At 42.7% G+C, this 72089-nt stretch overlaps 1 protein-coding gene across 2 annotated transcripts; it reads left to right on the top strand.

Annotated features, from left to right (window-relative positions):
* The first annotated feature begins 7778 nt into the window (after positions 1 to 7778).
* Positions 7779 to 51202, top strand: LGALS9 (galectin 9). Of its 2 annotated transcripts, XM_023556174.2 has the most exons (9): positions 7933 to 8123; positions 18591 to 18695; positions 37755 to 37846; positions 40263 to 40464; positions 41274 to 41384; positions 42694 to 42735; positions 43621 to 43709; positions 43863 to 44025; positions 45839 to 51202. In XM_023556174.2, exons 2-9 carry the CDS (start codon positions 18657 to 18659, stop codon positions 45983 to 45985), a joined length of 885 nt encoding a protein of 294 aa, XP_023411942.1. In that variant the 5' UTR covers positions 7933 to 8123; positions 18591 to 18656; the 3' UTR covers positions 45986 to 51202. The 2 variants fall into 2 exon arrangements, with proteins under 2 accessions (XP_023411944.1, XP_023411942.1); XM_023556176.2 differs by lacking the exon at positions 37755 to 37846 and having other exon boundaries at positions 7779 to 8123; positions 40315 to 40464.
* Positions 51203 to 72089: the final 20887 nt, after the last annotated feature.

The raw sequence follows: 72089 nt of genomic DNA on the forward strand, positions 1-72089 counted from the left end.
GAGATGACTGTGGGGATGCAGGGCAGAGCAGTGGGAGGTGAGAGGACTGGTGTCTGGTTAAGTCTCTGAGTGGGAGGCACGACTGAGTCTTACCTTGGACTATCAACATAGATAACCCTGGGCTACTACTCACCTCCACGGAGATTAGGGCCTCCTGGAAAGCACCAGACTCAACCAGCTATGGCTCCCAAGGACCTGGTGGGAGTGACATGCTGTTGTTGAGCACCAGTGGAGCAGAGAGAAGCACACATTCAAGAAGAGAAAAAAATCCTGAAGCCTGAAGCAGAAGTGGGAAGTGGTTCAAGTTGAGAGTCTATGTGTTAGAGGGTAGTTTGGTGTCATGCTGTGGAGTGTCTTCACTTGCAGGGCTGATGGAACTTAAGACTTAAACTGTAATCCTTATGAAGACTTCATGTGGATTAGGGCCATACCCCAAGGCAGGTGGAACAGTAAGATAGAAGGAGCCTGGGCCCCTGACAAGGTGGCCACTAAACTAGCCCTGACTTCCTAACCAGATAGTTACGTGAAAGATCAAGAAACTTTCCTCTTATTTAACCTGCTATTCTTTGGTTCTCTATTGCAGCAGCTGATCCCATAGCCTAATAAAGGAGTCAGTGTACATATGGGTTAGCTATTGGCACAATAATACTGTGTAATAAACCATTCTGAAACTCGGTAAGTTGACCTAACAGTTCCCACAGATCCGCAGGTTAGCTGGGGCGCTGTGCTTTAACTCTGTGCTGGTTCAGCTCTGCTTCTTACTCTAAGGCTGCAGATCAGCTGGGGTGGCTCTGTCCCAGGAGTTTTCATTCCGGGGCCCAGGCTGAAGAGTCAGCAGTGACCCAGGAGGAGCTCTTCTCATGGAGAAAGCAGAGGTATAAAAAGGCAAGCAGAACAGTGTGTGGCCTCTTAAAGCCTAGACTTAGAACTGGCATGGTTTCATTTCTGCACCATTCTATGAGTCAAAGCAAGTCACACTGTGTCCTGGATTGAATTATGTCCCCCCAAAAATGTGTGTATCAACTTGGTTAGCCCATGATTCCCAGTATTGTGTGGTTATCCTCCATTCTGTGATTGTAATTTTATGTTAAGAGGATTAGGGTGGGAGTGTAACACCACCCTTACTCAGGTCACCTCCTTGATCCAAGGTAAAGAGTGTTTCCCTGGGGTGTGGCCTGCACCACCTTTTATCTCTCAAGAGATAAAAGGAAAGTGAAGCAAGCAGTAGAACAGAGAGTTGGGGACCTCATACCACCAAGAAAGCAGCACCAAGAGCAGAACGCGTCCTTTGGACATGGGGTCGTTGCACCTGAGAAGCTCCTCAACCAGGGGAAGATTGAGGACAAGGAGCTTCCTCCAGAGCCAACAGAGAGAAAAAGCCTTACCCTGGAGACAACGCTCTGAATTTGGACTTGTAACCTACTAGACTGTGAGAAAATAAGGTTCTCTTTGTTAATGCCATCCACTTGTGGTATTTCTATTATGGCAGCACTAGATGACTAAGACACATGGCCAAGGCCAAAGTTAGGAAACAAGAAAGTACACTCTGCCCACAAAGAGAAAAAAGTGTTGATGTAGGGAAGGGTAAAGAATTGGGGCCAATAATTCTTCATACCCTAGTATGTGAATGAGCCTGATTTGGTGGTTACACACCCTGGTTCCACTCTTCTAGGAGTTTCCTATAAATAGAACTTAAAAACCAAAACCAAACCCAGTGCCGTCGAGTCAATTCCAACTCATAGCGACCCTATAGGGCAGAGTAGAACTGCCCCATAGAGTTTCCAAGGAGCGCCTGGTGGATGTGAACTGCCGACCTTTTGGTTAGCAGCCGTAGCGACTGGAATTGTGTGGGCCTTGAAGCATGCACATTTACTAGAGGAAGCATGATCTTATGGCTGCCACCAGAAATTAGGAAGCAAACACTAAATCAAATGACTGTGCTGGGTTGACTGGCACTCTGGCTTTTCAGTTCTGCCAAGTCATTTTCCTAGACCCCTCTGGTCCAATAAAGTTCTGGAAAATTCTTGAGGGGGAGTTTTTAGTAGTCAAATCTCAGAGGTGCCTAAGGAGCACCTACACCACAGGGACAGTTTTGGTTCTGGACCTCAGTCAGAAATTCATAACATGAGAAGGATCTGAGTCCAAGCAGGAATACTCTTACACCCAGATGGTACTTGTTTTATATGTTTCTATGTTGTGTGTTGTTGTTAGGTGTCGTCGAGACATTTCCAATTCATAGCAACCCTATGTACAACAGAATGAAACACTGCCTGGTCCTGCACCATCTGACAACAGTAGGTTGTGTTTGAGCCCATTGTTGCAGCCACAGTTGCAATCCAACTCATTGAGAGTCTTCCTCCTTTTTGCTGACCCTCTACTTTACCAAGCATGGCGTCTTTTTCCAGGGATTGGACCCTCCTGATAACATGTCCAAAGTAAGTGAGACAGAGTCTCACCATCCTTGCTTCTATGGAGCATTCTGGCTGTACCTCTTCCAAGACAGGTTTATTCATTCTTCTGGCAGTTTGTGGTACATTCAATATTCTTCACCAATACCATAATTCAAATGCATCAATTCTTCTTTGGTCTTCCTTATTCATTGTTTAGTTTTCACATGCATGTGAGGTGATTGAAAAGGCTATGGCTTGAGTCAGGTGCACCTTAGTCCTCAAGGTGACATATTTGCTTTTTGACTTGAACAATCTCAAATCCCATAAGGTGTAAGACTCTATTATGCTTTCAAACACATATGTATAAGCGCTCATGATCTGAACTCAGAAATAAAAATACGTCTACCTTTGTGAGGCTCTTTAACATCGATTACAAGTTACTGTTGTTAGGTGCCATCGAGTCAGTTCCGACTCATAGCGACCCTATGCACAGCAGAACGAAACACTGCCCGGTCCTGTACCATCCTTACAATCGTTGTTATGCTTGAGCTCATTGTTGCAGCCACTGTGTCAATTCACCTCATTGAGGGTCTTCCTCATTTCTGCTGACCCTGTACTTTGCCAAGCATGATGTCCTTCTCCAAGGACTGATCCCTCCTGACAACATGTCCAAAGTATGGAAGATGCAGTCATCATTGCTTCTAAAGAGCATTCTGATTGTACTTCTTCTAAGACAGATTTATTCATTCTTTTGGCAGTCCGTGGTATAGTCAATATTCTTCGCCAACACCACAATTCAAAGGCATCAATTCTTCTTGGGTCTTCCTTATTCATCGTCCAGCTTTCACACTCAAATAAAGCAATTGAAAATACCATGGCTTGGGTCAGGCACACCTTAGTCTTCAAGGTGATGTCTTTGCTTTTGAACACTTTAAAGAGGTCCTTTCAGGAGATTTACCCAATGCAACGCGTCTTTTGATTTCTTGACTGCTGCCTCCATGGTTGTTGATTGTGGATCCAAGTAAAATGAAATTCTTGACAGCTTCGATCTTTTCTCCATTTATCATGATGTTGCTCCTTGGTCCATTTGTGAGGATTTTCGTTTTCTTTATGTTGAGGTGCAATCCATACTGAAGGCTGTAGTCTTTGATCTTCATTAGTAAGTGCTTCAAGTCCTTTTCACTTTCAGCAATCAAGGTTGTGTCATCTGCATAACGGAGGTTGTTAATGAGTCTCCCTCCAATCCTGATGCCCCATTCTTCTTCGTGTAGTCCAGTTTCTCGGATTATATTTGCTTAGCATACAGACTTAATAGGTATGGTGAAAGAATACAAACCTGACACACACCTTTCCTGATTTTAAACCACTCAGTATCCCCCTGTTCTGTCTGAACAACTACCTCTTGATCTATGTAAAGTTTCCTCATGAGCACAATTAAGTGTTCTGAAATTCCCATTCTTTGCAATGTTATCCGTAATTTGTCATTATTCACACAGTAAAATGCCTTTGCATAGTCTATAAAACACAGGTAAACATCCTTCTGGTATTCTCTGCTTTCAGCCAGAATCCATCTGACATCAGCAATGATATCCCTGGTTCCACATCCTCTTCTGAAACCAGCCTGAATTTCTGGCAGTTCCCTGTGGATACACTGCTGCAGCTGTTTTTTTAACGATCTTCAGCAAAATTTTGCTTGTGTGTGATATTAATGATATTGTTCTATAATTTCCATATGCAGTTGGATCACCTTTCTTGGGAATAGGCATCAATATGGATCTCTTCCAGTCAGTTGGCCAGAAAGCTGTCTTCCATATTTCTTGGCAGAGACGAGTGAGCACCTCCAGCACTGCATGCATTTGTTGAAACATCTCAATTGATATTCCGTCAGTTCCTGGAGCCTTGTTTTTTGCCAATGCCTTCAGAGCAGCTTGGACCTCTTCCTTCAGCACCATCCGTTCCTGATCACGTGCTATCTCTTGAAATGTTTGAACATTGACTAATTCTTTTTGATATAATGACTCTGTGTATTCCTTCCATCTTCTTTTGATGCTTCCTGTGTCTTTTAATATTTTCCCCATAGAATCCTTCACTATTGCAACTTGAGGCTCGAATTTTTTCTTCAGTTGTTTCAGCTTGAGAAATGCCGAGGGTGTTCTTCCTTTTTGGTTTTCTATCTCCAGCTCTTTGCACTTGTCATTATGATACTTTACTTTGTCTTCTCAAGCCACACTTTGAAATCTTCTGTTCATTTCTTTTACTTCATCATTTCTTCCTTTTGCTTTAGGTGCTAGAAGTCCATGAGCAAGTTTCAGAGTCTCCTACATCCACCTTGGTCTTTTCTTTCTTTCCTGTCTTTTCAATGACCTCTCTATTTCTTCATGTATGATTCCTTGATGTCATTCCACAACTCGTCTGGACTTAGGTCACTAGTGTTCAATGTGTCAAATCTATTCTTGAGATGGTCTCTAAATTCAGGTGGGATATACTCAAGGTCATATTTCAGCTCTCGTGGACTTGCTCTGATTTTCTTCAGTTTCAGCTTGAACTTGTATATGAGCAATTGATGGTCTGTTCCCTGGTCTTGTTCTGACTGATGACATTGAGCTTTTCCATCATCTCTTTCCACCAAAAAAAAAAAAAAAAACCCACTGCCATTCCACAGATATAGTCAATTTGATTCCTGTGTTTTCAATCTGGTAAGGTCCATGTGTATAGTCACCATTTATGTCGGTGAAAGAAGGTATTTGCAGTGAAGAAGTCCTTGGTCTTGCAAAATTCTATCATTTGATCTCCGGCATTGTTTCTATCACCAAGGCCATATTTTCCAACTACCAATCCTTCTTCATTTCCAGCTTTTGCATTCCAATCACCAGTAATTGTCACTGCATCCTGATTGCATATTTGATCAGTTTCAGATTGCAGCAGCTGATAAAAATCTTCTATTTCTTCATCTTTGGCCTTAGTGGTTGGTGCGTAAATTTGAATCATAGTTGCACTAACTGGTCTTCCTTGTAGGCGTATGGATATTAGCCTATCACTGACAGCGTTGTACTTCAGGATAGATCTTGAAATGTTCCTTTTGATGATGAATGCAACACCATTCCTTTTTAAGTTATTATTCCCGGCATAGCAGACTATATGATTGTCAGATTCAAAATGGCCAATATCAGTCCATTTCAGCTCACTAATGCCTAGGATATTGATGTTCATATGTTCCATTTCATTTTTGATGATTTCCAATTTTCCTAGATTCATACTTTGTACATTCCAGGTTCTAATTATTAATGGATGTTTGCAGCTATTTCTTCTCGTTTTGAGATGTGCCACATCAGCAAATGAAGGTCCCGGAAGCTTTACTCCATCCACGTCATTAAAGTCAACTCTACTTTGAGGAGGCAGCTCTTCCCCAGTCATCTTTTGAGTGCCTTCCAACCTGGGGGGCTCATCTTCCTGCACTATATCAGACAATGTTCCGCTGCTATTCATAAGGTTTTCACTGGCTAATGCTTTTCAGAAGTAGACTGCCGGTCCTTCTTCCTAATCTGTCTTAGCCTGGAAGCTCAGCTGAAACCTGTCCTCCACGGGTGACCCTACTGGTATCTGAATACCGGCGGTATAGCTTCCAGCATCAGAGACACACGCAAGCCCCTACAGTAAGACAAGCTGATAGATACGTGGGGGCGCAAGTCACTAGAAACCTGAAAATCACTACAAAGTAATGGAGAAATTTTTGAGCTTAGACATAGAAGGTTATAAAGTATATAAAGAATGTAAATAACTTTTCAATTCACTTTGACCTAGCATGCTGTGATATAAGAAAACAACATAGTTAATCTCTAAACAATCTCTCATATCTCTAATCTTGAAGAAAAGATGCATTGTTGGACTAGTTTCTAACCCTGGAGAAAAGAGATAATATACCAGTCTTTGATGTCACATTGGCCCTTTTCATGTGGCGTGAAGGTGACAAATTCACATATAAACCTTAATTTCTGCTCATTCACTGAGAGAAGGCAGAAATAGAACTGAGATTCTGTCTGGCACCATTGAGCTTGGACCCTAGCTACAAGGGTCAAGTCATGGTTAAGTCTTCCTTCAGAGATCTCTTGTTAAAGGTAAATACCTGAAGTCTAAATATTTGGACCCTAATCATTGAATCATTGAACTCATATTGTAATTGTTACTGTTAATTCTGATTCTCTTGTTCACAACGAATGTTGTGAGTTCTTACTTGCATGCCTTGTCATGCCTACCTTGCGATGAACTAAACGAGTTGATGCAGGTCAAACCTGAAGATCTCCCTATTGTTTTCTAAGGTAAAATCCTCCAAAACAGAACACCAGGAAAGGAGGAGGCTCAGTCATTGAGTCCAGGTTTGACCAGTCAGTTTCTGTGAAGGAGGCTAGAAAACAGAGCTAGGGCCTAAAGTAGATGATGGACAAAGCCAGACCATGTATTATTGGATGTGTTAGAGTTAAGTAGGATTTTTTTTTGTTGTACTTTAGATGAAGGTTTACAGAACAAACTAACTTCTCATTGAACAATTAGTACACATATAGTTTTGTGACATTGGTTACCAACTGCACTACATGTCAGCACTCTCTTTTCAACCTTGGGTTTCCTGTTACCAGCTTTCCTGTTTGTTCCTTCCTTTTACTTTCTTCCCCTGGGCCAGTGTGCTCCGTTAGTCTTGTTTTGTTTTATGGGCCTGTCTTATCTTTGACTGAATGGTGAACCTCAGGAGTGACTTCATTACTGAGCTAAAAGAGTGTCCAGTGGCCACACTGTTGGGGTTTCTTCAGCATCTGTCAGACCAGTAACTCTGGTCTTATTCTGTCAGTTAGAAATTTTTTTCTACATTTTTCTCCAGCTCTGTCTGGGACCCTCTATTGTGATCCCTGTCAGAGCGGTCAGTGGTGGTAGCCAGGCACCATATAGCTATGCAAGTTCTGGAAAGCTTGATTCAGTCTAGTCACAGTCCTTTTCACATATCCAATATAGTTCATCTTTTTGTTGAGATATTGTGGTCAAACGTTTCACCAAATCAGCAAAGTAAAAACTTATCTGCAGATGACAAAACTTAATATGGCCATTATAACCCAACGAGAATGGGTCCTGCCTGCAGCAACCCTGGAGTCAATTGAGAGACGCCAGGACTTTGAGAAAGAGAAAGTGGACTTTTCTGCAAGCCAGTCAAGCAAGGAGCTCGGTGATTAAGTCTCATATCAAGCTCTCCAAGTTTGGGGATATTAGGACAGTTACAGCGTTCAGAATAGGGAACTTACATATATATGCAACTACATATAATTCATGAAGTTTCTGGGAACAAGCCAGCGATTTCAGGAACTAATTAACATGTATGGGGTACAGTGGGGATGCAATATGGTGGCTGCAGTGTATGACACATGAAGTTTACCTAAGGCCAGCTTTGGGGCTTATTGCTCATGTTCGAATGGAGGCAGAGCAGTTGGTGAGTAGTTAAGTGGCCTTGAGCAGAGAAGCAATAAGACAGCTTTCTGTTATCACACAGAAATGTCTTATCAGGAACTCACAGGCAGGGGGATGATGGGAGGAGGGAGAACAGTTTAACCCTATCAGTTAATTCCAGGAGGAGGAAGAGTTTAACCCTGTCAGTTACATTCCCTCCTCTGGTTTTCAGGGTCTTCAGTCTTGAAGATAGATCTTGATGTAGGTGGTGGCCCAGGCCTCCAGGACTTTTGAGCCTGCTGACCGGTAAGCTTGTGAGTTTAAGCTCTGAGGTTTGTTGAGTTAAGGGGAACTGGATGGGACGCCTGAAGGAGCATGATGTTCACGGCTGTTAGGCAATTTTGAATGAACCTAGTAAGACAGTATAAGAGGCAAGGCAAACACAGATTCTTAAAAGAATTATCGGCGGAGTGACAAGGAGCCAGAGCCAGTGGAAACTGGGAACCAGAGAAGTTATCTGTGACCACCAGTAAGATGGAGTTTTTAGCTGCTGTAAAAAAAGGAGGAAGAACACAATGATTGCCAAGACACTAAAGGCCATGTAAACATTAAGAGCCGAATTCTGATGGAAGGTATCCCAGTTGGAGGGGCACAGGTTAGGCAGTAGCTTTGGTTTCCTTTTTAAACAGGTATTTGAAGTCCTGCACAGGCTTGCAGGTTCAGTTGTTTCGTTGGGGTTGTTCTTGTTGGAGAGGAGCTTCCAGGGACAGTGCATGTTTGAGGCCAGTGTGAGGCACCCAAGCTTTGATGTTTTCCAGTTTATCTGCAGAGTGGTTGGCTAAAAGAACAGCATACAGTCCAGTCCAGTCCATCGGGGCTCAAGGGGCTCCACTTTCCAGGTTTTCAGCAGAACTTGGTTACTAGGCTGGAATGGGTGAAGCTGGGCATCAGCAAGATGTTTCAGAGGGCTCAGAGCAGGTCTGTGAATAGAAGATAGGACACCAGACAAATATTTTCAGAGAGCGAGTTCCCTGGTGACAGAAACCTGAGTATTGGCTTGAAGGCAAGTAATTTTTAAGAAATTGTTTTCCATACATGATTTTAAAAAGCACTCAATTTGAGCCCACTTCTGGAAGTGACCTGTACTCACAAAAGGCCTAAGGACAAAGCTCAGGGCCAGGTTATTTTTGTTTCTTGACAGATTTTGGCAATTTGGTTTTTTTCCTTGATTTATCTTTCCAACTTTTCTGCTTGGCTGTGGTTTCCAGGCTGAGTGCAAGTTCCAGGTAATTCTTAGAAGTTTAGAGACTTTTTGTGTAATTTGCAAGGTGAAATGAGATCCGTTGTCATTTCCGATCATTGCAGGCAGGCTGAACTTGAGAATGAAGGAGCCATTTTGTAGCTTTTGATGTTTTCTGTTTTACGAGGGTCATTTATGAAAATCCATTTTTGTTCTCCTTTCAGCTATTTGTTTGAGATCTCCAATAATGTAATTTGAGCTGTTTTTGGAAGCTGTAGAGGGTTAAGTCTGGGTTTGAAATGGGCTGGTCAGACAAGTCCGGCCAACTGCGATAGACTTCTTCAGCAGTTTGGAGACAGTCATCCGCTGGCTCACCTGCAGGGTTTGTTGGTAACTGGCTGGCTGGGTTCAGGGTAGAAGTTACCTTGAGCGTGACCTCTGGATTATCCAGGGGCTGGGCTTGGTAGTGGGCCAGTCAGCCTGCTGTGGGCCAGAGCCTGCTTTTCTGTTCCAGTATGGTGAGAACTGTATGAGTCACAAACACAGTCACAGGCTGACCTAAGGTATACTTTCCACTCATCCCTGAGGGACTGGATCTAGAAGTTTAGAAAAATATTCTGCTGGTCTTTTTCAAGGACCCAGTTGTTGAGTTAAACCTCTGTTGCGACTCCCTTCATTTCATGTACCTGCAGTTTGATGGCCTTTCTGAGGTCTGGAAGTCCAAGTGCCAGGGCAAAAGCTAGCTTTTCCTTGATTTTCAAGAAGACTTACTGACCTTTGTCTGTCCTTGTCTGTCAGAGTCCTTTCCTCCAGTGGCTTCACAGAGAGGCTTTGTTATTAACCTAAACTTTGGGACCTAAATCCTGCAAAAACCAGCCATACCTAGAAAGCCTCCATGTTGCCTCTGGATGGTTGGGGTGGAGATGTGGAGGATCTCCTGAATGGGCTCTGTCAGCAGGGCCCCTCGACCTAGAGAAATCTGGAAACCTAGGTGAGTTACCTTTTATTGTGAGATTTGAGCCTTGGCAGCAGACACTCCAATAACTGGCCTGGGCTAGAAAGTTCAAAGTTAGAGTTGTGTTTTTAGCTGAGTCCTCTTTGGTAGGACTAGCGACAAGGAGGTCACCTACATATTGAAGAAGGAGACCCTCGAGATCTTTTGCCAGGGCTGTTCCAATACAAGTGGGACTATTTTTGAATGCCTGAGGGAAAACAGTCCAGCAATATTATCCCCCCACCCCCCAACCCTCTCGCCCCACAATAGGGTTCCTCTCATTCAAAGGCAAAGATTTCCTGAGATACAGGGCCTAAAGGAATGCAGACGAAGGTATCTTTCAGGTCTAGGACAGTAAACCAGGCATAGTCTGGAGACAGGGAGGTTAGGAGGGCATGAGGGTTTGGAACTATAGGGCGCAGGTCTTCAGTTACCGGACTGACTGTACAAACCGATATTCTCCTGTTTCTGGCTTTTTTATCAGGAGCACTGGAGTGTTGAAAGTGGGTTTACACTGGCTGAGGAGCACCCTTACAGACGTCTTTTTTTTTTACCCTGATTACTTGCATAGCTTGAGGAGAAAGTGATCCTTTTAGGTGATTCAAAATAGGTTGTTTCTGTATCAACAAGAAAATCTACATGGTTATTTCCCACCTGTAATGTAACCAGGGACTCGGTGGATGAAGCTTGGAGGTGGGTGGATGACCCCAGTGCTCGTCAGTCTGAACCTTCAGGCTGGGCAGATTGAAGCATCTCAGGGGCAGCTGGGCTTCTGCTGGGTTTCTGGTTCTGCCATTCCTTCTACCAGGGCCCCTCCTGTTTACAATAAGAACACTGATTCCGACCTAGTGCAGGGAGGCTTCTTGACAGTGCCTGAGGCAGATGTCCCTTCGGATGGTTATGTTGGCCTGGTTCAAAAGGCCGCCAATCCAGAGTGACCAAGAGGAAAGCTGCTTGCAGTTTGGACCTGGTCTCTGTTGGTGTACACTTTACAAGCTATTTTAACCAATCATGCTAGCTCATTCCTAGACTCTCCTCGGCTTTTTGTAACTTTTTTCTAGTGTCTGGTGCACTTTGACCAATAAATACCATGTTTATCGTTTTTGCTTTCTCTGGGCTTTATGGGCAAACCACATCTGTACTTTGCTGGAATGCAGCAAAAACTCTTTCAAGGAAGGTAGATGGATCCTCAGTTGGTTCTTGACGGACCTCTTAAGCCTTATTTAAATTTCTTTTGGAGCGATTCATTTTAACCCTGTAATAAGACATAAGACAAGTTCGAAAATGGTTCAGCCTGCCATTTCCCAGAGGATTATTAGGGTCTGAGCTAGGCTTAGAAGAAGGTATTGCTAGATCGGGAGCTTGCTGAATAGGGTTGTTGGGCTGATGGAGGGGCTCTGCTTCTTCCCTGGCTTTTCCTGAGACTGATCTCCGCTCCTCCAGGCTCAAAGGAATATCCGAGAGTACCTGACAGTCAGCCCAGGCAGGGATATGAGTGGCAAAGATGGAAGTAAAATGATCTGCCGTATGTTTCGGGTCCTCTCCATAAGAGAGGGAATTGTTTTCTCCAATTGAACAAATCAGATGTAGAGAATGGGTGGGACTAATCTTGGAGTTCTGTTTTCCTCCTGCCCAGCAGGAACCTGTCTTAGTGGAAGCCCTGTTGCCTGTTGCCTTGTTTCAGGTAGGGAAGGCCCCTATCCGAAAGTTGTACCACTTCACGTTTGCGGCAGAGAAGCCATTTCAGAGGTGGGCTCACCCGCCCCAGGCTGACTGGCAAATAACAAGGGTGGGGCTGACCGAAGGAAGAGGGGAAAAATCATCTTCCCCTGGGGAATCAAAGACCCTTTGCCTCTTTACCTCAGTTTAAACCATAGTTTTACATTGCATTTCAATGTTTTTGTTGTTATATAAGGACATAAAAGCATCAACATACATTTTCACATCTCAGTTATTTTCCGGAGTGCAAAACGAATCTAACTGGAGAATAGTATTACAATTTAGGGAGCAATTTTGAGGCTAACATTCCCCATCAGCCAATTGATATTGTGGCCACGCAACGTTGCAGAAAAACTTCATCCTACCTTTTTTTCATAGGATCATAAACAAACAAAAAATCCCAATTACTTAGGATGCATCCTAGGGGGCTGCCCTTTGGTATATCTTATGTGTCCCCATACCTGAGCCCAGGCCAAAACCAGAAACCAGAAAAACCAGGACCTAGGCTAAAAACAGAAGTACTAGAACCACAACGATCAAGGTGAAGAGGGGTTTCTTATGACCAGAATAGGATAACCCTCAACCACCCAGATTCTGACAGAAAGGGCAGTTCTCTTGGGCTTGCACTGTCATGACCCTCAACCACCCAGATTCTGACAGAAAGAGCAGTCCTCTTGGGCTTGCCCCTGTCTCCTAAGTCACTAAGCCCCTGAGAAGCCCTTAGGTACATGTGACACCAATCACACAGTATTCAACAAATTAGAAACCTTACCCAGAGTCTGTTTCTCAATCTCAAAAGGAGCCACCATGTGTCCGGGGACAGCTCTGACTGTGAAGGTTGGTTCTGCCATGCCCTCCTGTAGAACTTAGCCAGTGTGCACTGAGGGGAGGCTGCTGTGCCCCAGGAGCCAGGCAGCCTAAGTTAGAAGCAGAATAAAGGTCCCACCTGGTCGCCAGAATTTGTAACTTGATGGGAATGGGTCCTGCCTGATGTGACTCCTCGACAAGACCTTTGAGAAAGAGAAAGTGCACTTTATTGCATGCCAGTCAAGCACGGAGCTCAGAGACTAAGTCTCAAATCAAGCTCTCCATGGTTGGGGGTTTTAGGACAGTTATAGGGTTTGGGATAGGGAAATTTTACATAATTCATGAAGTTTCTGGGAATAGGCAGACAATTTCAGGAACTAACTAACATGTATGGGGGTGCAATATGACGGCTGGTGGGTATGACACATGAAGTTTATCTAAGGCCAGCTTTGTGGCTTATTGCTCATGTCTGAAAGGAGTGGGGGAGGGGTCGGTTGGTGAGTAGGGAAGGGGCCTTGAGCAGTGAAGCAGTAAGACAACTTTGTGTTGTTACACAGAAATGTCTTAGCATGAAGTCACAGGTGGAGGGGGAGAGGGTAATGGGAGAAGGGGAAACGAACAGTTTAACCCTGTCAGTCACACCATGATTAATTTATAAAAATAATACTCTTAATAGTGAAAGACCTGATAGAAATTCATTATAAGCATAATGTAAAGACCAAATAAAATCAGTTAAACTTTAGACAAAAGTATTTCTAAATATAATCATTAGCCTTATTTTCAAAGAGCTTCAGATATAATACGTTACATAATAATATTGAGACATACTACCGTATGGTCAGGATATACCAACATACCAAGATTATCAAGTCTCTAAAAATACCTGAATAGTAATAAAAAAAACTTCATAGATAAACAATGTGAATTCCCTAGTCAAAGTATTGCCTTTGATGATGCTAGATTCAAAAAAAATAAAGTTGCAGCCGAGTTAGCATTTTAAAAAAAATAAAATAAAATTATGACATAATATTATGCATTTGCTGTCTAATATTAGATAAAAACGTAACAAGAAATACTAACAGATAAATTTTAACCCAAAGAGAATCAGGCATTTTTCTTGATTTTGACAACAGCTTCCATGTAATTTATAACAGATTAAATAAAACTTTTTAACACTTTTCCTTAATACAAATTTTCATGGCTTTCCATGAAGTTTCCAAGTTGTCAGGAGTTTATTACAGGACACTGAGAAACAATACTTAAGTTATTTAGCCAAAGATCTTAAAGGTAAAAACCTTAGCTTTTTTTTTTCTTTCTCAAACCATGCGGCTTGGTTTTCGACTCAGGAATCTGATTCTAATGAGAGACCCACACTTTGCCTTCAAGGCAGATTACACAAACATTAAATTAACCCTTCGATTCAGTAATTGAAGAAAATTTTGTTACCTTAACAGCGAGAAACCCAATTCTTAGTTATGTATGCTATTTAACATCAAAAGCTCCTAAAAAGTTCACAAATTAAACCACGAAACTTTAGTCAGATAGATAAAACTTTTGACCATATCAAATAATTATTTTTTTAAATAAGCCTCTTAAACATTGTCTTTGTTGCATACCTATTATAGTGCATCCCTTTAAATGGCAAAAATGAACACACTCATTAGCAGACTTAAATGTATATATATATTTTTCTCTTGTGGCATAAAAAGCAAGATATGTAAACTTAAATTATGATTAGTATCTGTTAACTCAATTTAACATCAGTGAGCTTCCTAAGGAAATCCTGGTGGCGTAGTGGTTAAGTGCTACGGCTGCTAACCAAGAGGTCAGCAGTTTGAATCCACCAGGTGCTCCTTGAAAACTATCGGACAGTTTTATAATGTCCTATAGGACAGTTTTATAATGTCCTATAGGGTCGCTTTGAGTCAGAATCGACTCAGCGACAACGGGGTTTTGGAGGTTTCCTAAAAGGCCTTGGAAATTATTTTAAGTCTGTATACCATAAAACATAACTACAGTTGAAATAAAGTTTGTTTAAATATTTTAAGTTTTCATTCAATTTTTACTATTTTCCGTATTTTTCCCAATCTAATTTTGCCCTTAAAGATTTTTTATCAACTGGCTTTGGAAATCACAAATTCTCTGCTCAATTGACTAGTTCGTTGACATGAATATAACCTGGCTAGGGTTAGAAACATTTTAGAAACATTCTCCCAGGTGATTTCAGGTATATCTTGTTGTGATTCCTATCTTCTTTCTGGCTTCTTAAAGTTCCCATACAATAGAGAGAACTTATTCACAGTTCTTTTATGATTGGGATCCCCCAATTTCTGACAATGGTATAGGAAAGCGGCAATTTTTTCTTATTTTCTTTTTGTCTTAAAAGGGTCTCCACCTAGTTGGAAAGGGTCTTTCAAAAGCTTCCCTGGAGCTATGTGACCTCAGATACTGGGGTCTGCGGAGGCCTGATCCTGCCCTGCCCTCTCTATTTTTTGACTCATGGTACAAGACAAGATTAGGTCATACCAATTCATTTATATATATTAAAGTTGACCTAGGCATTTTGAAGGGCAAAAGATAACTAATTTCTTTCTCTTTTACTGTTCTGTCGGTAAGCAGTTTTGCTTAAGGTCTTTAGCAATTTTTTTCTAGGCTTGTCCTATGCCTCCTCTTTCATACCCTGGAAGTGCTAGTTTTAGTTTAAGACAAAAATTATCCCTTTTTCTTAAATAAAATGCATTTCATATAATATCTAGCTTAAGTTACCCTGGCGGTGCAGTGGTTAAGAGTTTAGCTGCTAACCAAAAGGTTGGTAGTTCAAATCCACCAGGTGATCCTTGAAAACCCTATGGGGCAGTTCTACTGTCCTACACGGTTGCTATGAGTTGGAATTGACTTGACAGCAATGGGTTTTTAGCAATTTTTTTCCAGGCTTGTCTTATGACTCTTTTTTCATACCCTGGAGCTGCTAGTTTTACTTTAAGACAAAAATTATCCCTTTTTCTTAAGTAAAACACGTTGCATGTATTATCTGCCTTAAGTTACTTAGAAAGGTTTTGCTTTTAAGATTGACTTAAAGTTTTTCAATGTAGCTGCTAATCATAAGACAAATACATGACAGCAGTTTTTTCTTTGGATGAGGAAAGAACTGATGTTCTAAGACAGACTTACAAAACCAACAAATGTCAGCCATAGCCTCCAACCTGATATAAGACAGAAACTTAGACACAATGACTAGACCAGAAGTAAGCTCTCAGAGCAAAAGGAGATAGAAGACCACATAAATTCACCAGACAATACTACAGAACGCAAGAATATGGGGATCCTAGTTTCTTAGAGTGTATATAGCAATTTCTGGTAAAATGGCTTTAATTCAATGCAAAACACCGGTTCTAGATAAAATTTATTGTCAGAGCTTCAGATGGAGGAATATTAGACTTTTTGACAAAAACTGAGCATCAAGTAAAAGTTCCCCAAAGAGGAAAATACAACTCAAATGAAAGCCCATTTCCCCAAAGTGGTCACTGAAAATTCAAATGACTTCTAGTGTACTCGGTTTGTAGCGTTTTTAAACAGGAACCCCAAACCAGTGCCTTGGTACATTCATCAATGATGTTAAGCTCTAAGGTTTAAGCTTTTGGTTCTTTCTTTTTGAACTTAACTCATTCTGCTGGCAAAAGAGCTAGTCTCTTATTTTAGACCTTAACTATACTAGGTCCTCTGATCTAAAAAGCACTTTAAAGCAGCTACTGACGATTTTAATTTTAACATTGTGATTCTTTACTGTGAAACGATATCAAAAAATAGACATGGAGCTACCACTCCTCCCTGCAAATTTCATAAAACAGGTCGGGAGCTATCCATCCCCTTGCAAATTTGCCAAAACAGGTCAGGAGCTGCCACCTTCCCCTGTGAATTTGGTAAAACCGAGCACTATTCCTGAGGTTTTCTCTGAGTCACAAAAGAAGCATGCCACAGGGTTTGGACAGTGTTTTGCTTAGACCAATGTGTACCTCCGTTGCTGGGGTTTGCTTGCGGGTGGCAGGCAGCCTAGTGCTCTAGCCTGTCTCAAGACCACCTTATTCCGTCATGGGAGTCTTATAACTCTTGTGATGAGTGCTGGCAACCAGCTTAACGGTTTTTACTGGTTCACTCATGCCTGAATTTTTGCAGCTCATAGTGGCTCAGGGCTCTTTGAAAATAGAATTACCTCTTTAATGTTTCAAATGCCCAAATTTGGACCTAAATTGAAGTTCACCAAAAGAGTCAACTAAATGTCACTCTTAACCAAGTGATCAAGCGAAAATGTAAGAAAGATTCTCCTTAATCAAACAACTGGTTTTTCAAAAAAATATCCTGAACAAAACTTAAGACATGACAAAGAGAACAAAAAAGAAAAGCAAAGGGTCATTTTCCGAGAGCTTTCGAGGAACATGGAATGTGAATGTATGGGTCCAGAAGATAGGACCTCTTTGCTGGCTTCTGTTCCACAGTCCAGGTCTCCTCGAGGTCAACTGGAATCCTTGATGATTAAGCCATTAACTGGTGTAGGATAAAGACATCATAGCTTAGTAAAGCAAAAGAAAGTTTTATTCAGCATATATTCAAAAGGCAAAAGTGGAAAACTGGACAGGCACGCTGCCAGAGCCCTGTCTGCCAGAGTCCAAGGAAATTACAGAATAGACAAAAGGGGGAAAATGGACAAGCATGCTGCTAGAGCCATGTGTGCCCAAGTGCAAGGAGTGTTACAGAGTCATCAGTGTATATTAACATTATAAATGGGCAAAACCACCGAAAGCTTCACCTTTTCACAAATTGGCTAGAAACGGTGATCCTGCGTTCTGAATTGTCTTTCTTAACAATCATTGGTACAGGTTTCAGTAACGACAGTCAGGAGGGTCCTCACTGGTCCAACAAATCTTACTATTCACTAAATAGTAATTAAAAGAAGATACGAATGTGAAGTATGTGGGTCACTTGTGCTGTGTTTTATGATTTGTTTATGGGAAAGTTTCCCTAAAAGATGTTTTCCGAGATTATCCTAGCTATTTTCTTTATACCTCAGAGCCCAGTTGATGTGTTCTTGTGAGTCAAGCTCCAGATGGGTCACATTTTAGGGCAGGGAATAATGGCTCCAGTATTAGTTCCTAAATAAGGCGCCACCGTGCTCCAGGTTGAAAATCTCCATTATGGCATTTTCCTATTTGCAAAACATTTCTCCCTACATGATTATTTTTTTTACATGAGGAATAAAATTTGAAAAGGGAGATATATTTTGGGGGGAAACTGAAAATCATCATATGGCTCACCACTACCAGTTACTGTCTAGTTGATCCACAGTGTCGAGTTGATCCCGTGTGTCAGAGTAGAATGTGCTCCATAGGGTTTTCAATGGCTGATTTTTTGGAAGCAGATCTCCAAGCCTTTCTTCCAAGGTCCCCCTGGGTGGACTTTAACCTCCAACCTTTCAGTTAGCAGCCAAGCATGTTAACCTGTATGGCTGAAGCTGTGTGACATTGGGCATGTCCACTAGGCTTTTTGATACTTAGTTTCTCTATGTGTAAAATGGGTACAACCCATCTTCACACCCTCTGGGTGGTAGTGGTGATTCTGGGAGTGAGTACAGGGGCAATGCCTGGCCATACAGGCCCTTTCAAGCAGCCCCATTATTTCTGGACACTGTAAACTAGTATGCTCAGGGGCACAGTCACATAGCATAAGTTAGTGTCTTCTGGAAACTTCCATATTGCTGATGTGATCAGACACTTTTGAACCTATGTGAACCAAATATGATTAAGTTTTTTGGAGGCAATGTCACTGTGGGGAAGAAAAGATTACTGGTGTTGGGAGTGACCACTTCCCTCTCCCCAAGTCTCATCCTCATCCTTCTACCCTAAGTCATCATTTCCCAGCATTCTACCTTTCTATCTCTCTGAGACTCACTTCCTCTTGCACCTGGCTCCTACCCCTTGAATATCTGCTAAATTGCTTTGGTTTCTATTTCTTTGTGAAGCCCTTCCACTGAGCAGAGGACTGCCTGGCAGGTGAAAAACAGCAGTAGCTCCAGAGGTGTGGAAAGATGCCTTTCAGTGATGTCCAGCCTCCTTACCTGAACCCGGTAAGTCCTGGGGCTGCAGCATGAGGTGGTGCTGCCACAATCAGAGGAAGGAGCACTGAGTCTTCCGGGAAGCAACTCTTGGGTGGCAGGAGGTAGTGGGTGGGGAGTGGCACATCCCAAAGGGAGCACAAGAAGGGTAGAAATGCCAGATGGGGCAATTCTGATGCAACTTCTGTTCCACGATAGTCTCCCCAGTGCCTTTTAGGACCTAAGGAATGATAATCATCATGATTCGTGCGCTGGTCTGACAAAAGTTTACTCAACTCCCTCTGGGTGCCTGTCATTTCCTAGGTGCTAGGGGAAGGTGGGCATTCATAGTAACCAAAAGGGTGATGGGTTCTATGAAAGGGAAAGGAAGCAGGGCTTCCAGAAGCAATAACAACCTAGCGCTTACTTTGAAATGGAAAAAAGATTGAAGTTTTCAAGGATTTCATTTTACTTGGGTCCACAATCAATACGCATGGAAGCAGCAGTCAAGAAATTAAAATTAAAAGATGCATTTCACTGGGCAAGTAGACTGCAAGAGATCTCTTTAAAATGTTAAAAAGTGAGAGGTAGAGCCAAGATGGTGGAATAGACAGATGCTTCCAGTGAGCCCTCTTTACAACAAAGACCCAAAAAACCAAGGGAAACGAGTATATTTATGACAAGCTAACAGCCCTGAGCACCAAAGCTTAGAAAACGAACTGAAGGGCAGGGGAGGAAGAGATGGCTCAGAAGCAGAGAGGAGTTACTGGACCTGAATCGCTGGGAGCCCTCAGGCACCATTCCTGGAGAGGCGGGAGCTAGTGCTTTCGGTCGCAGTTTCCTCAGGAAGAAGCTGCCAGCCACACAGCCTAATCACACCTCCGGAACCAGAGAAGAACGGTGATCTCGGCAAAAGCTAAGTACTTGAGTATATTTTACCGCACCCCTTGCTCCCAAGCCGGCTTCAGTAGCTGTTGATTTCCCTGGGCCTGAGATAGGCCCTGCTCAGCGCCTAGAGCCATCCTCCCGGCCTTGGAAAAGGAAAAAAAATTGCAATTAAGGGTAAAGATAATTTGCCAGCTCCACTAAACGGAGGATCTCAGGACCAGAAGCGGCTCCTGCCCAGGCATAAACGGTCCATGGGCTTTGAGTACGTTTCCCCTCTGCATGGACCTGTGTGGGCCTATTTCAAGAAGATAGGCCCTTGTTGGCAGACTCTAACTGTTTCAGCTGTGCAGTGGAGAGGTGGGTCTTTGATGTTTGATATTGCTTTGCTTTTTAAACAGGGTCCTCACCTACCCACATCAGGGGCCTAAGAACTGGTAGCTCCACTCAGGTCACCCAGCCACCCAAGACAGGGGTCCAAGGATAACTGGTACCTCCCAGCCCTTATGACCAAAAGCGGGTACTCATGATCCGTGTTCAGAACCCACCCACCTCTATGTTCTAGGGATCAGGGACACACTTTCCTCAGAGACATGTGGGGGATGATTCTCAGCCCCCTTCCTTGTTCAGAGTGTGATCCCCTGCTGCAACCAGATACTGGTACCTACACCAATCATACCTGCCCCTCTAAGACTGTAGAACAGAGTCTGTACCACACACTTGATGATCAGCTACCTGGACACCTAAGCTGAATTCATACAAGAAAAGTGAATGGACTCCTAGACTGATATACCTGGTAACAGCTCTAGTCATCTGGGGACAGGATGTCAGAGCTCCAAAGGTGTAAATAATCAAGCTAGCTCACTTAAGCAACCCATTTGGGCTTATCAAAACAAAACAAAGCAAGAAGCTATGACACAGTAAACAAACATAAAATAAACTAATATGATAAATTATAGATGGCTCAGAGACAACACTCAATATCAAGTCACATAAAGAAACTGACCATGATTGCCTTAAAAAGCTCTCAAAACAAAGAATCAACAGATCTTCTAGATGAAAGTGTATTTCTGGAATTACCAGAGGCAGAATACAGAAGATTAATAGAACCCTTCAAGACATCAGGAAGGAAATGAGGCAATACACAGAACAAGCCAAGGAACACACAAATAAAGGAATTGAAGAAATTAAAAAGATTATTCAGAAACATAATGAAAATTTTAATAAGCTGGAAAAATCCATAGACAGAGAGCAATCGGAAATTCAGAAGATTAACAATAAAATTACAGAAGTAGACAACTCAGTAGAAAGTCAAAGAAGCAGAACTGAGCAAGTGGAAGGAAGAATTTCTGGAACTGTTAGACCTCTTTGTGGTTATCTTATTATTTACTGCTATTTTTCTAAGTAAAAACCTAAGTTGTATCATCCTATATCGCCTTGGTTTCCTCACCATATGGAAGATCTATGCCTTCTGTATTTAGTCCCTCTTTTTTGATTATTGTAATCTTTCACATAATGACATTAATGATTCCCTGTTTTGAGCATTTTTTTAAAACTTAATCTTATTTTGTTTTGTTTTTGTGCTTTCCCTATCTGAGTTGATATCCAGATGTCCTGTTCCGTGACCTTGTGTTCTGTTGGTATCTGATATTATTGATTTTCTGACCAATTTCCTTTAGTATTTCTTGTAGCTATGGTTTGGTTTTTGCAAATTCTCTAAGCTTGTGTTTATCAGTAAATGTTTTAATTTCACCTTCATATTTGAGAGAGAGTTTTGCTGGATATATGATCCTTGGCTGGCAGTTTTTCTCCTTCAGTGCTCTATATATGTCATCCCATTGCCTCTTGCCTGCATGGTTTCTGCCGAGTAGTCCGAACTTATTGATTCTCCTTTGTAGGTGACTTTTCATTTCTCCCTGGCTGCTTTTAAATTTTTCTCTTTATCTTTGGTTTTGGCAAGTTTGATGGTAATATGTCTTGGTGATTTTCTTTTGGGATCTATCTTGTATGGGGTTCGATGAGCATCTTGGATAGATATCCTTTCATCTTTCACAATGCCAGGGAAGTTTTCCGCCAACAGATCTTCAACTATTTTCTCTGTGTTTTCTGTTATCCCTCCCTGTTCTGGAACTCCAATCACAAGCAAGTTTTTCTTCTTGATAGAGTCCCACATGATTCTAAGGGTTCCTTCATTTTTTTTTTTTTTAATTCTTTTATCTGATTTTTCTTTTTATATTGGTGTCAATTGCCTTATCCTCCAACTCCCCCACTCAGCACTCCAATTCCTCGATTCTGCTCCCCTGACTTCCTATTGAGTTGTCTAATTCTGTAATTTTATTGTTAATCTTCAGGATTTCTGAATGCTGTCTCTCTATGGATTCTTGCAGCTTATTAAATTTTTCACTATGTTCTTGAATAATCTTTCTGATTTCTTCAACTGCTTTATCAGTGTGTTCCTTGGCTTTTTCGGTAGATTGCCTTGTTTCATTTCTGAGGTCATCCCTGATGTATTGAAGCATTCTGTATATTAGTTTTTTATATTCTACATCTGGCAATTCCAGGAATGGATCTTCATTTGGGAAAGATTTTGATTCTTTAATATGGGGGTGTGTAGAAGCAATCCTGGTCAGCTTCTTCATGTGATTTGATATCGACTGCTGTCTCTGAGCCATCTATAAGATATTGTAATGATTTATTTTATATTTGCTCACTGAGTCTTATCTTCTTGTTTTGTTTTGTTTCAATACACCCAGATGGGCTACTGGATTCCACTATCTTGATTGTTGTAGCCTTTGAACCACTTACGTCCTGTTACCAGCTAGTTTGAGCTGTTACCAGATGTATGAGCCTATGAGTCCATTCACTATTCTTGAACAGAATCAGCTTAGGTGTCCTTATAGTGGGTCACCTAGTGTGTGGTATACGCTGTCACCCGTTAACTTAGAGGAGTAGTGGTGATGGTTGTATGCACCAGATTCTAGTAGTGGCAGGGGGTCACATTCCGAGGAGGGCAGGATGTTGACAGCCTTCCCCCACGTGCCAGTGAGGTAGGAGTGTCTCTATTCTCTAGGGCAATCTGGTGGGTGGGCTCTGCAGCTGTGCCTTAGGCACCCAATGCTTCCACCTCTAAAGATTGGTAGGTGTCACTATCCTCTCACCCGTTTAGCAGGTGGCTAGTTGGTGTGGATGAAGCTTCAGCTCTCAATTCCCTGCTGTGGATCAGTGAGGGCTCTGTTTAATAGACAGAGAGGTATCAGACCTCTAAAACCTGCCTTTCCATTGCTCAGCTAAAACAATTACAGTCAGATCTCTATCAGAATTGGGAAGGCAGAATTTCTGAACTTGAAGATAAATCACTTGGCACTAATATATTTGAAGAAAAATCAGATAAAAGAACTAAAAAAAATGAAGAAACCTTAAGAGTCATGTGGGACTCTATCAAGAGAAATAACGTACGAGGGATTGGAGTAACAGAACAGGGAGGGATACCAGAAAATACAGAGAGAATTGTTAAAGATTTGTTGGCAGAAAACTTCCTTGATATCGTAAGAGATGAGAAGATATCTATCCAAGATGCTCATTGAACACCACATAAGGTAGATGTTAAAAGAAAGTCACCAAGACATATTATAATTAAACTTGCCAAAATGAAAGATAAAGAGAGTTTTAAGAGCAGCTAGGGATAAACGAAAAGTCTTCTACAAACGAGAGCCAATAAGAATAAGCTCAGACTACTCGGCAGAAACCATGCAGGCAAGAAGGCAATGGGATGACTTATTTAAAAAATTGAAGGAAAAAAATTGCCAGCCAAGAGTCATGTATCCAGCAAAACTGTCTCTTAAATATGAAGGTGAAATTAGGACATTTCCAGATAAACAGAAGTTTAGGGAATTCATAAAAACCAAACCAAAACTACAAGAAATACTAAAGGGAGTTCTTTAGTTAGAAAATCAATAACATCAGGTATCAACCCAAGACTAGAACACTGGGAAGAGCAATCAGAAGTCAACCCAGACAGGGAAATCAAAAAAACTAAGCAAGATAAAAAAAAAACACTCAAAACAGAGTAACAGCAATGTTATTATGTAAAAAAAAGACAACATTAAAACAATAAAGAGGGACTAAAAAATGTAGCCTTAGATCTTCCATATGGAGAGGAAGATAAGGCAATACAAAGAAATAAAAGTTGTGTTTAAATTTAGAAAAATAGGGGTAAATAATAACGTAACCACAAAGGAGACAAACTATCTTACACCTCAAAATAAAATACAAGAAAAAAATAGAGACTCAGCAGAAACAAAGTCAACAACGATTATGAGGAAAGGACAATATATAAAGATAATCTACTCTGCACATAAAATCAAGTGGGAAAAAGAAACTGTCAACAACACACAAAGAAAAGGCATCAAAATGACAGCACTAAATTCATACCTATCCATAATTACCCTGAATGTAAATGGACTAAATGCACCAATAAAGAGACAGACAGTGGCAGAATGGATTCAAAAACAAGATCCATCTATATGCTGCCCACAAGAGACACACCTTAGACTTAGAGACACAAACAAACTAAAACTCAAAGGATGGAAAAATATATATCAAGCAAACAACAATCAGAAAAGAGCAGGAGTGACAATATTAATTTCTGACAAAATAGACTTTAAGGTTAAATCCATCCGAAAGGATAAGAAAGGACACTATATAATGGTTAAATTGACAATATGCCAGGAAGATATAACCATATTAAATATTTATACACCTAATGACAGGGCTGCAAGATACATAAAACAAACTCCACCAGCATTGAAAAGTGAGATAGACAGCTCCACAATAATAGTAGGAGACTTCAACACACCACTTTCGGTGAAGGACAGGACATCCAGAAAAAAGCTCAATAAAGACACGGAAGATCTAAATGCCACAATCAACCAATTCAAACTCATAGATATATACAGAACACTCTATCCAACAGCAACCAAGTATACTTTCTTTTCTAGTGCACATGGAACGTTCTCTAGAACAGACCACATATTAGGTCATAAAGCAAGCCTAGCAGAATCAAAAACATTGAAATATTACCAAACATCTTCTCTGACCATAGGCCATGAAAGTGGAAATCAATAACAGAAAAAGCAGGGAAAAAGAAATCGAACACTTGGAAACTGAACAATACTTTGCTCAAAAAAGGCTGGATTATAAAAGATATTAAGGATGGACTAAAGAAATTCGTAGAACCCAAAAAGAATGAAAACACTTCCTATCAGAACCTTTGGGACACAGCGAAAGCAGTGCTCAGAGGTCAATTTAAATCAAAGAAATGCACACATGGAAAAAGAAGAAAGAGCCAAAATCAAAGAATTATCCCTACAACTTGAACAAATAGAAAGAGAGCAACAAAATAAACCTTCAGGCACCAGAAGAAAACAATAAAAATTAGAGCAGAACTAAATGAAATAGAAAACAGAAAAAACAATTGAAAGAATTAACAAGACCAAAAGCTGGTTCTTTGAAAAAAATCAAAAAAACTGATAAACCATTGGCCAAAGTGACAAAAGAAAAACAGGAGAGGAAGCAAATAAGCTGAATAAGAAATGAGATGGGCAATATTACAACCGATCCAACTGAAATTAAAAGAATTATATCAGATTACTATGAAAAATTATACTCTAACAAATTTGAAAACCTAGAAGAAATGGAAGAATTCCTAGAAACACACTACCTACCTAAACTAACACAAACAGAGGTAGAACAACTAAATAGACCCATAACAAAGGAAGAGGTCAAAAAGGTAATCAAAAAACTCCCAACGATAAAAGCCCTGGTCCAGACAGGTTCACTACAGAGTCCTACCAAACTTTCAGAGAAGAGTTAACACCACAATTACTAAAGGTATTTCAGAGCATGCAAAAGGATGAACTCTCCCAAACTGATTCTATGAAGCGAGCATATCCCTGACACCAAAACCAGGTAAAGGCACCACTAAAAAAGAAAATTACAGACCTATATCCCACATGTACTTAGAAGCAAAATACCTCAACGAAATTCTAGCCAAAAGAATTGAACAACATATCAAAAAATAATTCACCATGACCAAGTCGGATTCATACCAGGTATGCAATGATGGTTCAACATTAGAAAAACAATTAATGTAATCCACCACATAAATAAAACAAAAGACAAGAATCATATGATTTTATCAACTGGTGCAGAAAAGGCATTTGACAAAGTTCAACACCCATTCGTGATAAAAACTCTCAGCAAAATAGGAATAGAAGGAAAATTCCTCAACATAATAAAGGGCATTTATACAAAGCCAAAAGCCAACATCATCCTGAATGGAGAGAGCCTGAAGCCATTCCTCTTGAGATTGGGAACTAGACAAGGATGGCCTTTATCACTGCTCTTATTTAACATTGTGCTGGAGGTCCTAGCCACAGCAATTAGGCTAGATAAAGAAATAAAGGGCATCCACATTGGCAAGAAAAAGATAAAATTATCTCTATTTGCAGATGACATGATCTTAATACACAGAAAACCCTAAGGAATCCTCAAGAAAACTACTGAAACTAATAGAAGAGTTCAGCAGAGTGTTAGGATACAAGATAAACATACAAAAATCAGCTGGATTCCTCTACACCAACAAAAGGAACATCAAAGAGGAAATCACCAAATCAATACCATTCACAGTAGCCTGCAAGAAGATAAAATACTTAGGAATAAACCTTACCAGAGATGTAAAAGACTTATACAAAGAAAACTAGAAAACACTTCTGCAAGAAAACAAAAGAGACCTACATAAGTGGAAAAACATACATTGCTCATGGATAGGAAGACTTAACATTATAAAAATGCCTATTCTACCAAAACCGATCTATAGATTTAATGCAATTCCAATCCAAATTCCAACGATATTCTTTAATGAGATGGGGAAACAAATCACCAACTTCATATGGAATGGAAAGAGGCCCCAGATAAGTTAAGCAGTACTGAAAAAGAAGAACAAAGTGGGAGGCCTTACTCTACCTGATTTTAGAACATATTATACCACCACAGTAGTCAAAACAGCCTGGTACTGGTACAACAACAGATACATAGACCAATGGAACAGAATTGAGAATCCAGACATAAATCCATTCACATATGAGCAGTTGATATTTGACAAAGGCCCCAAAACACTTAAATGGGGAAAAGACAGTCTTTTTAACAAATGGTGCTGGCATAACTGGATATCCATTTGCAAAAAATGAAACAAGATCCATACATCACTCCATGCACGAAAATGAGCTCAAAATGGATCAAAGACCTAAATATAAAATCTAAAAAGATAAAGATCACGGAAGAAAAAAATACAGACAAGGTTAGGAGCCCTAATACATGGCATGAACAGTATTTAAAACATTGCTAACAATGCAGAAGAAAAACTAGATATCTGGGAGCTCTTAGAAATCAAACACCACTTCTGATCAGCACCTGATCTCTAAAATCTACATGATACTGCAAAAACTCAACCACAGAAACACAACCCAATTAAAAAATGGGCAAAAGATATGAATAGACACTTCACTAAAGAAGACATTCAGGGAGCTAACAGATACATGAGGAAATGCTCATGATCATTAGCCATTACAGAAATGCAAATCAAAACTACAATGAGATTTCTTCTTACTCCAATAAATATTGCAGAGGCTGTGGAGAGACTGGAACTCTTATACACTGCTGGTGGGAATGTAAAATGGTACAACCGCTTTGGAAATCGATTTAGCACTTCCTTAAAAGCTAGAAATAGAACTACCATACGATCCAGCAATCCCACCCCTTGGAATATATCCTAGAGAAATAAGAGCCTTTACACGAACAGATATATGCACATCCATGTTCATTGCAGCATTGTTTCCAATAGCAAAAGATGGAAACAACCAAGGTGCCTATCAATGGATAAACGGATAAATAAATTATGGTATATTCACACAATGGAATATTATGCATTGATAAAGAAGCGTGATGAATCTGTGAAACATTTCATAACATGGAGGAATCTGGAAGGCATTATGCTGAGTGAAATTTGTCAGTTGCAAAAGGACAAATACAGTATAAGACCACTATTATAAGACCTTGAGAAAAAGTTTAAACAGAGAAGAAAATATTCTTTGATGGTTATGAGAGGAAGGAGGGAAGGAGGGTTGGAGAGAGGTATTCACTAATTAGATAGTACATAAGAACTACTATAGGTGACTGGAAAGACAACACACAATACAGGCGAGGTCAGCACAACTGGACTAAACCAAAAGCAAAGAAGTTTCCAGGATAAACAGAATGCTTCGAAAGCCAGTGTAGCAGGGGTGGGGGTTTGGGGATCATGGTTTCAGGGGACATCTAAGACAATCGGCATAATAAAATCTATTAAGAAAACATTCTGCATCCCACTTTGGAGAGTGGCGTCTGGGGTCTTAAACGCTATCAAGCAGCCATCTAAGATGCATCAATTGCTCTCAACTCACCTGGATCAAAGGAGAATGAAGAACACCAAGGACACAAGGTAATTACGAGCCCAAGAGACAGGAAGGGCCACATAAACCAGAGACTATATCGGCCTGAGTCCAGAAGAGCTAGATGGTGCCCAGCTACAACTGATGACTGCCCTGACAGGGAACACAACAGAGAATCCCTGTGGGAGCAGAAGAGCAGTGGGATCCAGACCCCAAATTCTGGTAAAAAGACCAGACTTAATGGTCTGACTGAGACTAGAAGGATCTCGGTGGTCATGGCCCCCAGACCTCCTGTTGGCCCAGGATAGGAAACATTCCCAAAGCCAACTCTTCAGACAGCGATTGGACTGGACAATGGGTTGGAGAGAGTTGCTGGTGAGGAGTGAGCTTTTTGGATCAGGTGGACACTTGAGGCTATGTTGACATCTCCTCCCTGAAGGGGAGATGAGAGGGTAGAGGGGGTTAGAAGCTGTCAAAATGGACACAAAAAGAGAGAGTGGAGGGAGGGAGAGGGCTGTCTCATTAGGGGGAGAGCAATTGGGAGTATGTAGAAAGGTGTATGTAAGTTTTTGTGTGAGAGACTGACTTGATTTGTAAACTTTCACTTAAAGCTCAGTAAAAATTAAAGGAAAAAATGTTAGAAAACAAAGATGTTACCTTGAGGTCTAGGGTGCGCCTGATCCAAGCCATGGTGTTTTCAATTGCCTCATATGCTTGCAAAAGCTGGACAATGAATAAGGAAGATAGAAGAATTGACACCTTTGGATTGTGGTGTTGGAGAAGAATATTGAATATGCCATGGGATGCCAAAGGAACCAACAAATCCATCGTAGAAGAAGTGCAACCAGAGTGCTCCTTAGAAGCAAGGAGGGCGAGACGATGTCTCATATACTCTGGAAATGTTATCAGGAGGGATCAGCCCCTGGAGAAGGCATCATGCTTGGTAAAGTAGAAGGTCACCAAAAAATAGGAAGACCCCAACGATATGGATTGACACAGTGGCTACAATAGTGGGCTTAAGCATAGTAATGATTGTGAGGATGGCACAGGACCAGGCAGTGTTTCTTTCTGTTGTACCTAGGGTCGCAATGAGTTGGAACTGACTCCAACGGCACCTAACAGCAACAGCAATAATAACTGACTTTGGAGAAGGCCTCCCTGGGCTCAAATCCTGGTTTAGCCATTTACTAGCTGAGTGAACTTAGACAAGTCACTTTTACCACTCTGTACCTCAGCTTCCACATCTGTAAAATGGGGATGACTCTTGAGCCTACCTCCCAGGGTTGCAATAAGGATTAATCGAGGTAGCATATCTGGAGTGTTAAGGACAGTGCCTGACACACCATAAGTGCTTTGTAAGTGCAGTAGGAACCTGGGGGCAGCAGGGAAGACCTCCCAAGGAGATGTCTGCACCCTGAGGGGTGAATCAAAGTTAACAAGGCAAGGCGGGTCAAGAGAGTTTGTGGAGGGGGCAGTGTCAGCAGTGAAAGAAGAGGGGACTGTCCCTGCAGGGTGGGGGGAAAAGGGCAACCTCTGCATCACTTTCCCATGCGTGCCTGTCTGCAGGTGGCCTTGCTTAAACCCTGTAAGGCTTATTATCTCCATTTCTCACACAGAAGAACTGAGACTGAGAAAGGCTGAGGTCACTTGCCAAATATCCAAATATGGTAAGTGGCAGAGAAAGGTGTCTTGATTTACCCCCAGAGAGAGGAATAATGGGGAGGATGAGGGGAAGCAGCAGCTGCAGGCTGAGGAGCCTTCTCTGGTTGCTATGTCCTGGGCCAGGTTTGGCAGAGATCCTCCCAAGGACCTGGAGTGGTGTGCTGACAGAGCCCTTCCTGGGCAGGGGGAGCAATTAGGGGCAGATAGGCAGTAGCACAGAGCTGAGGGAGGGGAAGCTGCTAGGGACTAACATTTGACCCCAGGTCAGCAGAGACCCCTGTCTGGCCCGTCCTGTTCCCTCTCAGCTGTTGCCGGTGGGTACCCCCTCAGCTAATCTGTGGAGGCTCCTGACTTGGGACCTGTGTGGAGGGGCTCGGAGAGGTAGGACAGGCCCTGTCATCACCTCAGGGGGTACCTCAGGGTCAGAGCACATCACCTTTGGCAGGTTATGGCTCTCTGGTTCTTTTCTGACAATGTTCTGAAGCTCCTCCAGCTTCTCACATTTTATTATTCTGGTGATTACTCCTCACCCATACCTGGGCTTGCCTTCTCAGAGAGCCAAGAGGCAAGGTAGAGCCACAGTTAGGGTGGAGCTGGCTGTTTGACTCAGGAAGTACTTGGTGAGCTAGAACAGGGATGTGTGGGGGTTAGAAACATGGGTTCTGGGGTTTAAATTCCAGCTCTACTGCTTCCCAGCTGTGTGACCTTGGACAAAAAGCCATTAAAAAGACAGGAAAGAAAGAAAAGACCAAAATGGATGTCAGAAGAGACTCTGGAACTTCCTCATGAATGTAGAATAGCTAAAATGAAAGGAAGAATGATGAAGTAAAAGAGCTGAACCAAAGATTTCAAAGGGTGGCTCCAGAAGACAAAGTAAAGTACTATAATGAAATGTGCAAAAATATGGAGTTAGAAAACCAAAAGGGAAGAACACACTCAGCATTTCTCAAGCTGAAAGAACTGAAGAAATAATTCAAGCCTCAAGTTGCAATACTGAAGGATTCTACCTGGAAAATATTAAAGATGCAGGAAGAATCAAAAGAAGATGGAAGGAATATACAGAGTCACTGTACCAAAAAGAATTAGTCAATGTTCAACCTTTAAAGGCAATAGCATATGATCAAGAACTAATGGTACTGAAGTGAGAAGTCCAAGCTGCACTGAAGGCATTGGCAAAAAATAAGGCTACACGATTTGATGTAATACCAATTGAGATTTTCAGCAAACTGATACAGTGCTGGAGTTGCTCACTCGTCTATATCAAGAAATTTGGAAGACAGCTTCCTGGCCAACCAACAGGAAGAGATTTCTATTTGTGCCCCTTCCAAAGAAATGTGATCCAACAGAAAGCAGAAATTGTAGAACGAGATCATTAATATCACACACAAATAAAATTTTGCTGAAGATCATACAAAAGTGGTTGCAACAGTACATCAACTGGGAACTGCCAACTTCAAGTCAGATTCATAAAAGAACGTGGAACAAGGGATATCATTGCTGAAGCAGGAATATCAGAAAGATGTTTACCTGTGTTTTATTGACTATGAAAAGGCATTGGACTGTGTGGATCAAAATGAATTATGGATAGCACTGCAAAAATGGGAATTCCAGAACACTTAATTGTGCTTATGAGGAACCTGTACTTAGACCAAAAGGCAGTCATTCCAACAAAATAAGGGGATATTGCCTGGTTTAAAGTCAGGAAAGGTGTGCGCCAGGATTGTGTTTTTTCACCATACTTTTTCAGTTTGTATGCTGAGCAATTAATCGTAGAAGCGGGACTATGTAAAGAAGAACGGGGCATCAGGATTGGAGGTTGTTGTTGTTGTCGTTAGGTGCCATCAAGTTGGTTCCAACTCATAGCGACTCTATGCACAGCAGAACGAAACGCTGCCCAGTCCTGAGCCATCCTTACAATCATTGTTATGCTTGAGCTCATTATTGCAGCCACTGTGTCAATCCACCTCGCTGAGGGTCTTCCTCTTTTCTGCTGACCCTGTACTCTGCCAAGCATGATGTCCTTCTCCAGGGACTGATCCCTCCTGACAACATGTCCAAAGTATGGAAGATGCAGTCTCCCTATCCTTGCCTCTAAGGAGCATTCTGGCCACACTTCTTCCAAGACAGATTTGTTCTTTCTTTTGGCAGTCCATGGTATATTCAATATTCTTTGCCAACACCACGATTCAAAGGCGTCAATTCTTCTTCGGTCTTCCGTATTCATTGTTCAGCTTTCACATGCATATGATGCAATCAAAAATACCATGGCTTGGGTCAGGCGCACCTTAGTCTTCAGACGATGTTCTGCTGCTATTCATAAGGTTTTCACTGGCTAATGCTTTTCAGAAGTAGACTGCTGGGTCTTAGCCTGGAAGCTTAGCTGAAACCTGTCCTCCATGGGTGACCCTGTTAGTATCTGAATACCAGTGGCATAGCTTCCAGCATCACAGCAACACACAAGCCCCCACAGTACGACAAACTGACGGACACGTCGGAGGATTGGAGGAAGACTCATTAAAACCTGTGATATGCAGATGACACAAGTTTGCTGAAAGTGACTAGGACTTGAAGCACTTACTGATGAAGATCAAAGACTATAGCCTTCATTATAGATTACACCTCAGCATAAAGAAAACAAAAATCCTCACAACTGAACCAACAAGCAAAATCATGATAAACAGAGAAAATATTGAAGTTGTAAAGGGTTTCATTTTACTTGGATCCACAATCAACGCCCACAGAAGCAGCAATCAAGAAATCAAACAATGCATTGCATTGGGTTAATCTGCTGGAAAAGACCTCTTAAAAGTGTTTCAAGGCAAAGATAACACTTTGAGGACGAAAGTGCACCTGATCCAAGCCATGGTGTTTTCAGTCACTTCACATATATAGATATATGAAAGGTGGACAATAAATAAGGAAGACACAGGAAGAATTGGTGCCTTTGAATTATGGTATTGGCAAATATTGAATATACCATGGACTGCCAGAAGAATGAAGAATGAGTCTGTCTTGGAGAAGTACAGGCAGAATGCTTCTTAGAAGCAAGGATGATGAGACTTCATCTCGTGTATTTTGGACATGTTATCAGGAGGGACCAGTCCCTGGAGGGGGACATCATACTTGGTAAAGTAGACGGTCAGTGAAAAAGAGGAAGACCCTCAACAAGATAGACTGACATGGTGGCTGCAAGGATGGCTCAAGCATAACAATTGTGAGGATGGCACAGAACTGGGCAGTGTTCTGTTCTGTTGTACATAGGGTCACTTTGAGTTGGAACCAACTTGACGGCACCTAAACAACAACTATGTTGCTGCTGGAACAAATTACCACAAATTTAGTGGCTTTAAACAACACAAGTCTGTTCGCTTACAGTTGTGGAGGTCAGAGTCCTAACATCGAGGTGTTGACAAGGATATGTTCCTTCTGGAGGCTTTAGGGGAAAATCTCTTTCCTGGTCTTTTCTGGTTTCTAGAGGCTTCCTGCATTTCTTGGCTCTTGTCCCCTTTCTCCATTTTCAAAAACAGCAGCAGCCTCTTGGCTTCTGTCATCATAGTACTACTGACTCCAATCCCCCAGCCTCCCTCTCATAAGGATCCTGTGATTACATTGGGCCCACTGAATAATCCAGGATAATCTTCCCATCTCAAAATCCTTAATTTACTCATATCTGCAAAGTCCCTTTTACCACCTAAAGTAGCGTATTCACAGATTCTGGGCATTAGGATATAGATACCTTTGGGGTAGTCGTTATTCCAATGACCATACCCTTCTTGGGGTCAACCAGTGTTAACAGATTCTTATGAATTCTTCTAGAGATATTTTATCCATAAATAGTGTTGCTGTTGTTAGGTGTTGTCCAGTCGGTTCTAACTCATAGCAACCCTGTGTACAACAAAACAAAATGCTGCCTGCCCCTGTGCCATCCTCACAATCATTGCTGTTTGAGCCCCTTGTTGCAGCCACTGTGTCAGTCCATCTCATTGAGGGTCTTCCTTTCTTTCACCGACCCTCAACTTAACCAAGCATGATGTCCTTCTCCACAGACTGGTCCCTCCTGATAACATGTTAAAAGTAAGATGAAGTCTCTCCATGCTCGTTTCTAATGAGCATTCTGGCTGTACGTCTTCCAAGACAGACTTGTTCCTTCTCCTGGCAGTCCATGGTACATTCAGTATTTTTCAACAACTCCATAATTCAAAGGCATCAATTCTTCTTGATTCTTCCTTATTCATTGTCCAGCTTTCACATACATATGAAGCAACTGAAAATACCATGGCTTGGGTCAGGCGCACCTTTAGTCCTCAAAGTGACTTCTTTGCTTTTCAACACTTTAAAGAAGTCTTTTGCAGTAGATTTGTCCAATGCAATATGTTGTTTGATTTCTTGACTGTTGCTTCTATGGGTATTGATTGTGGATCCAAGTAATTTGAAACCTTAACAACTTCAAAATTTTCTTGGTTTATAAGGATGTTTCTTCTTGGCCCTCTTGGTCCACTTTTGAAGATTTTTGTTTTCTTTATGTTAAGGCACAATCCATACTGAAGGCCGTAGCCTTTGGTCTTCACCAGTAAGTGATGATGTTATTTGCATGTCATAAAAAATGAGTGGGGAGACGACATGCGTGCATAATTTTCATACAAATGACATCAGTCAACTTTAGTACTCAGAGAGTTCCCTCTTCCTCTTCTGTTCTTTTTAAGGCTACATAGAATCCACTGCATGACTATACCATAACCTATTCCACCATTTTCCTCTTGGTGGATTTTCAGGCTGTTTCCAATCCTTTACTATTATGATGTTGCAACAAATAAATCTTCTTTTTGTTTGATTATATATAAAAACAAAACAAAACAAAACAAAATCTGTTGCCCTCGAGTTGATTAATACTCACAGTGACCCTAGAGGACACAGTAGAACTGCCCCATAGGGTTTCCAAAGCTGTAATCTTTATGGAAGCAGACTACAACATCCTTCTCCCAAGAAGCAGCTGGTGGGTTCAAATCCCAATCTTTCGGTTAGCAGCCAAATGCTTAACCAGTGCATCACCAGGGCTCTTGTTGTATGATTATACTCACTTAAAATAAGTTTGTTTTTCAGAATCTGGGAACACTGTTTAAGACATATTGCAATGTCTCAACACATTTTGAGGGAAATCATTACCTTAATGACCAATCTGTTCTACCCTATGCCCACGATGTGTGTTCTTTCTTCCTCCATCTCCAATCTCCTTAATGTCTTCTTCGCACTTACCATCCCCACCCAGCACCCTCTACCCCATCAAGCTCTGCTGTCAGTTCTTTATACCTCAGTGTGAATATGTTTAAGTGAAGGTCCCTTTCTTCACAGGAGTGTTTGCATTTTAAGCATGATCTCTTAGGATAGTATGAAAGGCTTTGTCCTCTCGTAAGAGAATTCCAGCTTGCAACAAACATATGAGGGGAGTATTTTTCAGGAAAGACAGGCTTCCAGATACCCTTGAAACCATATTAAGCACGCTGGTCCATATTTATATTAGGTTGACTCTACTTCCCCCAAGGAGCCCTGGAGGCATAATGGCTAAGAGCTCAGGCTACTAACCAAAAGGCCGGCAGTTTGAATCCAACAGTTGCTTCTTGGAAACCCAATGGGACACTTCTACTCTGTCCCATAGTGTTGCTATGAGTTGGAATCAACTCAACGGCAACGTTTTTGTTTTGTTTTGTTTTTTACCCCCAAACCACTGATGTTACCAGGGAAGACAGAGGGAACCTGGAGACATACAGAAGCTATGTTTGCTGCAGGTCACCAAAGTATTTAATGACAGTCATACTTAACCCAAGGTGCAACAACCAAAAAAAAAAATCCCTCCCCCAAATGTCTGTAGATGTCAGAGGCTATCTCAATGTGGCAGGAGAAATCCCGGCGTTACTGGGCCTTTTCCAGTGCCAACTGTGTGCATCGAGCTAGGGTGAATTTCCCGTGGCTTCTGTGTGGCGGCACACCTGTGTGGCGGCACACCTCAAGGCACAGGCCAGGAAGCACTGGCCATTGGGGTGAATGTGGAATGAATTTGCATGGTGGGTTTTTTTCTTTTATCTGCTCAGTGTTTGTTTTAACTTCTGATAGAAAGTTCAAACACATGGCAAGAATAGTATCATAAACAGCATGCACCCATCCCCCCCACCAGCTGAGACCATTATCAGCTCACGGCCAGTAGTACTTCACCTATACCCTACCCACTTCCCTTTCCACCCTTGGGTTATTCTGAAGCAAATTCAGGTATTATATCATTTCCTTTGCAATATTTCAATACATGTCTACCTAATATAGGGATTCTTATACTATGCTTTTAAAAAGATTTTTCATAGAAACTAGAAAAGATGTTAGAGAAGAAATTAACAATGTAATATTCTCCTGAGAAATAGAACCATATTTTAATGCAGGTTGTAGAACCACATTGAATAAAAGGCGCCCTGGAAATAAGGTTTGAAAGCTGGGAATAACCAGTTTGGGAATTTTGCTCATAGAGTCCAAGGGGGTGGAGGTGGAGAGGTCCCTACTATGTGCCAGTTTGTTCTGCAGACTTTGTCTCACTGAATCATCACAAGACTCCTATGAAGTAGGATTGGGCTTGTCCCTATTTTACAGATGAGCAAACTGAGGCAAAGAGAGGTTAAATTGACTCCCCAAGGCTACTCAGATTATAAGCAGCAGAGCTGGGATTCAGACTTGGAGTATGCCTGACTCTATAAGAGATGTGTACCTCACCACAGCCGCTGCTCCCATGGAGAGGCCCACTGGAGAGAATCTGATAAAGTGGTTGCCAGTGGAACCTAGGACAAATGAAGATACCACACCAGGGCTTCGGAGGCCACTGAGGGCCTGAGGGAAGGGATGGTGTCTTAGGCTGTGTTCCCTAGAGAGGCAAAACCAGTCAAGTATATATATGTATTAAATACAGAGAGTGAGATTTATTTCAAGGAAATATATCAAGCAGTTGTGGAGGCTGGCAAGTCCCAAATCCATAGGTCAGGGGCCAGGCTGAAGGCTTCTCCTAACCCACTGATTGCAGGTGCTGATGAACCCAAAACCGGTAGGTCAGATGGTAGGCTGCTGTCTTACAGGGCTTCGGAAGCTGGGGAATCTAAAATCTGCAGGTCAGGTAGCAGGCTGCTGGCTCGTGTCCCAAGAACAAGAGTTCAGAGGATAATGAGTCAGATGCAGGATCAGAGAGGGCAGGTTTTGCGAGAACATCCTTTTATGTTCCATGCAGGCCACACCCCCAAGGAAACTTTCATTTCAACTGATTGGCTGCTCACATCAGATCACAAAATGGAGGGTGATTATACGACACCTGCCAATCCACTGAGAATCATGGCCTAGCCAAGGTGACACATAACCTTAACCATCACAGATGGGGAACCTAGGGGCAGTAGTAGAGGAGGGGTGGCCCCATGGCACTAAGGGCTTGGGAAGTGGCACTACCAGAGGTGGCTGGGAAGGCAAAGGCCATGGATACCATTGTCCTTTGGGGGCAATGGGAGTGCCTTCGTAGCCTTCTCAGGTGAGCAGAAGGATGACTTTTCAGAATAGGTTGGTGGGCCCCTTTGATCCTTTGGACCTCTTGGGTTCCTGGGTAGGGCCCTGGGGCCTTGCTGGGAGCTTGACCTGGGGTCCTGCAGCCCCCATCACTACACTAGTTCCTTCCCATCTCAGTCAGGGCCCATGTACATGCGACTGCCCCTGCCCCCAAGGCCCTCCTCCTATAGGGCCTCAGCTTGCTGGAACTTCCTCTCAGACCTTCAACAGAAGTCAGGCCCCTCCCATCCTCTCAGAGAACACAGTCCCCTTATCACAGTCACAGAATGTTGTGTAATTACCTCATTTGGCGTCCACCTCCTCACACAATCAGAAAATCTATAAGGCTGAGTGAGAGACTTGATCTGTCTAGTTCACAGCCGCACCATCTGCCCCCAGCACAGTCCCCAACACACACAGGCCACCATTAGCAAGTGCTGACAGAGAGCCAACAGAGGAGTAGGCAGACTGACTGGTCTCCACCCTTTCCTCCCTGCAGAGCGTCCCTTTCCAGGGGACAATCCTAGGGGGCCTCCAGGATGGACTTCAGATCATCATCAGGGGGACCGTTCTTTCTTCCGATGAATCCAGGTACCTGGCACAGGTGTTTCTCTCCAGCCTGTCCCTTAGTAAACCATGGAGCCTGTCAGCTCCAGTCCATTCAACAACGTCCCCACTGCACTCATACATGGCTCCTGGGATGCAGATGTGTAGGGTGAGCCCTACCAACACCCAGTGACCTGATCCACAGTGCCCACCACCCGAGGGCACTATTACAACACACTCCAGGGTTAATGGGCCCCTGGGACCCCCGGACCACAAGGAGCTCCAAATCTAAGGAAGGAAGCAGACCCCGCACAGAGGCAGATAATTACGTTACAGGATTGAACTTTGCACACTGTGACCCAGAGTCGCCAAAGTTTAACTTACTTCATTGGCCATAACTGTTCTCCTCTACTTCGGAGCCCTCATTCTGCCGATGTGAAATATTTAAAATTTCTACTGAAAGTAATTTGGTCTATTTTAGTTTCATAATCTTTTTGGGAAAAAAATTGAGGCAAAACAAAATACAAGTGCCAGTTGCGGTGGAGTTGAGTTTGACTCATGGCAACTCCATGTGTGTCAGAGTAGAACTGTGCCCCACAGTGTTTTCAATACCTTATTTTTCAGAAGTAGATCACCTTTCTTCCGAGGAGCCTCTGGGTGGACTTGAACCTTCAGTCTTTCGGTTAGCAGAGAGCACAAAATAACCCAGGGATTCCCAATACAAAACACAAACATCTCACGCAGGTCTTTGTGCCGTCCTAGCTAACCAAAGCTGAGGTTGATAGGCTGGGCTCTCTGTGGTGGCTGTCCAATAAAGCCCCTCTGAACACACGGCTCCCTTTCAGAAGCTCCTCTGTCTCAACCCCACACTTCCTCTTCCCCAGTGGCGCTCCCATCCCTTTACATGGGCCCTGGAACATTCTGGGTCCCTTTCATACTATTCTGGATTAGTTTCTCACACAAACAAAACAAAAAGTTTCTCACAGCTGCCATAAAAAAAGACCACAAACTCAGTGGCTTGTGAGAGCAGAAATTTATTGCCTTACACTTCTGGAGGCCGGAAGTTGGGATCCAGGGTTCCGGCAGGGCCATGCTCTCTCCGAAGGCTCTAGGGGAAGACCTTCCTTGTCTGTCCTGGCTTCTGGGGGCCCCAGGTGGTCCTTGACTTGCACGTGCATCTTCACAGGGTTGTCTTTGCCCTGCCTGTCTCTCTGTGTCTCTCTTCTCTTACACAAGGACACCACTCAGGTTGGATTAGGACCCATCCTTACTTCAGTATGACTTCATGTTTACTGATAACATTTTCAAAGACCCTATTTCTGAAGAAGGTCACATTCACAGGTACAAGGGCTAAAACCAAAATAAATCAAACCCATTGCCATCAAGTCAATTCCAACTTGAAGTGACCCTATAAGACAGAGTAGAACTGCCCCATAGAGTTTCCAAGGAGCACCTGGGAGATTTGAACTGCCAACCTTTCGGTTAGCAGCCATAGCACTTAGCCACTGTGCCACCAGGGTTTCCAGTACAAGGGTTAGAGGGGCACAATTCAACATGTACTTGTGTTGGGGGCTTCCTGAACACCCCTCACTTAATCACTCTGCAGGAAGAGGGATACCAGTTGTTGTCAAGTCAGCACCAACTCATGGTGACCCCCTGTGCATCAGAGTAGAACTGTGCCCCAAAGGGTTCTCGGTGGCTGATTTTTTGGAAGTAGATGGCCAGGCCTTTCTTCCGAGGTGCCTCTGCATTGACTGAACTTCCCATCGTTCAGTAGCAGCCTAGTGTTTTAACTCTTTGCACTACTATGGGACTGCAAGAAGAGAATCATTCCCTCTCCTGGGTGCAGTAACTTGGGGGCAGTGTGGTTCAAGGATTACCCCCAAATGATCGACAGTACAGAAACGAGGCCTGAGTCCAGGCCCAGCTGGCTTTTGGGGTTCTACTTCTACACCTCACATGTTTCTGACATAAACCCCAACATACAATATGGGAAAGATGTTCACATTAAAAGTTGTCATGCCCAGAGAGCTAATATTTATTCTATGCCTCCCCTTTTAGACTTGATCTTTGTAGGTATATCCCCGTCTATTTACATGTTCTTTAATTTTGTTCTTTTCTTTCCCAATTGACCATGCTTAACAACTTCCATCTTTCATACAAAACTGTAGTTAGTTTCTAAGACTTATTTATGTTTCTGGTTTCTATTGTCTACACTTTTCTTTACCCATTTTCTATTTATTTCTAGAAGATAATGCTGGGAGGAGAAATACAATAATTGCACAAAAACACATGAAGTCCAAATTTGATGAACAAAAAGAATACCAACAAATGAGTCTCTGCCACACAGTTTATATGCTAGTTCCCAGACAAACGTAGCTCTAAGGCATTGAGGATCTCCTCTTCCCACCACTGTCAATAAACGGTGCTACAGGAGACTATCTGATTTCCCTTGACCCAGATTTGCTGTGGACTTTCAGACCGGTGACAGTGAAAATGACATTGCCTTCCAGTTCAACCCTCGGTTTGAAGAGGGCGGGTATGTGGCCTGCAATACGAAGCAGAATGGATCCTGGGGGCTCGAGGAGAGGAAGATGAAAATGCCTTTCCAGAAGGGGAAGCCCTTTGAGATCTGTGTCCTGGTGCAGAGCTCGGATTTCAAGGTGAGCAGGAACCCCCCTATTTCTCCCCTACCCCATTCTCAGGCTCCCAGCCCCTCCAGCCCCATCACACTGAGGGCGTGGCCTTTAACTAATCACATCCATTGAGATCAGGTGGTAGCAAAACCCTTCTCTAAAAACAGGACCATTGTCTTGTAAGGTCTTACCCGATGGTTGCACCATCTCCGTACACATCTTCACCTGCGTCAACAAGTGCACCTGTTGCTTGTTTTGCATGTGTCGTGAAAGTCCAAGTTATTTCCAGTCCTCTGCTGTAGCCCTTCCTCCAATCAGGTCCGTGATAACACCCAGTTTTCTGTCCTATCGTACCAGTCTTTAGCTAGGTTCTATTAATTGCTTAGTTTCGTAAGCTATTGCCAATTACTTTCGCTAGCAGTGTCTCTCAACTTGGAGCCGTAGTTGGGAGAGAATACGTCTGTGTCTATGCTTATTTGTGTGAACATGGGCATGCCCACTCACTCAACGTAAAACCTTCGGTTGCCTCTCCCCTGCTCCCCAGTGAACATTCCTGCTGGTGGTGCACAGGTAAATAACACCCCCAGGTGAGCTCTGATTCAGAAGACAAACCTACTGCAATAAGTCAACAAACACACTGTAAGAACTAAGTTAAAGCCAAGTAGAGACTGGGTTTGGATGCACTTTGGATCCCATGCACACTCCTGTAACTGGCACAGAATGGATGTGAAAAGCATATCTGGGGCTTAATTTCAAGAAACAGGGGCCAGGAGGCTCAGGTGTGCTCCTTCATCCAGCCTGGGATTCCTCTCCTGGAATATGTACTCCCTTGGCAGGTGAAGGTGAACTGGAGCCATTTCCTGCAGTACTCCCACCGCGTGCCCTTCCATGGCGTGGACACCATTTCTGTCGAAGGTCCTCTGCAGCTAGACTCCATCAAGTTCCAGGTCAGACTATCCACCTGGCACCTGTCCTGGGGGCTGGGGCACAGGGCCCAGATTATCTGTGCATAAGCCCTGTTGGGTGGGCCTAAAGGTACCAGCCTAATGCATCCAGGTGACTTTGGGGACACACCTCTGACTCCCCATCCTGGTGTCCTACCTTTCCCTTCGCCTCTGTCATCATGCCCTTCCTGTGTCACTATCTCTGTCTGGAGCACCTGCCTTAGTCTCACAGGCTTCTCAACCACTTGGCTCTCTGTTTGTCTACATGTCCACCCTGGTTAGGAGGCAGTATGATTCCAGAAACAGCCCAGTCTGAGGAATCAGATGGAATCCAGTTCAAATTCCCAGCTCGGCCATTCTCATTGGTGGTGGGCTCTTAGATGAGTGACTTAGCCTCTCCCAGCCTCAGTTTCCTCATCTGTAGAATGAGCGTAAGCATTGCCATCCCATGGGGTGTTGTGTGGCTTCAATGAGACAACATATATTAGAGGTCTCAAAATGGCCCCCAGGGGCCTCACAAGGCCTTCTCTTGTATTAAGCATTTTGAATGTGTTGCTTACATCTAAAAGGTCAGGAGATACCACAGGAAAATCTGGATCTCTGGCCTTTTCCTGAAACATGGGAGGATTGGGGGATGTGGGGCTCACATTCTCACAGCTGGATTAGAACTGCTGAAATCACTATTGGCATTTGAATAGGCTAGCCTGGGATGAGTGAAGCACACAGTAGGCCCACAACACATATGGTTCCCCTGCCTTTGGTCTTCATCTCTCCTATTCTCTCCCTACCCACTCTCTCCCTTGTGTGGTGGGAGAGAGATTGACACCCTGGTGTACTCACTGGAGCCTAACCGTTTCTCTCTCTACCAGCCTCTGCATTCCCCTATCTGCCTGTCTTGCTCCCTCTTGCTCCTGCCCCTGCCTTTCTACTCTTTCTTGGCTCTATTAAATGCTTATCTTCCCCCTATGGGGTTTTTTGTTTTAGTAGACCAGCCGTGTAGGCCTTGTCCAGCCCAACTTCTCCACGTGATGTCACTATGATCACAGGCTTAACCTCTTCTTATTCTCTTCTTGTCTGGGCAAATTAGTGGGGAGATAATGGGGCTACCTGGGAGGGGTTGAGGAGCAGGTGACCTTGATGGGGTCCAGGAACATAACTGGAAGTTTCACGAAGGCCGATATGAGAAGGTAGGTGAATGGCAGAACCCAAGGGGGCTCTTGACCTCAGCCTTACATCAGATTGTGCCCGTCAGAGTATGCGATGTCTGTGTTTGCACACAGCCTCATTGAATTTCCTGCTCTTTTTTCAACAGAGTACCACAATCCCACTTACGGTGCACCCCAGCCCGACATATGTAAGTGGTTTCTTGGGGAGGGACAGAGGCTTTGTTTCCAATGTTGGGCAGAGTGGGATGTGAGATGCAGTATGGGGATGAGCCCAGGCCTCACCAAATTCAAAGATGAAGTTCCTAAAAACACCCAAGTACATTAGAAGACTGTTGAAAGGAGCTTTCAACTTTAAAATGGTCTTTTCAACACGATCAAATCATGTGGCCTCCAAAAAAAAAGACCAGGCTTACTCTTCTGACAGAGACTGGAGAAACCCCGAGGGTATGGCCCCTGGACTTTCTTTTAACTGAAGTCACTCCTGAGGTTTACCTTTCAGCCGAAGATTGGACAGGCCCATAAAACAAAATGCGACTAAATGGGCACACCAGCCCAGGGCAAGGACCAAAGTCAGGAGGGGACAGAAAATCTGGTAACAGTGAACCACGGTCAAGAAGGGGAGAGTGTTGACACGTCAGGGGGTTGAAAAGAAATGTCACTAAACAATATGTGTATTAATTTTTTAAGGAGAAACTAATTTTCTCTGTAAACCTTTATCTAAAATACAATTGAAAAAAAAAAAAGAAAGAAATATCAGATACCCACGTGGTCAGCAGCTAGAGAAAAAAAAAAATCATGTGGCCTCCCCTTTTCAGCCCAAGTGCCTTTTTGTGTCTAATCAAAAAGTTCCTTTCCTGATGGTTTAAGTCCATTAATTTGAAGAATGCTGAAAACTTTTCCTTTGATGTCTACTAGACAAATAATGATATCATGGGGTGCTTTCTCTAAACTATATTACTCACAGGCACTGCTCCCAAGCTCAGCAGAGAGTCCAAATTCATGAAAATTACCCTCCTGCAGTGCCCAGCAGTGGCTGTGGCTGCTGATGGCTGACCTGTCCCCTCCTCCCATAGACGCTGCCTTACTTCACTGCCATCTCGGGTGGGCTGTGCCCATACAAGACCATCATCGTGTCAGGCACCGTCCTGCCCAATGCCCAGACGTAAGCTGGGGCCCCAGGGATCTCAGGGATGAGAGGGAACCCCAAGACCATTCTGGCCATTCTCCTGCCCCAGGGCAGGCTGAGGAGGAAGAGAGAAACTGAAGCCCAGGGCTCAGTGGGCAAAGGAGATCCATGTGAGCTGTTCACCCACAGTTTCCACATCAGACTGCTCTCTGGGAGTGACATCACCTTTCACCTGAACCCCCGCTTCAATGAGAACGCTGTGGTCCACAACACCAAGCTCAACAATTCTTCGGGGTCCAAGGAGCACAGCCTGCCAGGGAAAATGCCCTTCAAATGTGGCCAGAACTTCTCGGTAAGGGGCCGTAGCCTGGAACTCAGATGGCCTTGTGCAGGAGGAATGGGGTGAAGGGAGCCTGGGGACACTTTGAATGGGGTGGAGGCTGAAGCTTCTAAGGTGAGGCTGGGCCTGGAAGAGATGAAGTATCCAAAATATTATTACCCTAGCGTTATTGATATTATTAATTTTATTTTTATTATTGTCCCATACAAGGTAGGTGTTGCCATCTCAATTTTATAGATGAAGAAACAAACTCATGAGTGCAAGTTACTTGCCTGAGGACACACAGCCAATAAGCACCAAATCGAACCTGAAGATGAAGCATTGTTCATTCAAACACTCATTCATTTATCCATTCAACAGATATATTTATCATCTATTTTATGGAGGGCAGCTCCTAGGTGCTGAGGACAGGGCCAGGAAGAAGACAGGCAGGGTTCTGCTCCCACAGTCTTGGTGGGGGAGGAACAAGATAACTGCAGATAAGACAGGTGCTATGCCGAAAGCAATAGAACAACAGGATGCAGTGAGTCCCGGGATAGGGCAACTGTCTGAGAGGGAAGAAGCCAGCCAGCAAGGACCCATGGGGAGAGCATTCCAGGTGAGCGAGGAGAACAGCTACTGCAAATGTTGGGAACCATGGGTGTGGACTGTTAAGAAACATCAAGTCCAGGGCCTTCTGAGTAGAGTGAGGGCAGAGGTGTGAGGTGAAGAGGCTAGAGGTTTGAACTGCAGAGAGCAGACTTTCTCAACCCTGACTACACATTCAGATCACCAGGGTGCTTAAAAAAAAAAAAAAAATGAGGGGGTGAGCCTGGGCAACTGTGTTTGTAAAATATGCCCCAATACTCTGCAAGAGGAGTTGGAAATGACTGGTGTAGGGCCTTGAGGGCATAGAAAGGAGTTCGAATTTTAATGCAGTGGGAGGTTCCAATTGGGAGGTTGCAGACCAGGGAGAATATATTCTGATTTATAGATAGCTGTGTGACCTGGGGCAAGTGATTTAACTGCTCTGTGCCTCAGTGTCCTCATCTACAAAATGGGGCCAATAATAATCTTAGTCACATAGAGTTGTAAGAATTCAATGAGATAATATTTGTAACATGCTGAGGACACATAATGCGTGGGATATAAGCTATTGTGGTGGGGATGATGAGGTTTTAACAGACTTGCTCTGCCTGCCTCATGGAGAATGTATTGGGGTAGAAAAGACAAGTTAGGAGTCCAGGCTCAGAGCACTCCTATGTGCTGGGTACTAGGGATACAAGTCAGAGTTTCTGCCCCTGGTGGCTCAGGGGCCAGTTAGGGAGAGAGACACAACCATGAACCACCCAGAGTGATAAACAAAAAACAAAACCCAGTGCCGTTGAGTCGATTCCGACTCATAGCGACCCTATAGGACAGAGTAGAACTGCCCCAACCCAGAGTGATGGTACAGGGGAAGTCTGTGGAGGCCTCTGATTCCACTAGGAGGGGGTCAGGAGGTGGAGAAAGGTGGGGAGGGATTGCCAGAGGGGGTTGACTCCTAAAGGGTGATTAGCAGTTATTCATGTGGGGAAGGTGGCCGGGGTGGGAAGCAGGGGAAAAGGGCATTCTAAGCAGAGGGAACAGCATATGGGAAAGAATGGAAGAAGGAGAGCACAAAAATGAAACGACATGACGTGATTAGAAAAGTGAATTATTCAGTACGGCTAGAATACTGGGTGTGGGGTTAACAATATTTGAGGAAGAAGGGATTAAGGGAGGCAGGGAGGGAGGGAGACCTGAGCCTGCATTTTGTTGGAGGACTTTCCAAGTGTAACGCAAATGCTGTGGCCTCTCTACCCAGGTGCGGATAGTGTGTAAAAACCACTGCCTCCGGGTGACGGTGGATGGCAAGCTTTTGTGTGAATACCGCTACTGCCTGAAGAGCCTGCTGGCCATCAACAACCTGGAAGTGGCGGGTGACATCCAACTGGCCCACGTGCAGGCATAGGAAGACCCCCGGCCCTTGGCTATCAGGCTGGGGTGCATTCCTGCCTGGATCACTCAAATCCACCACCCCTGCCCCAGGCCCAGCTTAGCCCTTCCCATTCAGCCTGTGACCTGAGGCTTTTCTGGATCTCTTGCCTTGTCTGGCCCTGCTTTGGGCAATAGCCAGCTGGCCTGGATGGCCTTTGTCAGTCAGCAGCACCTGAGGCTACAGCTGCCCAAATCCTACCATCCAATGAGAGGGGCTCAGCTGGGGGCCCTCTGTGCAAGCTGAGGCCCCACGGTCTGTCCATCAGCAGGGAGGGAGGGTCCCAAGCCTTCTCAAGCTCCCGGCACAGGCCTGCACCTCCTCCTTTTCCTGTCAGCCACATCCAGTCCCCACTGGACTCCTTCTCAAGCCCCAAGCCACCAGCTGTGTACTCCTGGTGGGAGGTGATTTCAGCTCCTCCCTTTCTCTGACCTCTCACCTACACCTTCACCCTGCATCAATACTACATCCCCTCCAGGAAGCCTACATTTTTGACATCCCACTAACCTCCACCCAACTGACTTTTCCCATTGTCACTGAAATAAAGAAAAATGCTTGCCAGAACAGAGGCATGGAGTTGTGTAAGGAAATCAAAGAAAAAAAAAATTGAGGTACCTGATGAGATCTGAAATGGCCGTTTTGAGGATTGGGTGTGATCTCTTGTTTGCTGGTTCCGTTTTCACACTAGCAGTGGGTGGATGCTTTCCCCAGCCGTCAAGCTACTGCCATGCTTTGGCCAAGAAACTTCTTCAGAACATTATCTCTGCTTCGGAAATCCCAGGGGTCCTTTGTAGTGACCAAGCCACCCATTTTACTGAGCATATGATTAAGAAAATAAGAAAAATCTTCCCCATTTTTCTAAAAACTTCATTGTCCTTATCACGCTCAATCCTCCAGTATAGTTGAAAAAACTAATGGTATAATAAAAACCCAACTAGCCAAACTTTCCAAATCTTTTACAATTGCCTTGGACTAAGGTGCTGATAGTGAGCGAAGCCAGCAGCTACTCAGCCACTATCAAGCAAGACCTGCTCCTCCTGTCTATTATCATCAAGACCCTGAGCACTGCCTGTAACTCACTCAGCTTCTGCCTTAAATCAGCCAAAACCAGTCGAAATCAGTTTACTAGCCTCAGAAGTGCCCTAAAGTAACCCAAGCCTCATTAAGACCCAATTGAATATTAAAATCTTTGCCCAGAGTGGGACTTATCTGGCATTTTCACCGCATGCTAAAGAAAAAAAAATGCAATTTGCTTTACTGCATCTGTGCCCCATGATAACCTATGCAGTCCATGATGTTTTATGTACTTCTTTGTGAGGGACAGTAAAAAGGTTCCGCTTCCCTTTGTTTGGGGAGCTGTATTTGAGGTATACACCTCCTTGCTCCTTGCCTGCACGTTTGCAATAAACACTCTTCCTCCCTCCTCACCTTGGTCTATCTTTATTGACGAGAAGCCACACCAGGCAGGAGGTGCTTCAGGTAACAAATTCTGGCAGCCCAAGAGAAGCCCAGCACTGCTATTCCTGAGATCGCCTCCAGCCAATGGGATCTGACCACTTCTCCCAAGTGCACAGTAACCTTTCTTCAGGGAGAATTTATTTTGGACCTTGAGGCTAGAGCTGACCCCAGACCCTTTGGGAATGGACTGTGTGAGGAGGAGAGAGGAGAGAGAACGGCCTCAGGTACCCCAGGAAGAGGGAAGAGACTCCCTTGGTGAGTATGGAAATAAATCCTATTGTTCAGAAAGTAGATCTGGTAGTGCTTAGCCAGCGAAGCTCAGGTCAAACACATTCATTTTGAATAGGCATCTGTGTTCCCTGGTTTGTTATAGAAATAAGTCATATTCGTAGAAAGTAGACAGACTATAGATTCTGGTAATGCTTAGCTGGTGAAGGTCGGGTCACATACGTTTGTTTTAAATAGGCCTCTGTAGTTTTAGGTTTTGGTTCCACGGAATAATTCAAGCATTCCAGAATGTAGTCCTCTAGGGTGTATTTTAAAGAATTGGCCTTATTTTGGATGTGACCTAATGAAAAAGTCTAAAATGAATGAAATTTTTGTAACACTACCAGGTCCCAATATACACTCAGGGATGGCAAACGCTGGCTTGAGAAAGCATCCTTAAATTATAACACCACACTGCAGTTAGATTTGCTCTGTACTAGAGAATGAAAGTGAGATGAGAAAACATATGTTGAACCTTTTATATTGCTGTAGAAAAATAAGAGTTTGCAGAAACAACGTAAAATCATGGTTGAAACTGAGTTAAGACCTCTTTTATCTAGCCCTTTGAAAGAGGAGCCAGTTTTAACCAGAGGTCATAGACCTCCCCCTTATCCTGTAAACCCTCTGTCAGCCCCTGAGGCCTCCAATGCTGAAATACTTTCCTGGGCTTATACTCCCAATGATGCCCCCATTCAGTCCAGGGGCCCCAAGACCCTCAACGGGTCTATACCCATTGAGGCAACTCCCTGCATTACGTGGAGGTAAGGACAGAGTAACAGGAGTACCATCCATGGTCTGAGTACATAGTCCATTCATGACTTCTTACTTACTCAATGGGAAAAACATTCTACCACCATACTGAGAGGATCCTAAACAAATGCATAATCTTTTCATTTCTATTTTTAAAACTCACTACCCAAATTGGGCAGGCTGTCAAACCTTATGAGACACTTTACTCACTCCAGTGGAGAGGAGAATGGTTTTTTAGAAAGGTCAAGAAGGAAGCAGACTTCACCACCAAAATGCCAATGACTACCCCCCTGTAAATTTGGCCATAATGACTACTGAACCATGTTGGAACTCAAATACCCAGCCCAGCTGAGCCAGATTAAGTCAGTACCATGACTGCTTGCTCACTGGGCTCAAAAATGGGGCACTAGAGCAAAAGAATTTAAACAAAATGTATGAAGTCAAACAAAAACTGGAGAAAAACTCCTCCACCTTCCTTGAATGAATTTTCACGGTTTACAGACAATTTACTGATCTAGATCCCGAGGTGCCTGAATATGATATTCATAGGATAAAGTGGCCCTGACACAAAAAAGAAATTAAAGTAGAAGGCAGTATAGGAATGGGAATTTCAAAGTTGGTAGAATTTCTAAGTTGGTCTATTCTAACCTAGAACAAGTGCGGGAGAAAAAGAACCACTGTGCCAAGCAACAAGTAGCTATGCTTGCGGCAGCCTTCCAGCCAAAAGGAGGCTTCCACCCCAGGCTGTTGAGGAAGTTTTTCCCAAGGTCTGGGACACAGCCTCAGGTAGGGAAAAACCAATGTGTGTGGTGTAAACAGCAAGGACATTGGAAGAGAAAATGCCCTAAGAGACAGAGGGCTCCAAAGGAACCCAAAAACTTTGTGATACAAAAAGGTGAAGAGCTTGACTGAGGGTGAGCAGAGGCCAATCTTATTCTAGTTTTCCCCAAGGAGACCCTGGTTAAAATAAAGGTTGGGGGAGAAATGATTGACTTTTTACTGGACACAGGAGCCACCCATTCTGTTATTAACATTCTGAAGGGAACCTTATCAACGAAATCCCTACTGGTGGTGGGAGTTACGGGAAGAAAAGTTACTAGGAATTTTATCCAGCCCAAGGAGTGTTAGGTTGGAGACTCTACTTTGACTCATTCTTTTCTCTACCTGTCAGAGTGCCCAGTTCCCTTACTAGGGCATTTCCAAGATGGTGAACCAAATTTAACATTACCAAAAGAGCAAGAGTGGAGAACGCAGGTCTGCTTGTTGACCCTCATGACATCCACTGCAGCCCCTACTAATACTGTGCCTAAACACATAGAGGACACAATAGTCCCTTGGGTAGGGGCACAAGGGCAACCAGAGCAAGCTAAAAATGTTGTTCCAGTCAAAGGTGAAGTGTTAGCAGGAATCAACCCACTACAGGTGAAGCAATTCCGTCAAAGGCCAGAGGTGAAGCAATTCCGTCAAAGGCCAGAGGTGAAGCTAGTACTCCACCCACTTATCCACCAATATCTAAAATCTGGACTCATAAGACCATGCCAATCTACTTATAATACACCAATTTTGCCTGTAAAGAAACCTCATTCCAATGAGTATAGGTTTGTTCAAGACCTCAGAGCAATTAACCAAATATTAGTTACAGTCCATCCTGTAGAGCCAAATCCGTATACATTGCTGACCACTCTTCCAGGAGATTTTGGCTGGTTTACTGTTCTAGACTTAAAAGATGCCTTTTTTTGTATACCATTAGAGTCTGAAAGCCAAGAACTGTTTGCTTCTGAATGGGAGAACCTGAAAGGGGTGATAAACAACAGTCCTGCTAGACCATACCTCATGGGGGTTCAAAAATAGTCCCACATTGTTTGGCATCGCTCTGGCTAACAACTTAAGACAGTTAACTCTCCAAAATGGAATTCTGCTTCAAAATGTGAACAACTTGCTCATAGCAAGCAAGACTAAAGAAGAATCAGATTTAAACATTATCACCACTCTTAACTTTCTGGGCCATGCTGGGTACGAAGTATCCAGACTTAAGTCCCAGATTTCCCAAGTTGAGGTTACATTCCTAGGATTCTGGATCTCTCAAGGAAAAATAGACTGCTCTCAGAGATAAAAGAGACTATCTGTATAATCTTGCTTTCCAGGTCACAGAGACAATGCTGAAGATTCCTGGAAATGGCAGGTTTTTGAAGAATCTGGATTCCCAACTTCAGACTAAATGCCAAACCTTTATATAAAGCAACTGAAGGGAAAGATTCAGATACTTTTATTTGGACTGATGAACAATAACAAGACTTCCAGACAAAGAAAAACTCATATTGGCTCCAGCCCTGGGGCTCCCCAGTCTAGTGAAATCCTTTGAACTATTTGTGCAGGAGAGGCAAGGAATAGCTGCAGGTGTTCTAATCCCAAAATTGGAGAACTGACAACTACATGAGGCCTGGAGACCACAGTCAAATGGAAAAGTTGAAAGAATGAACCAGACACTTAAAAGACACATAGCAAAAAGTATGTCAAGAAGCAAAATTAACAGCCTCTCCCTATAGCCTTGCTTAGGGTTAGGGCAGCTTCCAGAAGCAGTCTTAAATTAAGTCCTTTTGAGCTAGTCCATGGAAAGCCCCTCCTGAAAAATTATGGGGTGATGAACAGTGACCAATTGAGTGTAAAAGATGACAATGTCGTACAAGATTATTTGGGTTCTTTGTCTTCTGTCCTATATTCTCTTCACAGGTACACCCTTGCTGGACAAAAACATCCTCCTGAAGTGAAGGTCTATCCATTTCAACCTGGAGATTGGGTCCTGCTGCAAGCCTGGAAAGACGAGACACTCCAGCCCAAGTGGACCCTCCAAGGTGCCTCTCATCACTCATACGGTGGTCAGACTAAAAGGAGTTAAGAGTTGGATTCACCACACCCAGCTAAAGACTGCACTTGCTCCGGACCTCAATTCACCAATGACATCCTCAGAGGACACCTGGAACTGTGAACCCTCACAGGACCTAAAATTTCTGTTCAAAAAGCTTTGAAGTCCTTTTTGTTTTTATCCTTGTTCCTACCCCTAGCCCAAATCTGGCATAGTAATACTTTAGTCAAATTAGCCCAATCAGAAGCAAGTTTGACCAAAATATTAAGCTGTTGGATTTGTCAATACATCAGAATGCTACTTGGCTTCATGTTCCTAACCAAGATAGGTCAAATATCTTTGACCGGCTCACCTCCTGGTTATAAATAAATAAATAAGCATTTGTTTACTATTTTTATTTTCTTTGATTGTAATAGGAATTTTTGTCTGCTGTTCTATAAACAAGTGTCTTAGGCTGGGTTCTCTAGAGAAACGAAACAAGTAAAGCATATAAATATATACAGAGAGAGAGAGGTTTATATCAAGGAAATGGCTCAAGCAGTTGTAGAGGCTATAATATCGCAAGTCCATGGGTCAGGATCGAGGCTTCTCCTGATTCACATAGCTGCAGGGGCTGGTGAACCCAAGATCAGGGGGTCGGAGAACAGGGCTGTTGCTCACAGGCCTTGAAGATCAACGAATCCCAAGATTGGCAGGCAAGACCTCAGGTAAGCTGCTAGCTAAAGTCCCAAGAGCTGGAGGTCAGACAAACAGGAGCCAGATTCAGGATCCAAAATGAGCAAAAGCCCCTTCCAGAACATCCACCCACACTCCATGGAGGTCAAATGCCCAAGGAAACTCCCCTTCAACCAATTGGCTACTCACAGCAGATCCCATCATGGGGGTGATCACATATTAAATCTCAACAGGAAAGTGACCACAACATCACACAACTGCCGAAACACTGAGAATAACGGCCCAGTCAAGTTGGTACACGATCTTAACCATCGCAGTCCACCCCTTGTCAACTTGGCACCTGTACACATCTCCTTAAACCATACATAATCTGTGGATAAAGACAATTGTAAAGTCATACTTGTGTCTAATATGATACAACGAACACACATACAACAGAAAAAGCACTAGCCCTGTTTACATATTTTTATAAGTGAAGAAAACAAAAATATTTGATGCACACATACAAAGCAGAAATACTCATAACAATTATAGTCCTCGTTTCTGCAACTGATCAGGTGGCTGTAACTGGTATTTAGAACTACCTTCTTCCACCACCCATTCCTATTCCCTTTTCCCATAGCAAGCACTTCGGCTGGTCGTGGTTCTTTGCCTGATGGGGTGACCTAAACCTTCTTTCCTGAAGAGTCTGGGTCATTAGTAGTCATGTCAGAATTGGGTTGCTGTAGTCACAGGGCATAGTAGTACTAAGGGATGCTCTAAGGTATCTCCTGCATTCCAGATATACCCTTTTTTTTTTTTTTTACCTCCACTATGTAATATCAATCTGATTTCCTCTTGATAATAAGGACCAATCACACCAGCCAGTATGGTAACTCCCTTCTTTGCCTAACCCTCCAGAGGAATAAGGAACCCAAAATGGTCAGGTGTCATTATTAGCTTCCAGTTCAATGGAATCAGTGATACATCTCCACATGGGTGCATTCCTCCCTTTGGAACTAAAACCTCCAGACCTGCAGAGCATAACGTCTCAGAGGCAGGAGGCAAAGTCTTGTGAGTGGGTCACTAGGGGTATTAGTGAGTGGTGCCACTCCCATTTCCACCCCTTGATTCCTGGACTCATGAATGCTGCCTATGGGAGATAGAGCACCATATATTGGATGCTGGTTTAGAGCATACACAGCCTCCTGGAGAACATTGCCCCAACCCTGTAAGGTATTGCCACCAAGCTGACACCATTATTGTGTCTTTAGGAGGCCATTCCATTGTTCTATCAAGCCAGCTGCTTCAGGATAATGGGGAACATAGTAAGACCAGGGAATTCCATGAGCATGGGCCCCACTGCCCCACTTCTTTTGCAGTGAAGTGAGTCCCTTGATCCAACACAATGCTGTGTGGGATACCATGATGGTGAATAAGGCATTCTGTAAGTCCACGGATGGTAGTTTTGGCAGAAGCATTGCGTCCAGGGAAGGCAAATCCGTATTCACAGTAAATGCCTATTCCAGTAAGAACAAAACTCTGCCCTTTCCATGATGGGAGTGGTCCAATGTAATCAACTTGCCACGAGGTTGCTTGCTGATCACCTCGAGGGATGGTACCATATGAGGGACTCAGTGTTGGTCTCTGCTGCTGGCAGATGTGGCACTCAGCAGTGGCTGTAGCCAAGTCAGCCTTGATGAGTGGAAATCCATGTTGCTGGACCCATGCATAACCTCCATCACTGCCACCATGGCTAGTTTGTTCATGAGCCCATTGAGCAATTATGGGAGTAGCTGGGGAAGGAGGATGACTGGTTTCCACAGAAGGCGTCATGCTATCCATTTGATTGTTAAAATCCTCCTTTGTTGATGTCATCCTTTGGTGAGCATTCACATGAGAGACAAATATCTTCTCTTCTTTGGCCCATTCAAGAAAGCTATCCACATACCTCTTCCCCATAAATCCTTGTCTCCAATTTTCCAATCGTGTTCCTTCCAAGTCCCTGACCACCCAGCCAAACCATTGGCCACAGCCCATGAATCAGTATACAGTTGCACATATGGCCATTTCTCCTTCCAAGCAAAGTGAACAACCAGGTGCACTGCTTGAAGTTCTGCCCATTGGGAGGATTGCCCTTCACTACTGTCCTTCAGGGATGTCCCAGAAAGGGGCTGTAGTGCTGCCGCTATCCATTTTCCAGTGGTGCCTGCATGTCACACAGAACCATCAGTAAACCCAACACGAGTTTTCTCTTCCTCAGTGAACTGAACATAAGGGACTCCCCATGTAGCCATAGGTGCAAACTGAGAGATGGAAGGTAATGTGACAGGAGTGGAGACCATGGACATTTGGGCACTTCTTCATGCAACTGACTTGCGCCTTCAGACCCTACTGGGGCCCAATCTCGTACATAACCACTTCCATTTAATGATGGAGTGCTACTGTGCATGTCCAACGTTATGACTCTGTGTGTCAGATAACACTCAGTTCATGTTGGGCAGCTTAGGCCACATGGTGACTTGGTGTACCATGGTTAAGGATTCTGTCTCTACTAAGGCCCAGTAACAAGCCAAAACTGTTTCTCAAAAGGAGCGTAGTTATCTGCAGAGGATGGCAGCGCTTTGCTCCAAAATCCTAAGGGTCTGTGCTGTGATTCACCAATAGGGGCTTGCCAAAGACTCCAAGCAGCATCTCTATCTGCCATGGACACTTCAAGCACCAATGGATCAGCTGGATCGTATGGTCCAAGTGGCACGGCAGCTTGCACAGCAGCCTGAACCTGTTGCAGAGCCTTCTCTCATTCTGGGTCCCACTCAAAAATAGCAGCTTTTGGAATCACTTGATAAAGAGGCTGGAGTAGTACACCCAGATGAGGAATATGCTGCCTCCAAAATCCAAAGAGGCCCACTAGGCGTAGTGCCGCCTTTTTAATTATGGGAGGGGTCAGATGCAATAACTTATTCTTAACTTTAGAAGGAATATCTCAATATGTCCCATACCACTGGACCCCTAGAAATTTCACTGAGGTTCTACTGTAATTTTTTTGTGGGATTAATTTCCGACCGTCTAGCATGAAAAAAAAAAATTTTTTTAGCATGAAAATGTTTTACCAGTAACTCCACAGTCATTGATACGTCTTCCTTACTAGGTCCAATTAGGATAATGTCATCAATGTAATGGGCCAGTGTGACATCGTGTGGAAGGGAAAGGTGATAGTTTAAAGTTGATACAGCTCTGAGGTAGGCAATTGAAGGTATATGGCTGGCCTTGCTAGCTAAAGGCAAACTGTTTCTGATGGGCCATCAAAACAAGTTTGGAGAAAAAGGCATTAGCCAGAACAATAGCTGCATACCAGGTACCAGGAGATGTATTAGTTTGCTCAATCAATGAGATTACATCTGGAACAACAGCTGCAATTCAAGTCACCACCTGGTTAAGTTTTTGATAATCCACTGTTATTCTCCAAGATCCATCTGTTTTTTGCACAAGCCAAATAGGCAAGTTGAATGGGGATGTGATGGGAACCACCACCCCTGCATCTTTCAAGTCTTTGTTGGTGGCAGTAATCTTTGCATTACCTTCAGGAATGCGATATTGCTTTTGGTTTACTGTTTTTCCTAGGTAGGATCAGTTCTAATGGCTTCCACTTGACTTTTCCTACCGTGATTGCCCTTACTCCATTTGTCAGGGGTCCAATGTGGAGGTTCTGCCTGTTGCTGAGTATATCTATTCCAATTATGCATTCTGGAACTTGGGAAATCACTACGAGACGGGTTGGGGGACTCACTGGACCTACTGTGAGACTGACATAAGCTAAGACTCCATTAATAACCTGACGTCCATATGCCCCCACTCTGACTGGTGGGCCACAGTGACGTTTTAGATCTCCTGGGATTAGTGTCAGTTCAGAGCCAGTATCCAGTAATCCCTGAAAAGTCTGATTCTTTCTTTCCTTTTCCCCAGTGGGCAGTCACTCTCGTAAAAGGCTATAGATACCTTTGGGGAAGGCTGGGAGAAAGGTTAACAGTATAAGTATTGGAGTCCTTCCCTAATGGGATCTGACCACCACTTCAATCAAGGGGTTGTGGGTCTGTAAACTCGCTCAAGTCTGGGAATTGATTGAGGGGCCATGACTCTCTATTCTGGCAGTTAGAGTTAGACTGCTGTTCAGTTGACCTAGAATTCATCTGCTAGATTAGCAGGCAAGACCACAAGTAAGCTGCTAGCTAAAGTCCCAAGAACCAGAGGTTAGATGAATAGGATCATGTGAATTTTTAGTAGATTTCCTATCTATTTCACTCCTAGGGACACCATGACTAAGTAGCCAATACCATAAGTCCATACCAGTCAGACTATTCAGATTACTGCTTTGACTCTGCGATTCATTAACGTAACCACGCCCACCTTGTCTTTGTTTATGAGTGTTACCACTTGGCCCCTACCACCATGAGGGCCAATCAATCCCATTGGAGTTAGGTGTTTTAATTCAGTTAGGACAGTTCCCACTGTCAAATCTGACTTACATAAAATAGCAATCACAGCAGGATTCAAGGATGCTGGGACTCCCTTCATAAATTTGTTCCTCACCCTTGTGATAAAGGGTGTGTCCTCTGGGCACTCTATGTGTGGGTCTGTGGATCTAACCCGATAAATCCACTCTAACATGCGAATTTCCCTAAGCCTTTGGATTATGTGGCAGTTGAGATTTGACTCTGAAGCCCTGAGCTCATCCCTTTCCTTCACCAGTTTGTCTAGGGAAAGTAGGATCAACCAGCCAACTTCCTTATACTTCTCATTATGATAAAATTGTAAAGAGGTATCATACATGCAACCATCCAGAGTCTCGTCTTTCGCCAATATCTGATCTAGTGGTGGTGATATTTTCGTATTTGAATTGCCACCTCACACCATGGATTAACAGTGCCCTCTTTACTACTGGAAACAGAGTCATCAAAATCTTTAAGACTAACCAGACTTGAGATCCAATTTAGAGAATTCATCCTTACAATTTTGTTTCTCTAGAACCACTCTCAGTACCAAATGTCTTAGGCTGGGTTCTCTAAAGAGGCAAAACCAGTAAGTAAAGCAAATAAATATGTACATATATATAGAGAGAGAGATTTATATTAAGGAAATGGCTCACACAGTTGTAGAGGCTGTGACGTCCTAAGTCCATGGATCAGGATCGAGGCATCTCCTGATTCACGTAGCCATGGGGGCTGGCGAACCCAAGATTGGTAGGTCAGAGAGGAGGGCTGTTGCTCACAGGCTGTGAAGTTCAATGAATCCCAAGATTAGCAGGCAAGACCACAAGTAAGCTGCTAGCTAAAGGCCCAAACACCAGAGGTTAGATGAATAGGAGCCAGCTGCAGGATTCAGAACAAGCAAGAGCCCCTGAGCCCTGCCAGAACACCCACCTACAGCTGGTGCAAGTCACACTCCCAAGGAAACTCCCCTTCAACCGACTGGCTACTCACAGTAGATCCCATCATGGGGGTGATCACTTACCAAATCTCAACAGGGAACTGACCACAACATCACACAACTGCCAAAACACTGACAATCATAGCCCAGCCAAGTTGACACACAATCTTAACCATCACACCAAGCATAGAAACTTATGTTCAATACAATACCCTACGTCGAGACGCCATTGCCCAATTTAGAAAGTGCTCTGCACAACCAAGGGAATATGGCTTATCGCTATATCCCCAGAAAGGATGGATTGATATCAAGTGCAGCCAACAGCTGCTCAGCCGCTATCAAGAAAGACCTGTTCCTCCTGTCCATTATCATCAATACCCTGAGCACTGCCTGTGACTCAGCTTCTGCCTTAAACCAGTCAAAATGAGTTTACTAGCCTCAAAAGTGTCCTAAAGTAACTTAAGCTTCCTTAAGACCTAATTAAATATTAAAATCTCTGCCCAAGGCAGGACTTATCTGTCATTTTCTGTACATGCTAAGCAAAAAATTGCAATTTGTCTTACTGTGCCTGTAAGTCATGAGAACTGATGTATTCCATAATGTTTGTATGCACTTCTTTGAGAGGGACGGTATAAAAGGTTCTGCCTCCCTATGATTGAGGAGCTTGCTCCTTGCCTGCATACTTTCAACAAATGCTCTTCCTTCCCCTTCACCTCTGTGTGTCTTTATTGACAAGAAGCTGCACCAGGCAGGACCTGCTTCAGGTAACAGTGCTGCCTCTGGCCCTTTTAAATTTAAGAACTACTCCATATGGACCTCACAAATTGACTCCTCATGAAATTATCAATGGATGGCCAATGGCCCTCCCCTATTGGGTGACATGCCCTGATTCGAATTTAGTTTAATCTGATCTGTTACAGTATTGTAGATCTTTGATCCAATATTCTAAAGAATACTTTACACACATTAAGGAAGCTTTTGATAATCAAAGGCAAGAAATATCTAAATTACCTAATGTTCAATTGGAGATCATGTTTACTGGAAAAGACACCAATTTAAAGATTCTCTCGAACCTTGATGGAAAGGAACATATTTGGTCCTTCTCACTAATCCTTGTGCCACGAAATTCCAGGGAGTTAAGGCTTGGATTCATTTACCTCAACTGAAGAAAGCCCTGACTCCCAAATGGACTGTTGAGACTCATGAAGATTTGAAATAAAAATTCAAACATCACAAGGAAGAGAAGCAGATGACGGCTGGGTAGACTGTTTTCCCAAGATCTTTGGACCTGACCTGAAACTGCCTATGAAGCCTGCAGTATGAGTTGGGCTGTTTGCTTTTTTCTTTATCATTTTTTCATATCTTTGTATTATTTGATATCTTCGTTATGCATGATTGTAGAATTATATCTTGGTAGTTTTGGTGATTAAATTATGCCAGTTGGTACCTGTGAAAATAAGTTGTTTAAATGAGGGCTGTGATGGATTTAATTATGCCCCCCAAAAAATGTTTGTATCAAATTGGTTAGGCCATGATTTCCAGTATTGTGTGGTTGTCCTCCATTTTGTGATTTTAATCTTATGGTGAGAGGATTAGGGTGGGATTGTAACACCACCCTTACTCAGGTCACCTCCCTGATCCACGGTAAAGAGAGTTTCCCTGGGGTGTGGCCTGCACCACCTTTTACCTCTCAAGAAATAAAAGGCAAGGGAAGCAAGCAGAGAGTTGAGGACCTCATACCACCAAGAAAGCAATGCCAGGAGCAGAGCTCATCCTTCGGACCCCGGGTCCCTGTGCCTGAGAAGCTCTTTGACCATGGGAAGACTGAGGACAAGCACCTTCTTCCAGAGCCAACAGAGAGAAAAATTCTTCCCCTAGAGCTGATACCTTGAATTTGGACTTTTAGCCTACTTTACTGTGAAGAAATAAATTTCTCTTTGTTAAAGCCATTCACTTGTGATATTTCTGTTATGCAGCACTAGATGAATAAGACAAGGGCTTCAACTTTTCAAAACAATTTCTTAGTCACCAGGATCAAATTTTTAGTTATGGATATTTTGATAGTTTTAATGATCTGACTCATTTGTATTGCCATCTTCTGGCCATTATAGTCATTTTTGCTTACTTTGAAATTATAACTCGCCATTGCTTTTGAAATAGCCTTTTGCGTTATAAACTCAAATTTTTAGGGTGGAAAAGATTTAGCTAAAGAGGTGTTTCTGCAAATCACGGATTCAAGCCACCTGCAGCAAAGCCAATACTGAGACATGAGGGAGGTAAGCAGCAAGAGGGCTTTATTGAACACCGGTACCCTAGAGACAGGGGGGATAGGTTCCTCCCAAATTCTGTCTGCCTGAAAAGGGCTAACTAAAGGGTTTTATAGGGAGGAGGTCAGGGTTTAGAGATTTCCAGGAACATTGGTTCTTCTTTGAGATGGACATAATGATGAAGTGACCTATTATTGCAGTCTTGCAGGTGTCTAGACGCCATCCTGGTTTTGGTCACAAGATGGATCTGAGTTTTGTTCAACTACCTCTGTCCTGACAGTATTGCTTATTGTGTTGCCCCCCGGGAGAGGAACATAGTTTAATCAATAAAAAAAAAATCTTGATTACTTTGTTTTTCTACAAAGGAACAATCATGAGACAGATTTCAGAGCAAGTAGCTACCTTTCAAAGACTAGAGATTAATCACAGTTTATACAGCTATATGAAAACACTAGAAAATATATTCTTTCTACTTTAATACTAAAACACCAAAGAAAATATATTTTCTCTACTTCAGAGGTACTAAGAATTTGTTTTCCAATTATCCTAATCCTTTGTATTGTCATTGGACTCCAACCGTGGGATATTATTTCTTGTCTTAATTTTTTGTTCTTCCCCTGAAATCCCAAACTTTTATAACACCGCTGGTAGACTTTGTTTATGTCTTTTGTGTTGAATTTCTCTACCATGAAGCTCTTCTTATACTTTCTGCCAATACTGCTATGCATCATACAAAAAACCAAAACCAAACCCAGTGCCGTCGAGTCGATTCCGACTCATAGCGACCCTATAGGACAGAGTAGAACTGCCCCATAGAGTTTCCAAAGAGTGCCTGGTGGATTCGAACTGCTGACACCTTGGTTAGCAGCCGTAGCACTTAACCACTACGCCACCTATGCATCATAAATGGCTCCCGTTAAATCTTGGCATGAGAATGCAATCTATTAAACTCACTCAGGCAGTTGCACCATCCACATATCTGACTGGATGCTGCATCTGTCATCTTTACCCAAAACTGTAAGTGAGAACTCAGATCCATTAGCCACTCCCATACAGAATTACAGCTTTATTCCCCCCGCTATCATCAATTTTGACCTCACCTCTAGGTGATCCACACGTGTGATTTTGTGGCCTCCTCCTGAAGTACTGACTCAACCCCAAGTCCCGTGTTTCAATCTGACTCAGATTAGAGTTACAGAGCGTTCTAAAATACCCTTTATCTCCTCTTCAGATTGTAAAAATGAGCCCTTAATTTCATATAATGTCCCTCCTAGATATTGCAACATGGCTTTTCCAGGAAATTTAACAGCATATCTGTAAGGAAAAAAAAGTATTTTTGTGTCCAAATGTGGAATTGGCTAAGGTTAGAATGACTATTTGCAACAACTCCTTGACAGAGAATTAATTTGAACAGATGAGTCAAACCATCCCTCTCCAGATAAAGATGTCAAACCCAATCCAAAAGGTGTCAGGACAGGCATAATATGTGCTCCATATGGATATGTATTCTTATGTGGAGGATCAAGATACCCTACCTTTGATAATTCAAATCCAAATACTGAGTTCTACACCTGGGCTTTACACTGTTTGGATAGTTAGACTACTACAGGGCAGTGTATCTTAGACCATATGGAAATCCCTTCAGACATCCATTCTTAAGATGAGAGTTTAGATTGGACTGATCATTTGAAACTATTAGAAAGGAGAAGAGACAAAAGGTCAAGAGATGAGCAAGGGAGAGATGGAGGGAACCCCTTAAAGAAGTTCCCTGGTTTATGTTATAGTTTTTTGAGGCTATTCTTCCCTTGGGATTGTTAAATGCCGTATGAAACTTTTGAAAAATGCCGTTACCCAAAAGACTCGTTCAATGCCTATGAAAAGAATAACGTACATTGACAGTACTTACACTTCAGATGGACTTGAGCCCACTCCTTGAATAAGCCATCGGATGTCATATTATTCCTCTAACATGGCCTACCCTGCACTAACCCTCAAGTAATAAAACTACGGAAGCAAGAGGCTAAAGCTGTGGCATGGTGAAGATGTCAAAGTGCTCAGCTACCTTTTCACAATGTTCTGCTGCTATTTATAGTTTCATTTCATTTTTCTTAAATCCGCGATCAGTGCCCCTAGAAGGAGCAGTCAAGAGATCAAGTGATGTGTTGCTTTTGGACCAATCTGCTGCCAAAGACTTTTTGAAATGTTAAAAAAATTGGTGATGTTAAGATGAGCACTAGGGTGCACTTGATCAGGGCTCTATTTTCAGTGGTCTCATGTGCATGTGACTGTCAGACTGTGAATAAGGAAGAAGGAAGAATTGACACCTTTGTATCAGGGTGTTGGTGAAGAATATTGAATGTGCCATGGCCTGCCAGAAGAGCAAACAAATCTCTCTTGAAGGAAGTACCAGGCAGGAGTTTCATTGTGTGTGGAGTCAGTAATGAGTCAGAGCCAACTCGATGACACATAACAATAACAACCTTTCCACATGCATAACACCGGAAGTCTTAAAGATGTGTAAATAAGCAGCCATCCAGAATAAACATAGGATCAAAGTCTATGCTGAAGAAAGCCTTGTTTCAGAATAGTAGTTAGTGAACTGACGAAAGAATTTCTCTCAAAATTCCATGAAAAGACAGGAATGTGTAAGAGAATTAAAGAAAAAAAAATTGAGGTTCCTGTTAAGATCTAAAATGGCCAGTTTGAGCATTGGGTGTGTTGCTCATTTGTTGGTTCTGCTTTCAACCTAGTGGCAGCCACCTTCCATACAGTTTCTAAGAGAGGAATGTCTGGTAATGATGACATAACCACACTGGGACCTCTCCTTGTCACATACCCATGTAACTGCCATACTGTAACCAATCTAAGAAAGAGAAATATATCCTTTTAAACCATTCCCCATACAGAGCTTGGCACAGGAAACCCTGCCTTACAAGTTCTACCACAGGAATTCTTTTTCACGAGTTCCCGCCACAGGAAGTCCTGCCTTTAAATGATCTACTACTAATCAAGTAACGTCTTTTGATGATGTAAGCCTGTAATTACCAGTCCAGTAATGTCTTCCAATGATTTAAGTTTGTAAATTCCAATCAAGTAATGTGTTTCATATCCATTGTTCCCCTCCTATAAAATGTCAGGAGGCTGAGTTGCCATTTTGGATCACTGGATTCCCCCACAGGGAGCTCAGTCTGTTCCCAGCTCAAGATTTCCCTTTTCTTTCAATAAATCTCTCAATTTTACATTAATCAGAGTACAGATGGTTACTGTATGACAGAATGTAGTTATTAAATGTGTTTGGAGATATTTGAGATTCTCTGGATTTGGGGGGCCATGGACAAGGGGAGTGAGGGGGGCTGGCTTTGGACAGGTAGGGTCCTGTCATCAAGCCTGCTCTCTGTGGCTCTCTGTGGGCACCTCAAAAATCCAGCACAGGTGCTGGGAGAAAGCACATTGGGCTGAGGCCTCTTGGGCTGGAGTCTCAGGTGCAGGAAGCCTGGATACTGAGAGGGATCTCAAAAACAACCCCATGCTTCTGAGATAGGTGCAGGGCTGGGATGAGACATGAGGGCCAGGGGCAGGGCCAGGGAACCAGATGCCAGAGGCTGCTCATCAGAAACCTGCTTCTCAGCAGGAGAAAGGGAAGTGGATCAAGAGAAACTGACCCGGAGTAGAGGCCTGAATGTGCTGTACCAGGGCGTGTCTCCTCAGCAGTAGGGGTAGGGGTATGCATGGGGAGGGCACCTCAGGTTATGGGGTTCTGCCAGCCACCGGGCTGGGGCACTCAGCTCTGTGTCCATGAGATACCCCTCATCCCGCTAACTCCATCAAGTATCCAGACCCACAAGGAACTCTGGTGGGGCTCAAAGTGGGGTCCTTGGATTGGCAGCACTGACATCCCCTGGGAGCAGTGGAGTCACAAGGGGGATGCAGGAGGTTTGGACTGTACCAGGTTACACTGTCAGAGGGGGTGACACCAAAATGCCTGTCTATAAAATTTTTATTCAGTGTTGCAGCAGAAATTTATTATTTTTATAGAAGTATCCCTACAGTTAGTTATAACAACAAAAACATTTTTCATAACCCCAGCTTACACGTATCAATATACCTACAAGGCTAAAGCTGGGCCCACAAAGACTCAGTAGGACACATCAACTGGGCCCTGAGATAGAGACAATAGATGAGACAATATTAGAAATTATCTTTTAAGGAAGAAAATCTTTTAGGGAACTTTTTGCATCAAGCCAATCAAACAGAACACAAAAGGCTTTCCACTCTTATCTTTTTCTATTAACATTTAGTGAATAGAAATTTGATGGACCAATGAAGACCCTCCTGACTGCCGGTTACTGAAACCTACACCAATGATTGTTAAGAAAGGCAATTCAAAATGTAAGACCACAGTTTCTAACCAATCTGTGAAAAGGTGAAGCTTTCAAAGATTCTACCCTTTTTTGTGTTATAAATATATACCGATGATTCTGTGGCCTTCCTCGGATTTGCGCAGACGTTAGCTCTGGCAGCATCCTTGTCTGCTTCCCACTTTTGTCTTTTTGACTATATGCCGAATACAACTTTCTTTTCGGTTTACTATGTGTTGTTTTTTCCCCTACAACACCATTACATTCAGTGATATAGGGGAATGGCTATTTGTGAGTAACATTAGTACAAAAAACATTACCAAGGATTCTGTATGGTCTGGTACTAGAGGAAGTCCATGAGGGGGATGACATCATGAAGTATACCACACTGGGTGCCACCAGCCATACTGACTCCACTGCTCTGGAGGCTGCACTGTGGAGGAAGGGCTGGGCTGGGTGCAGATGAGACTCCTGGAATCCCCTCCCAGGAAGCCTGGCTGCCTTTTGATTAACCCCACATATGACCTTGCTGCCAGAGTCCACGTGGCCCTTTCTTTGCCGTGAAGATATCAAGGGAAATGACTGTCAGAGCTGGAGGAAGGACTTCAACAAGGTCTGATAGAGAGTGCTCTCTGCAGACCATGTGGAATGTCTCTCCAAGAAAGTGCAGGGCAGAGAAAGTCACCCCGGATGCTGGAAGTGGCCCATCCAGACTGAAAGATGATTTGGGGGACTTCTCATTGCATGGCTTCCCCTCGGTCTCCATTTTCACTGAGACCCCCATGTGCTACAGAGCAGAACTGCTCCATAGGGCTTCCTTGGTTGTAATTTTTTAAAGTAGCAGTTCACCAGGCCTTTATTCCACGGCACCACTGGGTGGGTTCAACCACTAACCTTTGGGTTAGCAGTCGATTGCAAATTGCTTGGTTTTTTTGGTGGGCGTACCACCTCAGGCTCCTTTGTTAAGTGTACGTATAATTGTAACTGTTATATCATTTTTTTTTAAGCAAAAAGAAGGCGTTATTTGACATATATTCAAAAATGCAAAAGTGGGAAATGGACAACCACGCAGCCACAGCCATGTCTGCCCGACTCCAAGGAAATATTATAGAACAAACAAAAGTGGGAAAACTCACAAGCATGCTGCTAGAGCCATGTCTGTCAGAGTCCAAGGAAATATTACAGAATCATCAGTATACATTAACATTACAACATGGGCAAAACCACTGAAAACTTCACCTTTTCACAGATTGGCTAGAAACTGTGACCCTATATTTTGAATCATCTTTCTTCACAATCGTTGGTACAGGCTTCAGTCAGGAGGGTCTTCATTGCTCCAACAAATTTTCTATTCAATAAATGCTGATAGAAAAAGAGTGGAAAGATTTTTGTGTTCTGTTAGATTGGCTTTATGTGAAGAGTCCCCTAAAAGATATTTTTCTTCCCTAAAAAATAACTTCCAAGATTGTTCCATCTATTGTCTTTATCTCAGGGCCCAGTTGATGTGTCCTTGTGAGTCCTTGTGGGCCCAGCTCCAGCTGGGTCACATTCTCTATGCTCAAGGACAGGGAATAATGATTTCAATATTATTTTCTAAATCATTCCCTCCTTTTGATCGGAGATTGGAGATAACACATCAGTGATCAATACCTGAACTTAGTCAAACTCCTAGATGGCGACCATGCAGGTTCTTTAAACTCACGGTGCTGGTTTTCCATTGGATACCATCTGGTTTTTCACCAGGTTATTAAGAAAGAGCAAAGCTCTCATCAGTTGTGTTGCTGAAGTGAGCAGACTCAACATAGATCAACATTTTAGCCCGAGGCCTTCTTTTGCCTTTTAAGTGCATAAAACAACAGAAGATAAGTTTTATTATGCCTAACACTCTACTAAGAATATTATTATTCCTTTCAATAGTGATCTAGCTCATATACTTACTCCTGATGGTAACCAACCAAATAAATCTGGTGTTTGTAACGGTGTTAGAATGTGTAACCAAGTAGCTTGCTGTCTAACATTATACATATCTTGTTCTACTTCTCCTGCGTTATTTATCTAAATGCGACAAGAGGCATTTGCTACAGCAGAGACTACAATTTTCTTAGACTAATAAAAAAATCTAAGGCTATTCTGTTATCTCATGTCAGCTTGTTTTATGAGGTCAGAGAGCACTGTTGTGTATCCACCCCATTAGCAATTTGTCCTATGGTAATTGACAAATTTCTCAAAGATTTCTCCAATTCAAATATTCTGTAAGTAGGAGTTAAAGCTACTAACCATACCCTGAGTGTTGGACCAATGAGTTTTCTTCTGGCTTTGATTTTACAATGTGCAACAAATTAACATTACCTTTCCAGTATTTTCTAGTATCATTACTATGAATATCTAAAGGTAATCCTAAAGGTCCCAAAGTGCATTCGTCAGGAATCTAAACAAACGAACGTCCAAGTAAATTCACTGTCAGTTGGAAAGAGATCATCCAAATTAGCTTAGTTGTATCTATCTACCACACAAAAACATATATCCATAAAGGGTGCACAAAGTTTTTCTAAAGGAAACAGAAAATATAGAAAAATTTACACATAACAAACAAGTTTCCATTAGAGAATTCACGATTAACAAGATAATACCGGATGGACTTTTCCTGTTGGAGGTCTCCAGTTAACCTATCTAAAACATACTAAGTGTTCCTCCCATGGACAGGCTGCCCCTCTTTGGTTTACCTATTAACAGTCACGGGTCATTTTCTCAGAAGCAGAAGTGGAGCCCTAAGACAAAATGAAGTCTGAGCCATGTGGTGGATCTCTTCTGAGAAAATGGTTTCTTTAAGATACATAATTTTCTGCATAGTAAGAGGGTGAAAGTTTGATTACAAACATTAGACACGTATTTCATACAACATTGTCTTGAAGACTAGTTAAACCGGTTACTGATTTACCCTAAACATAATTCTCAGTCTGATCTTTGGAGTCAGTTTTTGAAAACAGAATTCTTCAAAAAAAAAAAAAAAAAGAAAAGCACAATGCCCAGAGCAAAAGTGTCTTCCTAGTTTATCTGGCCTATCGTTTGACTCAAAGGGGCTTCAGGAATCAGCTTTTTTTCCCCCAAAGCTCGAGGTTCAAAAGGACACCCAAAGGCTATGGCCCTTGTGGGTAGCCCCAATCTCCACGAAAGCCAGAAATCTGGATTCCAGGAGAATTGCATATGACTCTCATGGTTCCCTCCTTTGGATCACGATCTTGTTATAGAATCTTTGGTCAAAAATGATCAATAAATGGTAATTGGTTTTTTATTGATCAATCAGTAGATAAGAACTGCTTTGGGTGAAGGGAAAGACAACACTCAATACAAGGAAGGTCAGCCCAATTGGACTGGACTAAAAGCAAAGAGGTTTCCGGGATAAAATGAATGCTTCAAAGGTCAGCGGAGCAGGGGCTGGGGTCTGGGGAACATGGTTTGAGGGGACTTCTAAGTCAATGGGCAAAATAATTCTATTATGAAAACATTCTGCATCCCACTTTGAAATGTGGCTTCTGGGGTCCTAAATGCCAACAAGCGGCCATCTAAGATACATCAATTGGTCTCAACCCACCTGGAGCAAAGGCAAAGGAAGAACACCAAGGTCTCACGACAACTAAGAACCCAAGAGACAGAAAGGGCCACATGAACCAGAGACCTATATTATCCTGAGACCAGAAGAACTAGTTGGTGCCCGGCCACAATCAATGACTGCCCTGTCAGGGAGCACAACAGACAACTCCTGAGGGAGCAGGAGACCAATGGGATACAGACCCCAAATTCTCATAAAAAGACCATACTTAATGGTATGACTGCGACTAGAGGAATCCCAGAGGCAATGCTCCCCAGACCTTCTGATGGCACAGGACAGGAACCATCCCCGAAGACAACTCATCAGATATGAAAAGGACTGGTCAGCGGGGGGGGGGGGGGGGGAGAGATGCTGATGAAGAGTGAGCTAATTAAATCAGGTGGACACTGGAGAGTGTGTGGGCAACTCTTGACTGGAGGGGGGATGGGAAGATAGAGAGAGAGGGAAGACGGCAAAATTGGCACGAAACGAGAGACTGAAAGGGCTGACTCAGTAGGGGGAGAGCAAGAGGGAGAAGGGAGTAAGATGTATGTAAACTTACATGTGACAGACTGATTGGAATGGTAAATGTTCACTTGAAGCTTAACAAAAATTAATTAAAAAAAAAAAAAGCTTGTGAGCGGCCACTCAAAATACAGTAATTGATCTCTATTCACCTGGGATAGTAGAGGAAGGAGATCCAGGAATCAGAGAAGGAAATGGAGTGCAGGTTTAATTGCCTCCATAAACTACTACCTCCACTGCCAGGAGACCAGAAGAAACGGCTGGTTCCCGGCTCTCATTACTGAACGTTTTGATCAAGGACCCAAAAGTTGGATCTTGATCAAAAGGAGAAAAAAATGTGCAACAGGACTTTAAATGCCTATTGGAAATCAGACTCACTGGATACATTGAGACTCGAGGAACCCCGAATCTATTGCCTAGAAACAACTTTCAAGCCTTAAACCAAACTATTACATGAAATCATCTTTAAACAACAATTTAGCTCATTTAATGAAGAATGTTCTCCTTGACCACTGCTCTCTTCTACAGAATTATCTATACGAGATTAAATGGAGAACAGTAACTCTAAAATACAGACAAGAACTTTGGCCTAAGTTAACGCTGGTGAAACAATATGGGCAGATAGAGAATGGTGACACAGTGAGCAGTGTGTAACCACTGTCAATGAATTGTACATGTAAAAACTATTGATTGGTTGTGTTTTGTCAGGTATATTTTCACTAAAAAAATAAAATTTTCTTTAAAGTCTGAAAAAAAAAATGGTAATTGGACACTATCTGGTTTTTAAGATCCCAGGCATCATACAGCAAATCATGAGGTAGGATAGAAACACTAACAATAATATTAGGCCCTTTGTCTAAAATAACCATTGAAATCATGACCCTAAAGTCTTTGAACCAAGGAAACAAATCTCATGAGGTGTCTGCGTTTACACATAAGCAACATCAGTAACTGCTTTTCAGGTGTCTCAGCAACAACTACATTCTGCAAACCCTAAGATTGCATATTAATATAAATGCAGCAACATTTATCTATTAAGGCAGAAACTATTCATTGAAAGAACTAATACGAAATTAAATGCTATTCTAATTTGTAAAATCATAGCTCAAATTTCAGACACTTTTCTGGTTATGATATTTACAACTTTGCTAAGTTTACCAACAGGAACTTCTAATTCAAAAGTCAGGATAACTAAACCCATAAGTTAGATAATTTAGGAGAAAAAAGGAAAATGGTTTCTTATATCCAGAAAGTAGGACCTTAAAGCATTTCTTATTTCCAGAAAGAAAGACCTTAAAATGTCAGCAATATTCACACATGAAAACCCATAGTTTTCTTTAGTTTATTCAGTCTTATGTAGTTAATTTCTGTTCCACGTGGTTCTGAGTTGACCACAGTCTGCGAAACCATCAGATTTTGCATAGGGGTTCTGGAAATCTCGGTTGAATCTAGTCTGTCTTTTTCATAAGTCCAATATAGTGCACCTTTTTGGTTGAGATATTCTGGTCAAATGTTTTCAGAACATCAGAAAAGTAAAAACTTATCTGCAGATGACAAAACTTAATATGGCCATGATTAATTTATAAAAATAATACTCTTAATAGTTAAAGACCTGATAGAAATTAATTACAATCATGATGTAAAGGCCAAATAAGATCAGTTTAAAAAAAACTTCATATAAAAATATTTCTAAATATAACCATTAACCATATTTTTAAAGAGCTTCAGATATAAAAACTCTGAAGATCAAAGACCACAGCCTTCAGTATGGATTGCACCTCAACATAAAGAAAACAAAAATTCTCACAGTGGACCAATGAGAAACATCATGATAAGCGGAGGAAAGATTGAAGTTGTCAAGGATTTCATTTTACTTGGATCCACAATCAACAGCCATGGAAGCAGCAGTTAAGAAATCAAAAGACGCATTGCATTGGGTAAATCTGCTGCAAAGGACCTCTTCAAAGGGTTGAAGAGCAAAGAAGTCACTCTGAAGACTAAGGTGCGCCTGAACAAAGCCATGGTATTTTCAATGGCATCATATGCATGTGAAAGCTGGACAATGAATAAGGAAGACCAAAGAAGAATTGATGCCTTTGAATTGTGGTGTTGGCAAAGAATATTGAATATACCATGGAATGCCAGAAGAACGAATAAATCTGTCTCAGAAGTACAACCAGAATGCTCCTTAGAAGCAAAGATGGCGAGACTGAGTCTTACATACTTTGGACATGTTGTCAGGAGGGATCAGACCCTGGAGAAGGACACCATGGTTGGCAAAGTACAGGGTCAGCGGGAAAAAGGGAGACCCTCAACGAGGTGGATTGACACAGTGGCTGCAACAATGGGCTCAAGCATAACAACAATTGTAAGGATGGTGCAGGACAAGGCAGTGTTTCGTTCTGTTGTGCATGGGGTCACTATGAGTCAGAACCAACTCGACGGCACCTAACAACAACAACAATCTTTCTTTTTTAATTTTTATTTTTATTGTGCTTTAAGTGAAAGTTTACAAATCAAGTCAGTCTCTCATACAAAACTTTATATACACCTTGATATGTACTCTTCGTTGCTCTCTGCCTTATGAGACAGCACTCTCCTCTCTACCCCGTATTCCCCGTGTCCATTCAGCCAGCTTCTGTCCCCCTCTGCCTTCTCATTTCCCCTCCTGACAGGAGCTGCCCACATAGTCTCATGTGTCTACTTAAGCCAAGAAGCTCACTCCTCACCACTATCATTTTCTGTCTGATAGTCCAGTCCCATCCCTGTCTGAAGAGTTGGCTTTGGGAATGGTTCCTGCCTTGGGCCAACAGTAGGTCTGGGGACCATGACCTTGGGGGTCCTTCTAGTCTCAGTCAAACCATTAAGTCTGGTCTTTTTATGAGAATTTGAGGTTTGCATCCCACTGCTCTCCTGCTCCATCAAGGATTCTCTGTTGTGCTCCCTGTCAGGGCAATCATTGATTGTAGCTGGGCACCATCTAGTTCTTCTGGTCTTAAGCTGATGTAGTCTCTGATTTAAATAATACATAATAGTCTTGAGACATAATACTATATAGTCAGGATATACTAAGAATATACCAAGATTATTAAGTCTCTAAATACCTGAATATTAATAAAAATAACTTCATAGGTAAATAATTTGAATTCCCCAGTCAAACTACTGGCTTTGATGATGCTAGATTCAAAAAAAAAGTTTCCACCAAGTTGGCAATAAAGAAATAATAATAAAAATTATGACATAGTATTGTGCATTTTCTGTCTAATGTTAGGCAAACATAAGAGGAAATACTAACATAAATTTTAACCCAGAGAGAATCAGGCACTTCTCTTGATTTTAACAACATGTTCCATGTAATTTATAACATGTTAAATAAACCTTTTTAGCACTTTTGCTGTATAAAAATTTTGTGGCATTCCATGAAGTTTCATACTTGTCAGGAGTTTATTACAGGTTGTCATGAAACAATATTTAAGTTATTTAACCAAAGACCTTAAAATAAAAACCTTAGCTTTTTTTTTTTTTTTAACTAAAACCGTGTGGCTTGGTTTTCATCTCAGAAATTTTATTCTAATGAGAGACTGAACCTTTGTCTCCAAGGCAGATTCCACAAAGAATAGATTCATTTTGTTATTTTAACAGCTAGAAACCTAATCCTTTGTTTTATACTCTATTTAACATTTAAGCTCCTGAAAATTTCATAAATTAAACCATTAAACTTCTGTCAGATGAGAAAACTTTTGACGATATCAAATAAATCTTTTTAATAAACCTCTTAAACGTTGTCTTTGTTGCATATGGCTTATCGTATATCCCTTTAAAATGGCAAAAATGAATGTGCTCATTAGCAGACTCAAATACTGTTGTAGGGTTAAAAACATCACAAAGCTTAGTAAAGCAAAAAGAAAGTTTTATTCGGCAT

Source organism: Loxodonta africana, chromosome 18, assembly GCF_030014295.1.
Source record: "Loxodonta africana isolate mLoxAfr1 chromosome 18, mLoxAfr1.hap2, whole genome shotgun sequence".
Taxonomy (NCBI): domain Eukaryota; kingdom Metazoa; phylum Chordata; class Mammalia; order Proboscidea; family Elephantidae; genus Loxodonta; species Loxodonta africana.

Excerpts from the sequence above, each read along its gene's own strand:
- LGALS9 (XM_023556174.2), top strand. The coding sequence starts at position 18,657 with ATGCCTTTCAGTGATGTCCAGCCTCCTTACCTGAACCCG. Across the intron at positions 37,847-40,262 it reads CTTTCTTCCGATGAATCCAG|ATTTGCTGTGGACTTTCAGA; the intron begins GTACCTGGCACA and ends CCCTTGACCCAG. Across the intron at positions 42,736-43,620 it reads TGCACCCCAGCCCGACATAT|ACGCTGCCTTACTTCACTGC; the intron begins GTAAGTGGTTTC and ends CTCCTCCCATAG.